General features: G+C 41.1%; 1 protein-coding gene and 2 pseudogenes across 1 annotated transcript; 1 reads left to right on the top strand and 2 right to left on the bottom strand.

Moving 5' to 3' along the window:
* The first annotated feature begins 29,188 nt into the window (after positions 1 to 29,188).
* Positions 29,189 to 30,556, top strand: LOC143618677 (uncharacterized). The gene is made up of 3 exons (XM_077090787.1): positions 29,189 to 29,290; positions 29,746 to 30,056; positions 30,238 to 30,556. Exons 1-3 carry the CDS (start codon positions 29,189 to 29,191, stop codon positions 30,554 to 30,556), a joined length of 732 nt encoding a protein of 243 aa, XP_076946902.1.
* Positions 30,557 to 33,352: 2,796 nt separating this feature from the next.
* Positions 33,353 to 34,245, bottom strand: LOC143618264 (ethylene-response factor C3 pseudogene; annotated as a pseudogene).
* A 5,289-nt stretch (positions 34,246 to 39,534) lies between these two features.
* On the bottom strand, positions 39,535 to 40,210 carry LOC143618676 (ethylene-response factor C3 pseudogene; annotated as a pseudogene).
* Positions 40,211 to 72,089: the final 31,879 nt, after the last annotated feature.

Here is a 72,089-nt window from a genome sequence, read left to right as displayed (position 1 = left end):
CCTGTCACGAGTCGGGAAGGACGGAGCTCCTAGCGGTCCACCTATTGAGGGATCCCCCGGATAAAACCCGACCCCCACGCCCGCCAACAGGCACGACAGAGAGGAGTCGATAAAACCGGGTGAGATCAGGACTCGAACCCTGGCAAGCCAGGGTCATCCCTCATATCTCCCATATAAATTAGTGATAGTGAGGTTTGACCCATCTACCTCTCACTAGTAAAATAAATGCTCTACTGTTAACCAATTCTTTATAGTAATTGTATTTTTCTCTAATAACTTGTGTTTGTTATTAATATTATTAGTTCATTTGATAAAATAAATATGTGATTATGATTACCTTTTATCGTTATACATCTTATTAAATATCGAGTTGTAAGCTATACGGGGTGTAAGTACCGTAGCGGTACCGTGGGAATCAAACATAACAACCTCACTACCGAAGTCGACATTATCGGGACCGTTATTAGAATATATTTTATTGTTTTCGATCGATGTTAAACACGGTGTTGGTATCTTTTCAGGTCCTGATCAAGGTGGACCGAATAGATACCTACGAATAGCGTCGTAACTGTGTCAATATTTTCGAAACCGATATCAATATTCGTTTTGTTGTTTTTGAATGATGTAAAGTATTTGTCGCGTTTTGGACATGTCACGACTTTAATTGTATTATCAAACCATTGTCAAGACTTTACGCAATTATAACTACAATTTTTTATAAAATTCATATATAAATCTAGAATGGATGAACAGAGGCGGACCTATTAGCAAATCAAGGAGGGCAGCTGCCCACCTTAAAGTTTTTTTTAGTGTTATTTGTATATGAAAATCTCGACCGCTCACCTTAAAATTAGTGTCAAGTCCCGATGTCGTCCCCCAAGAATAATTCATGGGTCGCCATTGTGGATGAATCCATGAAGAAGCACATCTATTTATCTATAACTTGATCATGCGTGATGCCTCAGTTAATGATTACCGGCAACTTTTTGTCAAATGTTTTGTTTCTTTCGTCACGTGACTTGTTTTTGTGGCACCATAAATTTGTGAGACTGCAACATGTACCAGATTCCTCAAATGCTCATGTTTTTCTTTCTACCTTTCCCGTAAATGTGCCTTAAAATGTTATTAATATATTAAAAGATTACCTAACACCAAATCCACAACAATTAGCAAACTATTATTTAAATAGTCACTTAACAAAAGAAAAAAACCCACCTTACCTTCTACAAGTATATGACATTTGTACAATGTTAGAAGTGGGAACCAATAGGATATTGAAACCTCAACACCAACGAAAATTACGCGGTTTAAATGATATTTGTGATTTCCTAGCGAAATTCACGCAATAACAACATTCAACCAACTAAAAAGCGACACGTGGACTTGAAAGTACTAGTTAGTACAAAATAGTTTTTATTTAGGAAGTGCAAACAAAATTTCTTATGTTACATTTTCGGTATGTTGCAGGAGTGTGGATGGATATGTGTTGGTTTTGTATCATATCATATAATCATATATTGTTTTTTTTTAAATAATTTTTTAAAGCAATCACAAGTTCACAACTGGACTTGGTAAATGGATTTGCACATTAACATGTACGGGCCGGCCCATGAGTACACTCTTGAAAAGCAACTTTTTGTGACATACTGGCATAGTGGCATTAACTAGAGGTGTACAAAACCGGGTTTTTTTTTCAAACCGAACCGGTTTGGGTTTTGCATGTTCAAAACGGGTTGACCCAAACCAGCATGATTTAGAAACCATTTAGAAACCGGTTTAAGCATAGAACTAGTCAAATTGATCCGGACCGGTTCGGTTTGGTTTTAAACTGGTTTTAACCAACCGGTTTAAGACAAAAAAACCGTTTTGATTGTAAAATAACCAAACCACTATATGCGGCGGTTTGGTTTGGTTTGGCAGAAACCGGTTTTAGAAACGTACCGGTCTGGTTTGGTTTCCGGTTAACCAGTTCTAGACCTGTTTTTTGGTACACCTCTAATCACAACTGGACTACTGAGTAATAATGGTCATACTGATTGCAAATTTTCCCTGACTTTAGTTGGAATATAACAGTGTTATGATGTTGACTTCTTCTGTACCGGCATTATTGTTTTAATACTTTTAAGGAACATATTGGAGTGTCATCAACATGTACAAAAGCATCCACATTTTTTTAAAATACCCACATAACTAGGTGGAGGTAACACAAGTACAAATTGTTTGGAAGGCAAATGACTTGTACATAATAGAAGTAACAATTTTGAAAGTTAAAACAAAATTGAAGTCATTGAATGATCACCAACGTTTCTCCATTCTGAAGTCTTAACATTTGTTTCAAGCAAAACAAATTCGCAACTTTTTTTCTTTTTCAAACACTGAAGAGTTCAAGTGATCAAGATCATGTTTGAGTGTAGAAAGTGCAGAAATTACGCAAATTTTAACTTTGTAAATTGTTCATCTATCTTTTCCCATCATTAAAAATCATGGATAAATACGATTTTCCATAATTTTGTGATTTCTTTGACAGATTTTTCTAGATATTTAACTAATAGTCTAAGGTGTCCGGTTCTGGGTACCTTAATGGGATAATATATTCACAAGACAGCAAACGAGTAATTATGAATCCAATGAATATTCATAAAATCAATCAAATACATGAATACAAATAGGGGATTATTGTTAACACAAATCTTGATGGCACTTGAAGTTACAAGAGATTTGACGTACCGTTTATAGCTAATCTTGTGAACTAAACACGAAGTGCATGTCTCGGTCTAATGATTTGTTACGATAGCCATTTCCCACAAATCGTTTCATTGAGGGTGTGTGTGTAAGGGAAGACTGGATTATTGAAGCTAACTATACATATATATATACAAATGATGTGATTAGAAGTTTTTTGTGTCGTATTGATTAGCAAATTGGTCTGAGTGGAGGTGGGCTTTTATAGGCCGGCAAAGGTACGGTACTTATTATATGTGAAGAAAAACAATAAAAGTGGGAGTTAGTGGGATTTTCAAATGCACGTTTGAGTCAAAAGGAAAAAAATTGATGGCTTTGGGGGCTATTTAGTTGGACTAAAACTATTTGATACCATATTTGCATTTTTATTATAATGTAAATTAATCACGCACTAACCCTTGTTCACACTACAAGCTAAAAACAATACCAATGAATATATAGCAACTAGCCAATCATAATGGTGGATTTATTTGCATTTGTTACCTATATGTCTTGGAATTAATAGTATGGTGAATGGATCATGACGTACTTCAAGTGAAAGGAATAGGAACAGTATTGTCTATTATATGATTGGATAGTGATAAAAATAAAATAAATGGAGCTATCCATTGAATTTGACAGTAATAATTAAATGGAATGGAATAAATAAAATCAAACAACTATCATGACATGTGAACCAACGATACATTGAACACCGGCACAATATGTAATTTATAACCAAATTTTAATAAATTACTAGCTGAGTAAAAAAAAGTTTTAAAGTCAGAATCAGAAATTTTAGATGTAGTAAATTAGCTCAATGTTGGTTACATGGATCCCTTATTAAAGCCTCCTGAGAGGGTACGTTCCTTTCTGTCTCAAGAAGGGCGACCCAAGGACGATGCAAGAAGAACGAAACGGTTGTTGAATTGAACTTCGCAACTAAGAAAGTGAGAACACTTGGCTAGTCTTGGAAGCATTTTGAAATGAAGAACAAACTTCTTTGTATAATGAGTTAAGTACCATTTTAGTACCTGTGTTTTGTTCAATTACGCAACTTTAGTACCGTTTTTGAATTTTTTGCAAATGGCTACTTCACGTCTCTAAAACTTGCTATTTTAGTACTTTTTTCTAACCTCGTCTATATTTGTTCGTTAAGTCGAGAGTAAACTAGTAATTTCATTAATTTAATTTACAAAAAACATAATGTTGAAGAATTGAATTAAAATCTAAACTCCTTTGAAAGTACAAGGACCTTTGTGCAATTTAAAAAAAAAATAAATCCCACCTCTGTTAGTGTTCTCGTTCCGTTTTTCCGATCCCAGGCATCTTGCCGCCGACGAGCATGGTTGTTTTTTCCGGCGAACTCCAAACGGTTAGCAAGACCGGTCCAAAGCATCAATTCTTTTTCTATTTCGAAATTATAACGTATAAAAACAATCTCTTAATCTTTGGCTCAAGTTAATTCGGTTTTAAAAACTAATAATCTTTTTATTATTCATAAACTTGAAGCCGACTTTACAACCATAATCAAATTAGACACGTTATCTGTTGATTTAGTGAAGAAACACTAACCGGACCCCGGGCAGATTACTGGTAACCTGGGGGTTGGATAGCTGTTTCCCACGAGGGGTTAGACCCTTGGAAGATGGTTCTTCTGATAACCTGCAAAACAGACACCGTGAGCTCGTCACTGAGAAGGGGGGGGGGGGGTTCCTCCTTGTGACCACCCTCCGGCGTGAGAATCAGACTAGATTGCTCTTTAAATATAAAAGTATATTAAGAGATTGCTAGAGCAGATATCAGGTATATTATGATGATAATATGATAATGTAATGTGTCGATGATCATACCATTTGGGGTATTTATAGCCGAAGGTAGGTTTCCAAGGAGGTATGGTCGGCTGCAACAGTGTTCCTGTTCATCAACAGTAGCCTACGCACGTGCCCTGCTGGTAGTTGGTGGGTAGGCAGCGGCTGATAGTGACCAGGCCTGCTGTATACTGTTCCCTTTCCACCAACTGCCGGCTACGCACGTGGTATGACAGTAGTTGGTGAGTAGGCAGCGGCTAATAGTGATACAGTACAGGAGCATGCTGCTCGCCATGCTGTATCAGTGAGCTGTCGTATCTCTGATCAGATCTTTCGCCCATACCTCGTCAGGTACAGTAAAAGGTCCTTCAGTATACAGACTGGCTTATTTGGGCGGGAGTATTCCCCCTCCCGCCTCTGTGCGGGATTGCTCCCGGCTTTGCTCATTCCTTCAGGTGACACTGTGATCGAGAGCTAAGTACCTAGTGCGTGTAGCCATGCTGCGCGGGTGGCCTTCCCTCATGGCTTGTATCCGAGGCTGCGGGAACAGGCGGAGTCCTTCACCATGGGAGGCATTTCCTGCGGGAACAGCTTGCGTACTGCGCGTAAGGACGTCACGTCTCTGAGCATGGTTGGTCCTGCGGATCCAGTTGGTTTTTGCGCAGACGTCCCTGTTTAAGGTGAGTCTTGCGGGACCAAATGGGCTCTACTGGGACCTACCTCTTCAAGTCCCCCCAGTCCAATGTTCTTCTCATGCGTGTTTAATAAAGTGAGGTGAACTTTTGGACTTTGAGCAAAGGGTTTTGAAAAGGGTTTTGTAAGGTTTTCCATGGAGATTCTTTCCGCGGAAGTCCTTGTCACTTGCAGAAATGCCCGAGTTTCCTGCTTGGTCTTTGGGTATGATGCGGGTAGGTCTGTAACCTCCTCGCAAGTCAGGAGCATTGAGTCCCAGTTGTATGGATTTTCCATGAGGTTTTGGTAGTTTTGAACATAGTGATCAATTATGTTAAGACCACCAATTCCATCCTGGAGCTTCAAACAACGTAGTTCTCGACGTTCCCGCTATGCGGGGATGTTATTTCCGTTTCCGCTAGCATTGCCCAGAAGATCCTTCTTGGTTTCAATTCCCAGCGGAGCGCTAGGTATGTGAAGGGTTTTGCCTTGACACTGTACCTGCGCTCGTCTTACGGTTACTTTACTTCCAAGGTATTCCTGGCGTCAATTCCCTGCGGGTGCTAGGTATGTGGAGGGTTTTGCCTTTACACTGTACCCGCACCCGTCTTGTAGTTACTTGGTTGCCGAGGAATACTTGGCTTCAATTCCCTGCGGGTGCTAGGTATGTGAAGGGTTTTGCCTTAACACTGTACCCGCGGCCGTCTTACGGTTACTTGTTTGCCAAGGTTTATTTGGCTTCAATTCCCTGCGGGTGCTAGGTATGTGAAGGGTTTTGCCTTTACACTGTACCCGCATCCGTCTTACGGTTACTTGTTTGCCAAGGTTTATTTGGCTTCAATTCCCTGCGGGTGCTAGGTATGTGAAGGGTTTTGCCTTTACACTGTACCCGCATCCGTCTTACGGTTACTTGTTTGCCAAGGGGTAAGGGGTATTTTCCCGCTTACTTTTTAATATTTTCAAATTTTTTGAATTTTGAAATTCGAAGAGTTGATGAAAAGATAAGAACAGTCCAAACCTCTGAAACGTCGTGCGACGGTTTCTTCTGACTGTGTCAGGACGTGCAGGAAGTTATGGTGACGTGACAGAACATGGTCATTCCAGACGCTTTTCCTGGCGCGTGGGCACGATTTTTCGGGCGCGTGGCCGCGAAATTACTGGCACACGTCCTGTCAACAGCTGTTGCCAGCCTGCTTTTTGCCACGTGTCATAGTTTCATTGCACCTTCGATTTCTCTCTCCTCCGCATTAAATTCACCGCATTAATTGCGATTAGTATATAAAGGGGGAGAGGCCTCTTTGTAATCCACACTTTCACCTCTCTTCTTCTTCTTCTTAGTGATTTCCGGCAAATACTCCCCTTTTTCAGGCAAGCATTTTCCCGAAATCACTCTTCTTTCTGCAAAAATGTCTTCTCATGATGCTGAAGCTGTAGCCGACGATAGGAGTACTGCTGGCGAGTGCCAGTGTGCTCTACCTGTCGATCAGTACCAGTACATCGTCAGGAAGTTCATGCTCGAGTCTCTCGAGCCTGAGTTTCCTGAATCCCACCAGACTGTGTACGATGCCCCCAGTGGCAAGATCGGGGTATATGCTGCATTCTTTGTTTATGGGAACCTTAGGTTCCCATTGACAAAGTTTGTGTACCGTGTCCTGGAGAGGCACGGGGTGCACCTGACCGAGGTGCATCCGATGGCGATTGCCAAGGTCCGGCACTTCGAGTGGGTGTGTCGGATTCTGGGTATTGAGCCCTACGTGGACCGCCTGATGACCTTCTATACTTGGAGGTGCGTCCAGGGGTGGTACACCCTGACAACCCGTATCAAGGGTTTGAAGATCTGCGTGACCGAGCGCAGTCTCCGATCGTGGAAGCGGGAGTTCTTCTACATCTCTGCCCGCGCCATCCCCATTGCTATGAAGTTCAAGAAGGGTCAAGCGCTTCCGAGCCTTCACGCTTCCAGCTACCAGGAGGCGGAATGGTTCGCGAAGATATCCCGGGTCCAATCTCCGGTTTACCGGTTTGCGGAGTCCGGGATGGTGCTGCTGGGGATGAGCCGGGTATGGAAGGATGCTTCCCGGTTTCCCATCCTTCTTGAATACGGTTTGAACTCTATTCCTTATGGTATGTCTTGTCTTTCTTGCTGATATTAGTTAATTTTCTAACTGTTTCTTTTTCATTCAGAGGGGAATAATTTGGAGTCGCTCCTGTTCCCGCGGGAAGCTGACAGTCCCGTGCGGGTGGGCACTCGTGCTCTGGACGACAATGAGTTGCCCATCCTGGAGCAAACGTGTCACACCCGGCCCTGAGCGGCGGAAACAGCCGGGCGTGCACGAGTGGGGATTGATAATTAAGCACGGGCCATTGCAAAACATTCAAAGATTTTCATTGCGCATGAAATGTTTAATACAAATACATTACATTGTTTAAAGATTACATAAAAACATCCAAGTATAAAAACTGTTGAAGATTTCCACGCCATATCCCCTTTGCGCGGCGGGTACAACCACGCGCATCGAAGGGATAGAACTAAAATCTTCCAAAAAGCTAGTTTTAGATGTTCAGCGTGAGGTGCTCTAAGTGTGACTCCATGCGCTACCTAGTTATCTCCTGAAAGACACGTAAAAATATTTGAATCAGTATAAACTGAGTGAGTTCACAAGTTTTAGTAACTTGATAAATCGTATTGCATCATAATCTCGATACAAATCATTCTGAAACATAATTCTGATAGCATTATTAAACACATGCTTGGTAAAACATAGATCTATCAACATATTCTGATAAACTCGTTGCGCGGTTTACGCGCGAACATTTCTGGGAACTGTGCTCGTCTGTGTAAGTGGCGCTGCCACTACGAGCTAAAATAATGTAATACCGTCCCGCGGGTTACGCACGGACACTTCTGGAAAACTGTGCTCGTCTGAGTAAGTGGCGCTGCCACTACGAGCGAATAATACTGTAATACCGTCCCGTGGGTTACGCGCGGACGTTGTGCCGGAAAACAAGGCGCTCGTCTGCGTAAGAGGAGCGACCTCTACGAGCGGGCTCAAACCCATAGTACTGCCCCATGACCATACTAGGCACTCGTCTGTGTAAGAGGTGCGACCCCTACGAGTGGGCGGATCAAACCAGCAGTCCCTACCCTTAGAGTTCCAATGGTAAAGTGATCACTTACTCGAATCTGGTGCACTAACATCGAAATACCATAGATAACTGTTCGCATTGCTCATCATGAAACATAACTTAAACAAGTAATCGTTTGCATAGCTTGTAAGTATACCATGATAAAACATTATTTAAGTACGTGTCCCTCGCCCCGAAAGTAGTTTAAAAACAGTGAAAACAGTGAAAATAGGGGCTGTGAGACTCACCTGTGGTTCTTGTTAAGGGATTTAGTCGAGATTCGGGTTTTCTTGGTGTTGGTCTTTGAATTTGAAGGTCTAGTAACTGGAACGGAATCAAAAATAATGGATGCTTGGGAGATGATTAGTGCAAGTTTGCAGTTCTTTGAAGTGTGTTTTGAGTGATGATTTAGGTTACATATTTATAGGCAAACTCAAGGGAACACAGTCCCTTGCTTTAGGGGATTGAAATCTTTTCATATCTAAATGTAATGATGATAAAGTATGGAAGTTATTATTATTTACTTAAGAGTGGAGTGGTGGATAAAAGATTTTGATTTGATTTGGACAGAACATGCAGGTCTGGGGTTGGTGAGAATAGGGTGGCTGACAGTTGACTTTTCATGTTACAGTGTGCTTTTTCAGGTACTTTTGTCAGTGTACAGTAAAAAGTGGAAAATCTCTGAAACACGCTACTGTTTCCTTTCGGGCGGGAGTAATCTCCTTATAACTGGAGAATAGACTAAGTGTTCTGCGCGTATAACTTTGTGCGCATAGCTTTCTGCGTGTAGGACATTTCTTTGCTGCGGGTAGATACGTAACCTTCTCGCAGTTAGGGACATTTGAGTTTCATTTGTAGATTCTCCAGGTGGTCTTGGTATTTCAACATAGTGATCAGTCATGTTGAAGTCAATTCCATCTTGGAGCTTCAGACAAACTAGCTCTCAACGTTCCCGCCATGCGGGTAGGTTAGTTCCCCTCCCGCACGCGCATAATTGGTTTTGGGATGCACCCGCCTTAGCCTCATGCGTGACGGTCAACCCATTTAGACAACATAAAGTTTCATGAAATCATAAGGCCAAAACGTTCACGCATGGCGCATATAACATATGCTCACGCTGGTTCTTAACATGGTGCGCTTGCGCAGGTTGCACATAACAACTGCACGCGCTGACTAACATGGCGCGCTCGTGCAGGGCGCACATAACAAATGCACGCGCTTAATATTTACAATCACCTAATTATTAGGTTGATTACTTGGCTTATGGGTTTGGGAATTTACCGGTTGTCACATTCTCCCCTCGTTAAACGAATTTCGTCCCGAAATTTAGGAGACGTTGCTGTCAGAAGCTATGCTCTGAAAGAGGTGTGGGTATTTCTTGCGCATTTGGTCTTCTCTTTCCCAAGTGAACTCAGGCCCACGCCTCGAGTTCCATTGAACCTTTACTAACTTGATTTTGCTCCTGCGTAACTTTTGTTCTTTCCAATCGGTTACTGCTATAGGTTCTTCTATGAAGTGCAGCTGTTTGTCGATGTGAATCTCTTCCAACGGCAAAATCAACGTTTCGTCAGATAAGCACTTTTTGAGGTTGGACACATGGAACGTATTATGAACTCCACTGAGTTCGGCGGGTAAACAGAGCTTATAAGCAACCGGACCGATCCTTTCCAGGATCTCAAATGGTCCAATGTAGCGTGGATTCAACTTTCCTCGCTTGCCGAAACGGGGGACTCCTTTCCATGGAGAGACTTTCAAAAGTACTTTATCCCCTACTTGAAATTCCAATGGTTTCCTTTGCACATCTGCGTAGCTCTTCTGTCTGTCGCGCGCTGTCTTAAGGCGATCCCTTATCTGAAAAATCTTGTCTGTTGTTTCCTGGATCAATTCTGGACCAGTCATTTGCTTGTCACCTACTTCAGCCCAGCATAGTGGGGATCTACACTTGCGCCCATACAAAGCTTCGAACGGCGCAGCCTTAATGCTTGTGTGATAGCTATTGTTGTAAGAAAATTCAACCAATGGAAGATGAGTATCCCAGCTACCTTCGAAATCGATTGCGCACGCGCGTAGCATATCTTCCAATGTCTGGATTGTTCGCTCGCTTTGCCCATCCGTTTGAGGATGATAGGCCGTACTCATGTCCAGACGAGTACCTAAAGCTCCTTGCAACGATCTCCAAAACCTTGAGGTGAACCGACTATCTCTATCAGAAATGATGGACACTGGGATTCCATGTTTTGAAACTACTTCTCGAATATACAATCGGGCTAACTTTTCCATCCTATCGGTTTCCTTGATCGGCAGGAAGTGCGCTGACTTAGTTAGCCGATCCACAATAACCCATATTGTGTCATAGCCCCCAGGTGTCCTTGGCAGTTTGGTGATGAAGTCCATAGAGATTTGTTCCCACTTCCACATGGGAATTTCTGGCTGCTGAAGCAACCCTGACGGTTTCTGGTATTCAGCCTTCACCTTCGAACACGTCAGGCACTTACTGACATACGCCGCGATGGCGCCTTTAAGATTGGGCCACCAATACAGCGTTTTAACATCTTGGTACATCTTGTCTGCGCCAGGATGTACGGAATACCGCGTCTTGTGAGCTTCGTTTAATACTTGCTCGCGCAATCCTCCCTTGAGAGGGACCCATATGCGGTTAGCAAAATATAGATTGCCGTTCTCTTTCAGTTCCAAACTTTTAACCATACCCCCAAGGCATTCGTTTTTAACAAACTCTGGTTTCAAGGCTTCTTGCTGAGCGTCTCGGATGCGGGTAGAGAGATCTGCGTGAATGGTCAACCTTAGAGCCTTGACTCGTAGCGTTTTTATTCGCTCCTTCCTACTTAGCGCGTCTGCTACCACATTCGCCTTTCCAGGGTGGTACTTAATTTCACAATCATAATCATTCAACAACTCCACCCATCTTCGTTGCCTCATGTTTAAATCCCTTTGATCAAATATATGTTGAAGGCTCTTGTGATCCGTAAAGATTACACACTTTGTACCATAGAGGTAATGGCGCCAAATCTTTAGCGCGAAGACAACCGCTCCAAGTTCTAAATCATGCGTTGTGTAGTTCTTTTCATTGGTCTTGAGTTGGCGTGAGGCATACGCTATGACTTTGTCTCGTTGCATAAGGACACATCCGAGTCCCTGATGTGAAGCGTCGCAGTAAACGACGATGTCATCCGTCCCCTCGGGTAAAGACAAAATTGGCGCACTACATAATTTCTGTTTCAACATTTGAAACGCTGCTTCCTGATTTTCGCCCCAAACAAACTTCTTGTCTTTCTGAGTTAGCGCGGTCAGAGGTAGAGCTATTTTGGAGAAGTTCTCAATGAAGCGTCGATAGTAGCCAGCTAGTCCTAGGAATTGCCTCACCTCAGTTGGGGTTTTTGGCGCTTCCCAATTTTCGATGGCCTTGACTTTGGAAGGATCAACGTGAATTCCTTTCTCGTTTACAACGTGACCGAGAAAGTGAACTTCTCTAAGCCAAAACTCGCACTTGGAAAACTTCGCATACAACTTTTCTTTCCTCAACAATTCCAAAATCGATCTCAAGTGTTGCTCATGCTCGGCCTTGGTCCGAGAGTAAATCAGAATATCATCTATAAACACAATCACAAACTTGTCCAAATATGGTTTGCATACGCGGTTCATCAGATCCATGAATACAGCCGGCGCATTAGTTAGCCCGAAAGGCATCACTAAGAACTCATAATGGCCGTATCTAGTTCGGAAGGCTGTTTTCGGCACATCTTCCTCATGGACCCTAAGTTGGTGGTATCCTGACCGTAGATCTATCTTCGAATAATAACTGGATCCCTGCAACTGGTCAAATAAGTCGTCAATCCTCGGTAAGGGGTACCGATTCTTGACTGTCAGCTTGTTCAGCTCCCTGTAGTCAATACACATTCTGAACGAACCATCCTTCTTCTTAACAAACAGTACTGGAGCTCCCCAAGGTGAAAAGCTTGGGCGTATGAAACCCTTATCCAATAGTTCCTGTAACTGATTGGATAGCTCTTGCATCTCAGATGGAGCTAATCGATAAGGCGCTCGAGCTACTGGCGCAGCTCCTGGGACCAAATCAATACGAAACTCGACTTGTCGCGGCGGCGGTAATCCGGGCAAATCTTCAGGAAAAACTTCTGGAAATTCGCGCACTACTGGTAAGTCTTCAATTCTTCGCTCGTCTCCTTTCTTCTCTACGACATGCGCCAGGAAGGCGTAGCACCCTTTCCTTAGGCACTTTCGCGCCTTTAGGCACGAAATCAGTTTCGTCGCAACTCCCCTTCTTTCCCCTTGAATTACCAAGGTTTCTCCGTTCAACAGTGGAATCCGAACCTGCTTCTCATGGCAAATAACTTCCGCGCGGTTCTCGACTAACCAATCCATACCGACCACAATGTCAAAACTTCCCAAGTCTATTGGCAACAAGTTAATATTGAACCCGTGACCTCCCATGACTATTACACATTGTTCAGTTCTTTCGTTCGCGCATAACTGCCTACCATTGGCTAGTTCTATAGTATAAGGCGTGTCTAGCCTACTGGTTGCTAAGCCTAGGGAGTTTTTAAACTCAGCAGATATAAAGCTCAGGTCAGCGCCAGTATCAAATAAGACAGATGCAAAATGGCCGTTAAGCAAAAACGTACCGGTTACCACATTCGGCTCTTCTTTAGCTTCACCCGCGCTGATCACAAAAGCTCTCCCGCGAGCTTGGTTTCCCCTTTGCGGGCAATCCCGACTGAAATGCCCTGGCTTTCCGCATGCGTAGCAGTTGTCATTGGCTCCAGCTTCTTTAGCACGGCAATTCACCGTCTTGTGTCCTGGCCTGTTACATTTGGCGCACGTGACGCTCGCGCATTCACCCTCGTGGTGAAACTTGCATTTGTTGCACCATGGGTAAGGGCCACTGTATCCTTTCCTTGATGGCTCCGCGGCTTGGATCGCGTAAACCCTTGCGCTTTCCTGCTTCTTGAACGGTGGCTGCTTGGAGTCGGACCCTCGGTGGTGAGAGTTCCACTTCCTCTTGGGATCAGAGGTTCGCTGCTCGATTCCGCGCGTAGTTAACATACCCGCACGGACCGTATCCCTTGTAAGGGTGATGGCCCGCGCTACCGCCTCATCAAAGGTTGGAGGCGCTGCGGCGTTGAGCGGAACCCTAACAACAGGAGGTAACCCAAAAATATACCTCTCGATCTTCTTTTCCTCCGCGTTTGCCATGTCTGGCACCAACTGGCAAAGCTCATTGAACCGGTTGTTGTAGGCGTCGATATCCGTTCCTACCATGGTGTGGTTCCAGAATTCCTGCTGCAGACTCTGGATTTCTGCGCGAGAGCAGAACTTTCTCATCATCATTTCCTTCAGTTCCTCCCAGGTCTTGTGGAGAGCAACTTCTCGCCCCAAAGTTTTCGTTTGAAGCTTCCACCAAGACGAAGCTGCCTCTTGGAACATGCAGGTCGCGTAAAGGACCTTCTGGTTCTCACTACATCCGCTAATGGAGAGAACTGTCTCCATCTTGTCAATCCAGTTGTAGAGCCCAATGGCCCCTTCGGTTCCCTTGAATGGCCAAGGCTTACAGGCCATGAATGTCTTATAGGAGCATCCTTTGTCCAAGGCTCCTGATTCGGGTTCTGGGGTCTCGTTCTGACGACCCTGACTTGATTCGGCCTTGCTGGCCTCATGTGTCGCAATTGCTTGCGCGATTATTTCCGCGAGTTCCTCGGGTGTCATGGTAATTCCCTTGGCTTTAGTTGGAGGCATTCTCGCTTTAAAAGAGAATGGAAATATATCAAACTTAGCGCATGTACTCTGAGCACATAATGTTATCGTTATTTACTAGACAGTGTGACCCGTGTTCCTAAGTGTGTGTATAGTTTCTTTTGAAAATATTTTCTTTGAAAAATATTTCATGCGATTCCCCAACGGTTATAGTCTAGGTTAAAACTTCTTTTCCTAGTTCGCTATAACCAGTGCTCTGATACCAATCTGTCACACCCGGCCCTGAGCGGCGGAAACAGCCGGGCGTGCACGAGTGGGGATTGATAATTAAGCACGGGCCATTGCAAAACATTCAAAGATTTTCATTGCGCATGAAATGTTTAATACAAATACATTACATTGTTTAAAGATTACATAAAAACATCCAAGTATAAAAACTGTTGAAGATTTCCACGCCATATCCCCTTTGCGCGGCGGGTACAACCACGCGCATCGAAGGGATAGAACTAAAATCTTCCAAAAAGCTAGTTTTAGATGTTCAGCGTGAGGTGCTCTAAGTGTGACTCCATGCGCTACCTAGTTATCTCCTGAAAGACACGTAAAAATATTTGAATCAGTATAAACTGAGTGAGTTCACAAGTTTTAGTAACTTGATAAATCGTATTGCATCATAATCTCGATACAAATCATTCTGAAACATAATTCTGATAGCATTATTAAACACATGCTTGGTAAAACATAGATCTATCAACATATTCTGATAAACTCGTTGCGCGGTTTACGCGCGAACATTTCTGGGAACTGTGCTCGTCTGTGTAAGTGGCGCTGCCACTACGAGCTAAAATAATGTAATACCGTCCCGCGGGTTACGCACGGACACTTCTGGAAAACTGTGCTCGTCTGAGTAAGTGGCGCTGCCACTACGAGCGAATAATACTGTAATACCGTCCCGTGGGTTACGCGCGGACGTTGTGCCGGAAAACAAGGCGCTCGTCTGCGTAAGAGGAGCGACCTCTACGAGCGGGCTCAAACCCATAGTACTGCCCCATGACCATACTAGGCACTCGTCTGTGTAAGAGGTGCGACCCCTACGAGTGGGCGGATCAAACCAGCAGTCCCTACCCTTAGAGTTCCAATGGTAAAGTGATCACTTACTCGAATCTGGTGCACTAACATCGAAATACCATAGATAACTGTTCGCATTGCTCATCATGAAACATAACTTAAACAAGTAATCGTTTGCATAGCTTGTAAGTATACCATGATAAAACATTATTTAAGTACGTGTCCCTCGCCCCGAAAGTAGTTTAAAAACAGTGAAAACAGTGAAAATAGGGGCTGTGAGACTCACCTGTGGTTCTTGTTAAGGGATTTAGTCGAGATTCGGGTTTTCTTGGTGTTGGTCTTTGAATTTGAAGGTCTAGTAACTGGAACGGAATCAAAAATAATGGATGCTTGGGAGATGATTAGTGCAAGTTTGCAGTTCTTTGAAGTGTGTTTTGAGTGATGATTTAGGTTACATATTTATAGGCAAACTCAAGGGAACACAGTCCCTTGCTTTAGGGGATTGAAATCTTTTCATATCTAAATGTAATGATGATAAAGTATGGAAGTTATTATTATTTACTTAAGAGTGGAGTGGTGGATAAAAGATTTTGATTTGATTTGGACAGAACATGCAGGTCTGGGGTTGGTGAGAATAGGGTGGCTGACAGTTGACTTTTCATGTTACAGTGTGCTTTTTCAGGTACTTTTGTCAGTGTACAGTAAAAAGTGGAAAATTTCTGAAACACGCTACTGTTTCCTTTCGGGCGGGAGTAATCTCCTTATAACTGGAGAATAGACTAAGTGTTCTGCGCGTATAACTTTGTGCGCATAGCTTTCTGCGTGTAGGACATTTCTTTGCTGTGGGTAGATACGTAACCTTCTCGCAGTTAGGGACATTTGAGTTTCATTTGTAGATTCTCCAGGTGGTCTTGGTATTTCAACATAGTGATCAGTCATGTTGAAGTCAATTCCATCTTGGAGCTTCAGACAAACTAGCTCTCAACGTTCCCGCCATGCGGGTAGGTTAGTTCCCCTCCCGCACGCGCATAATTGGTTTTGGGATGCACCCGCCTTAGCCTCATGCGTGACGGTCAACCCATTTAGACAACATAAAGTTTCATGAAATCATAAGGCCAAAACGTTCACGCATGGCGCATATAACATATGCTCACGCTGGTTCTTAACATGGTGCGCTTGCGCAGGTTGCACATAACAACTGCACGCGCTGACTAACATGGCGCGCTCGTGCAGGGCGCACATAACAAATGCACGCGCTTAATATTTACAATCACCTAATTATTAGGTTGATTACTTGGCTTATGGGTTTGGGAATTTACCGGTTGTCACAAAACGGCGGATAGGTTTGTGGAGGTCTATCCGCCGGGCCAAGAGATCCTGAGCCACCGGCGGCCAGGTAAGGAGATATTCTATCCTGAACCCCTCAATGCTGTACCCGTTGCTGGAAATCCTTATATCCTATCTTCTTCTGAGGAATCCGCAGATGGTCCTCCCCTTGTACGGAAGAAGAAGGCTGCTGCCGGCGTGAAGGGGAAGGAGAAGGCCTCCACAGCTGATCCAGTTGTTCTATCTGACTCGGAGTCAGATAGTGAAGAGGTGGCGGGGGAGCCTGGTGGTGAGAAGACCACTGCTCCGGAGGCTACGACCGTTACCTCCGGAGAACCAACGAAGACGACGGTGACCGGTACCAAGAGGCCGGCTCCATCGGGTTCCTCCCCGCCCGTCCGTACGTTCAGGGTCAAGAAAACCCGTAAGTACAATCATAATGTCTGCAGATTTATCGCTATAAATTTATCTAACACTTTCTTCTTTGTGCAGGCGTGGGTGTTGACGCATTCCGGGGTGAAGCGCAGGGGAGTATCCCCCCGCCAATGACGGTAGGCTCGGTCAGCCTTCCTGAGGCGTCGACCCAGGCGCCTACGCCTGCATCCGCTGGTCCAGTTGCTCATTCCTTTGAGCCAACTGTTCCGGCAGAGATGACGTCACCGCCGGCTGTGAGTGCGATTTTTACAGCATCCTTCACAGAGCCGGCGGTTACTGCTGCTGCTTACAAGGCGGCGACCACGGCGGCGACCACAACGGCGACCACGGCGGCTGCCGCCATGCCCGCGCCACCGGCACCGATGGCCGGACCATCAGGTACGCGCAGGGCTTCCCGTCGATTTTTGCCACCTTCCCGTCTGCCTGACCTGTTGGATGGATTTCCTTTAGGTTCAGGTGATGGGTTTGGCGGCTATCGGCCTGTCATTGACCCTACAGGTGCGTAGGGTTCCTTTCTTTTTCCCTTATGTTTTTTATCATCTTTTCCTTACTGCTTTTGTTTCTTTTGCAGTGTCGGATTCCAATGAAGTGTATGTTCCTCGATGGAACATACGCCGAGGAACAACCCTTCGCACACCTGTGGAGTGCGTGGACTGGGCTCGCCACGCTGCTCCTCCGGGTGCGTTGGGGGAAGCCATGGTTAGCTACCAGGAGGGTAGGCTAACTAATGAGCTTCGGGTTCTCCAGGCCCGGATGCAGCCGCGCGTCGAGCTGCTTTGTCGTGAAAACGACAAGTTGAAAGCAGCTCGCGCCAAGGACATATCTGAGGCGCGTGCTCTTCGGGAGGAGAACCAACAGCTGGCGGCAGCTGCCGCCGACAAGGAGAAGGCCTTCAAGGCCCTCGAGGTTGAAGTTCAGGCGCGACTCGAGGCCCGCTCCAAGGCTGCCCAAGCTGTGAATGAACAGCTTCGGCTGGCCAGGGAGACTGCGCGAAACGCAACCGAGAGGGCTGCCAAGGCTGAAGCCGTTGCTGAGCCTTTGCGTGTGGAGAATGAGGAGCTGAAAGGCAAATTAGAGGCTCTCCAACGCGCTCATGATGCCTTGGCAATGGAAGATGCCAAGAAACTCCAGGAAATCCTGGACCAGAGGGGGGTGCTTGACCAGACCCAGCGGAAGCTTAAGGGCGTCGAAGAGGCTGCCGCAAAGGAAGTTTTACTTGCCAACCTTAACAAGAGCGAAGCCGAACGCGCCCATAACGAAGCTCAAGCTGCCCTCCAATGGCTTCTTCGAGAAGCGTTGCCTCAGGTATGTTTAGTTTTATCTTCACGCTTTTCTTTTGTAAGAAAAGGTTCTAATACTTGTGTTTTCTTTGTAGGTTGTGCGTCGGGTCTTTTCAGAGACCTCTTACGATGATGCTATGACCGCAGCCCTCAACGCTTCTCATGAGGATGGGGAAAAGGCCGGCTTCTTGCTTGGTCTAGGGTTTGTTGAGAAAGGCGTCCCGCCTTCCAACTTCCCTTTGTTCAATGTGGATACCGAAGCCATTTATGACCAAGCATTGAACCAATACGCCGCCTTCCCGCATCCAGTGGTGGAGAAGGTGGACGAAGTAGCTGCTGCTGATGATGGGTTAGCTGTCCTCAAAGCGTTCCTCGAACCACCCCGTTCTTCTGACGGAGCGGGTCCAAGTGGAAGCGTCCATGAAGCTTGATCCTGAAGATCCCTTCCCATTGCTAAGACTTGTAGTTTTTTTTTTTTTCTTTTAGGCGGGTAGTTTCCCGGCCATTCTTGTAATATATTCTTGAAATATTAATCTTTTTGCGTATAAGATTGTTATTTCCTTCTTTGGGTTCCTTGCTTTATAAACTTATGACTTGCATACTTAGTTTAAATTAGCAATTTTCCAAGTGTTTAGAATAAGAACCTTTGAACGTGGTTGATAGTGGGTTAAAGTTTCGCTTCCTCCTTCGTGATTGTGCGGGTGGAACCGTCACTTGCACTTGGTAGGATGGCTAAACTTTAACTTATATCTGACCTGCGTGTAGGTTTTCCTTTTCGAAATTTCTAAGGCATTAAGATAAGTTGACCTTTGAACGTGGTTGATAACAGGAAGTCTTGCTTCCTCTTTCGTGATTGTGCGGGTAGAACCGTCACTTGCACTTAGTAGGATGGCAAAACTTTACCCTTATCTGACCTGCGTGTAGGTTTTTCTTACCTTTTGAGGATAAGTTAACCTTTGAACGTGGTTGATAATAGGTGTGAAGTTTTGCTTCCTCTTTCGTGATTGTGCGGGTAGAACCGTCACTTGCACTTAGTAGGATGGCAAAACTTTACCCTTATCTGACCTGCGTGTAGGTTTTTCTTATCCTTTTTAAGAATTTTGTTTTGAACCGTTCGACGCGCGGTTGTCGATAGGTTAGTGTTCATTTTCCTTTCATGATTCATGCGGATGGACCGGCACTTTCATTTAATAGGATAATTGAATTCTCCTTCAACTGACTCTGCGTGAAGGTTTGCCACGTTATTGGGTTCGTGCGGGTAAGACCGCCTTCCCACGCAACGACTTCACGTAATGTGAATGCCGTCACCAGTGTTGGATAGTTTAACCGTTCGATGCGCGGTTGTTGATAGGTTATTATTCAGTTTTCTTAATGATTCATGCGGATAGACCGACACTTTCATTTTTGGGTGCTGAACTTTTTCCCCTTTAACTGACCTGCGTGAAGGTTTGTCACGTTGCTGGGTTCGTGCGGGTAGGACCGCCTTCCCATGCAATGACGACGTAATTATGCGGTGAAAACCGGCATATTAGTTCAGAAAAGTATAAATGTAAAATCATCAGCTTCGGTGTTCTTAAAGAGAATCATTTCCATTAGAAGTGGCTCTTGGCCTTTTCTTTACAAATTGGAATTGATTTACATGCAGACTGTGTAAATGAGCTCCCTTCCATGTTGGGATGGGAGTGCCATCGAGCCGATACGCACCTGGTTCGGGATCTCGTTCTTTACGCAGCATGTAGTCTCGATTTTGAAGCTGGAATTGATTCGTGTTTTTCCCAGCTGGGGTTCTATACGCACTCGCCTGCTCAGCCTTTATTACGCCACGAGGTGCGCGAGCGTCCCATCTCTGACAAATGCTTCGACCATATCTTTTACATCTATGCATTCTTCAGTGTTGTGGCCCTTTGTCTTGTGAAAGTCACAGTATTTGCTCCGATCAGCATCGTGACGATGTCGGATTATTGGAGGCTTTGGCCATGGGAGCTCTTCAGTGGCGAATATCTCAGTGACGCTTTTGGTGAGTGGCGTCCATCTGGAGTTCCGGTGCGACTGTACATTATCCCTTCCGTCCAACCGATGTTGCAAGCCGGATGAGGTGTCAAAGTTTACCCTTGACTGCCAAATGCCTAGCTTTCGTTTTTTATTTAGTCGGGCGGTGAGGACGTTGTCTTCTCTCGTCCTCTGGGTGTAGAGGTTTGTGCTCTGTGGGAGATCTCTACCCAGTTGCTTCTCTGTTTCCGCATAGCGTTTTGCTGCTGTCATGATGCCATCCCATGTGGATGGCATGCCATATTTACCCGTTAGGGTGCGGATGAGCTCTGGGTCATGTGCGCCCTGGATGAAGGCAGCGCGAACGAGATCTTCGCTGATATTGCCCAAACTTAGCTTCTTTGAGTTGAAGCGAGTGATGAAGTTTGGCAGAGATTCATCTTCCTCTCGTATGCATTTGAGGATTGTCCATTGCTCCTCGGTATACTTTCGTTGCTGGCTGAAGTGTTGGCTAAACTTCTGTTGGAAGTCTGCCCAGTCGTAGATGTGGTTGACCGGTAGACGATCGAACCATGCTCTAGCAGCCCCCACCAGCGTCATTTGGAACATGTAACACCACGTGGGTTCCGTCCAATTACTGACGGTTGCCCCTGCTATGAACCTGTTCAAATGATCGTCTGGATCAGATATACCGTCATATGTGCCTATGTTAGGCATTTGTTTGGCACTCTTTGGGGCGATTGCTTCAGCAATGTCCCTTGCAAATTTGGACGTTCCTGCATTTGCAACGTTTGGTCTGAACGTTTTAGAGAAGTCCCGTGGACTTCCACCTGTGCTTTTTGGTTTGAAGGCTTGTCCAAAGTGCCTTTTCGGTTGGGATTCCGTTTCCTTACGCTTCCCTTTTGCCCTATGGCGAGGGTTCGCGTCGGAGTCGGATTCCTCCGAGTCATCCTCCCAGTATTCGAATTCGTCGGCCTGTTGCACGGAACGCAAGCGTTCGTCCAACTCAGCCTGGAATTCCTTTTGTCGTGCTTCCGCCCATGCCTTAACTTCATCGAGAGTCTGGCGGGGGAGTCTTCGTTTCTCAAACTGGATATCGGTGGATCCCAATAGGTGATCATTTACTGCACTTGCCCCAGCTTTGGTAAGTGGGGTAGTGTTCGTAAAATTTACTTCACTTGCCCCGGCTTCGGTAGCCGGGGTAGTGTTCGTAAAAACTGTGTTGCCGGTGTTCATCCCAGTAGCTGGGGTTGTGGTTACCGGAATTTCTCTAACCATCTTTGTAGAAGTTTGAAAAAACTGGAGAAAAATAAAGTTCTAGTTTTTCCCACGGATGGCGCCAATGAAGAAACACTAACCGGACCCCGGGCAGATTACTGGTAACCTGGGGGTTGGATAGCTGTTTCCCACGAGGGGTTAGACCCTTGGAAGATGGTTCTTCTGATAACCTGCAAAACAGACACCGTGAGCTCGTCACTGAGAAGGGGGGGGGGGGTTCCTCCTTGTGACCACCCTCCGGCGTGAGAATCAGACTAGATTGCTCTTTAAATATAAAAGTATATTAAGAGATTGCTAGAGCAGATATCAGGTATATTATGATGATAATATGATAATGTAATGTGTCGATGATCATACCATTTGGGGTATTTATAGCCGAAGGTAGGTTTCCAAGGAGGTATGGCCGGCTGCAACAGTGTTCCTGTTCATCAACAGTAGCCTACGCACGTGCCCTGCTGGTAGTTGGTGGGTAGGCAGCGGCTGATAGTGACCAGGCCTGCTGTATACTGTTCCCTTTCCACCAACTGCCGGCTACGCACGTGGTATGACAGTAGTTGGTGAGTAGGCAGCGGCTAATAGTGATACAGTACAGGAGCATGCTGCTCGCCATGCTGTATCAGTGAGCTGTCGTATCTCTGATCAGATCTTTCGCCCATACCTCGTCAGGTACAGTAAAAGGTCCTTCAGTATACAGACTGGCTTATTTGGGCGGGAGTATTCCCCCTCCCGCCTCTGTGCGGGATTGCTCCCGGCTTTGCTCATTCCTTCAGGTGACACTGTGATCGAGAGCTAAGTACCTAGTGCGTGTAGCCATGCTGCGCGGGTGGCCTTCCCTCATGGCTTGTATCCGAGGCTGCGGGAACAGGCGGAGTCCTTCACCATGGGAGGCATTTCCTGCGGGAACAGCTTGCGTACTGCGCGTAAGGACGTCACGTCTCTGAGCATGGTTGGTCCTGCGGATCCAGTTGGTTTTTGCGCAGACGTCCCTGTTTAAGGTGAGTCTTGCGGGACCAAATGGGCTCTACTGGGACCTACCTCTTCATTTAGCTAAATAAAAACACCACACTTACTCATTCGATGACTGCGAACACACTCATGCGCTTAATTCTCCCAAGCATCAACTCTGTGATCATCTTTAAACTCGCCACCGACCGGAACCTTGAACTAGTCAACTGACATTAATTCATCCACTTATCAGGTAATTGATTCGTGCTTCTTGCACGTCCTTATGTAGAGAACAAAAGCCCTCTCTCAAATCACATTAACTGAAAACAGTTTTGGATCAATTTTGGGATTTCATTTCTAGGGTTTATGATAATTTGGGGCTCATTCAAACTTCTATTATAAACATTTAAAACCAACTTTAATTCAAATCGGTCACTTGCTTGACTGGTTTATCCATCCCTTCTCAAGGCTTTGGTTCTTCCATAGGTGCGGGGTTTGAGTCCGGGTCACCTCTCTAAATTTAAGTTATGACCAAAAAACTGAAATTACTAATTTACCCCCGACTTAACGAACAAATATAGACGGGGTTAGAAAAAAGTACTAAAATGACAAGTTTTAGAAACGTGAAGTAGCCATTTGCAAAAAATTCAAAAACGGTACTAAAGTTGCGTAATTAAAAAAACCACAGGTGCTAAAATGACACTTAACTCTTTTATAATTAACAAAACAATAAATGAAAAATTGACGGTGGAGGTAATGGTAGATGCAACCTCTTCTTCATTACCCCGTAACATATATAAAATCACTTGGAAGCTTACTCCTATGACTAACTATGCCATAAATCCAATAAATCCAGATGTTAAAGCCAAGTCAAAAGTCATAACTTCCTCCCAAATACTTGAATGAAAAACTAAAGTTACTTCTTGCGACCGTATCTTGCTTTTTTGTGGTTCGGGTTGACCCACCTCGATCCAGTTTAAACTCTACAATAAAGACAAGAAATTTTGTCATAGTGCCCGGTCACCGACACACATCGTTTCTCTCCATATATCTTAAGAGGACTCATAGTCCTAAACTCGGAAACAATACGTTAACAGTGGCGGATCTGGCCTAAAATTTCAGGTGTACCGTTCAAAAATATTTTTTTTACCTTGTTTATTCAATGTAAACGAAATTTTTAAACCGTATATCATACAATAACCGAAATTTTTTACGGTATTCCGTACAATAGTTTTTTTTCTTTTTGAACTTGGTGTTGGACCGATATCATATTTTCTTTGAATTTTCATTTAAAAAGATTGATGATAAGACTTTGCCATCTAATCTTCTAAGTTCCCTAATTTAAAAGGTACAACATTTAACCCATAAATCAATAATCAATTACAACTAGTTTTATACCCGTCCGGTAGTTTAAAGACGTAATGGCTAAAATATCTTTCTTTTCTTTACATTCTAAACCGATCACAAAATGCATAACTTTTTTTCTATAACGGTCATTAAATACATAACTCAAAACTTACAATTTACACTATTTGAAAATTTTAATTATTAAAAAGTTAAAATGGAAAACACAAGAAGAAAAGCATAGTAGTAGATCTAAACACATCACCGGTTGCTATTTTGCTTTATAAATCTCACAATATCCCTTTGTGGAATAGAAACTTGGTGACAAAATACAATCCTTTAACGAATGCTATAGCATGTGAATGGTAGGAACCATCTTCCGACATATATCATCTAACTCTCTAAAAACGGGCATCCTTCAGACTTTATTTGCTGGAGTTGACACCTTTAGCAAACTCACCAACGCAAACTCCATAATTTTCTTGAGGTACTCCATGTCTAAACTGTAACTACATATAGGGAAAATGAAAACAACAGTTCAACCAAAAGCTAAACTTAGCAGTGTCATGTAATGGCCCATGAATATGGTCGTTCAAATAAACAGACTTTTCAATTTTATTGCCATGTAATGGTCCAATTTCTACAACCATGTAATGAAAACAAAACTTTGACTGAACCAAGTCTGACCCGAACCTGTTTTGACCCGTCACCTAACCCGCCCGTTTTGCCAGAATTATGTTGTGTTTGTTGTGCTGGTACACGCCCCAATTAAACATACAACATTAATTTGATTTAAGTGATTCTAGAAGCAGAAGTTTATAGTGGTTCCAATTTCATAGCCATGTAATGATCCAATTTCTTCAACCATCCAAATGCAATTGATGAACATCTGGGCCTATACAAACAATCTTAGTGAGCAAACCATAATTATTGCAGATCAAAGTTAAACAGAAACAAAACCTCTATTTATTTTGAAGTTGATGAAAAACGAAATTATAGTTGCAGGGACGAAAATGAAGCCTTCAAATTTAATAGACTTTCGACTTTATATGGATGAGAATTAATATCAGACAAATCTGATGGTCAGGAGCAATCCATGAAAACAATACACTCTTCCGTGTTAATATAAGTATTTATTAAAAGGGCTGAAACTATGGGGAAAACTATATAGAAAAATAGTAAGCAAGCAAGATTTATATTACCTCAATCGGTTTAGGGTCCAATGTCAGGTCAACACCGGTTTGCTCAATAATTATGTATTGAAATCAGTAAATTATATATAAATAATAAATAATACGAAGAAGATTAGCTTCTGTTTAGAACAAAATGATTGAAGAAGTATTGCATAGAACGTAAAGAATAATGAATGAGGCTGATGATTTACCTCAAGTAGGTACCAACCACATCAGATATGGTCTCCAGCTTCTTCCCACACTAGGAGCGACTTGGAATCCCCACTGTAAAAATCTAATGTTTGAGTGATACATATCTTTTGCCCTTCTTTTTATAATTTACAAAAAATAAAAGAAAACGAGTAAGAAAAAACCTCTCTATACTTATGTTATAACCATGTGCAACTTGAATTTCACAAATTACCTGTATAGTTTAATAAGGCAGGTAGTTCATTAGTGAGTTAGTGGTAAATTTGTTCCATGATGCACACAAGTGATCTTAATGTTGAACTAAAAGAAGTTAATATGACTTAAGAAGTTGAACAATGAAAATGGATTACCAGTTCCACATGAGAAGTATCTCAATTTCCTTCTTTCAGTGTTGCATACCTTGACTTAAATAAAATTCTGCAAAAAAAAAAATGAATGAATGAAAATTAATATCAACACAATAACCTCAAAACAAACAAATTAGCTTTCATCTAGGCTTCGTACAACTGTGTCATGGTGAACGCACATAAATGTTACCAAAAACTCCGAATTATGATATATTATAATGAAACTGAAATCAAAATTAGGGTTTAGGTTTATCGATGTCAAGACAGTGTGGTGGTTGGATTTCAATTTCGATTTTGAATGGCCAAAGTGCAACCCTCAGAACCTGAAATTGTGGTATTTGGATGGTAAATGATACACTTATAAACCCTAGTAAGCTATTAATCAAAATCCAAGCAAGTTTTGTTCGGTTGTTTACCTTTCTAATCTAATCGAGGGCCAGTGATGGTGATACGTTCGCATCCGTATTTTGTGTTTTTTATTTTAGTTGTTGCATGGGCTAGGGACTATTATGGCTTTTCTGTGTTATTGTGGGTTATTTGGTAAACTTGGTAATTTGCTTTTGATTTAAACTAATGCATACGGTTCCTGGAGATTATCCAGAGAATTAGTTTTATCCTTCTCCTAGGTTTCTTCTAATCAAACCCTGTCAAGGGTATCAGAGCCATTCCGATTCCTCATCGGAATTCCTCGCCGCAACCATGACTAACACTCGCAATAATGAAATCGACAACACCCTCAAGTCCCAAGATAAAGCAATCAACGACATCCAAGCCGCGTTAGCAGCCCTGATGAAGCAACATGAACAATCTTCGAAGCAGCAGGAAGAGATTTTGAACGCGGTGCGTGATAAAGCCGTGCAATCGTCGGGTAGTTCTTTCGGTTCTTTCGCTGATTCGGATGCCGATTCACGAGGTTCCAAACCATTCCATATCGGTAAGATTGAATTCCCTAAATTCTAGGGGACAGATGTGGAGGGTTGGATATATCGTTGCGAACAATTCTTCTCAATGGATAATACCCCAGACGAATCCAAACTTCGTTGTGCGGCGGTTCATCTGGAGGGTGATGCACTCCAATGGCACCGTGCATATATGAAGACAAGGAATGCTACGGTGGTCGAGGTACCATGGGCGGATTACGTTCGGTCTATTTCAGCGCGTTTTTCCGATGCGTTGTTTGAAGACCCACTGGAAGAGATGGCATCCTTAACACAAACTGGGTCGTTACAAGAACTGAACACGACCTTCGACTCACTGTTGAACAAGGTTACCCTGAGCGAAACCCAAGCCGTGAGCTTATACATCAAGGCTCTCAAACCGGACATCCGGGGACCGGTAAAAATGTTTAAGCCACGTACGTTGCATTAGGCGTACGGGTTAGCTAAGACCCAAGCCTTGAATAACGAAACGTTGGAGGAAAATTTTGCTGGGGGATGGTGGAACAGAGGAGCTTCAGAGACCACCAACACGAAAATTACACCACCCGCTAACGCCGCTAAACTGCCTCTCCTACCCACCCCCAACCGAGCAACAACCACCACACTGCGCCCGGTTCACAATCAGCGACGTTTGACCAGCAAATAATTGGAACAAAAAAGGGCGAAGGGGGAGTGTTTTTGGTGCACCGAAAAGTTTGTACCGGGCCATATGTGTGCGAAACCCCGTAAGCAACTTTATATCATCGAAGTCGATGAGGAGGAAGAGAATTCAGGGGAAGAAGAGGGACCCGACCAAGAAGAGGAAACGAAGCATCAGATTTCGATACACGCTTTAATAGGTATTCCGTCTTACTCAACTATGCGGGTCAGTGGGTAGATGGGTACCCGTCAACTCCATATACTTATAGACTCGGGATCGACACATAACTTCCTTAGGGAACGGTTGGCCAAGAAATTGGGTTGTGAAGCCGTGACTATAGCGCCGGTGACCGTAGGGGTGGCGGACGGAAAGAAGTTAACTAGTACTCAAGTGTGCTGAGAATTCCAATGGAACATGCAAGGGAACTGATTCACAACCGAGGTACTACTGTTGCCTCTTGAGGTTGCTCCCGTTGAGCGACATTCTGTGGAATTTCCAAAAAAAAAAACGATGAGGTTCGAACTAGCGGGTAAGAGGTACGAACTAAAGGGGCTGCAAATAATTTGTTCGTTGTGTGCTCTCTTGAAAAGATGGGTAAACATGGGAGGGCCGGGAATCTACAATTGTTCAGCCTACACTTAACCAACGTAGAACAAGGAGACAACTACCAGTCCCGCGTGGTAAACATTCCTAGTGAACAAGAGGGGGCCTATCGGTGGAAAGAGTTGGTGGCCCGATTCCCATGCGTCTTCCAGGTGCCTAGGGGTTTACCGCCCCGACGACCGTTTGATCACAAAATAGTGTTGAAGGAGGGTACCACCCCCATTAGTATGCGTCCGTATCGTTACCCGGCAGTTCAGAAGGATGTTATCGAAAAAACCACACGTGAATTGTTGGACTGGGGAGTCATTCAGAACAGTCAAAGTTCGTTTGCGGCTCCGTAGTCCTCGTCAAGAAAAAAGACGGCCAATGGCGAATGTGTATGGATTATAGGCGTCTCAACGAAGCAACGGTAAAAGATAAGTTTCCGATTCCGCTTATCGATGAGTTGTTAGACGAGTTAGCGGGAGCCTCTTTTTTCTCGAAGTTGGATCTCCGACCCGGGTACCATCAAGTGAGAATGGCAGTCGAGGACGTACCAAAAACGGCATTTCGTACACACGAGGGGCACTATGAATTCCTTGTCATGCCCTTTGTCTTGACTAATGCTCCCGCAACGTTTCAAGACCTCATGAACCACGTATTTAAACCCATGCTTCGGAAGGGAGTGTTGGTTTTCTTTGACGATATCCTCGTCTATAGCAAAAGTGAGAATGATCACCGGCAGCACTTGGAACAGGTCCTCACAATAATGCAAGCCAATGAACTGTTTTCCAAAGAGTCGAAGTGTGTATTTAGGAGCCGAGCAATCAAATACTTGGGTCACATTATAGCGAAAAAGGGGTGAGCACAGATTCGAAAAAAATTGAAGCAGTGCAACAATGGCCAACTCCGAAAACAATCAAACAACTTAGAGGGTTTTTTGGGCTTAGCCGGGTACTACCGGTGATTCATACGTTCATTCGGAATGATCGCACGACCACTCACCGACTTGTTGAAAAAAGACGCGTTTAAGTGGGAGCGGAAGCACAAAATGCTTTCGATAGTCTCAAGAGTGCACTTACTTCAGCCCCGGTTTTAACCTTACCTGATCCCACCAAACAGTTTGTAATCGAAACCGATGCGTCGGCAGGAGGGATAGGGGCGGTCTTGATGCAAGACCGACACCCGGTCTCTTTTTTATCACGGGCTTTGTTGCCAAGGCAGATGGCGCTTTCGGTTTATGAGAAGGAGTTATTAGCTATCATTTTGGCGGTGAAACAGTGGCACTATTACCTTATTACCAGCCCATTTGTCATTCGTACGGATCAAAAATCTCTTAAACACCTACTCACTCAAAAGGTGACTACCCCTCTACAACATAAATGGCTAGCGAAACTTATGGGATACGATTACTCCTCGAGTATAAAAAGGGCGAGAAAACGTGGTAGCCGATGCGCTGTTACGGGTGCAAGGATCGGAGTCATTTGTCACGGCCGTATCGCAACTATTGCCGCTCTTGCTGAACAGAATAATTGAAAGCCAAAAAAAATGATATTGATCTTCAACAATTGGTAAGTAAGGTCATGGAGGGAGAGGGTCATATGAAATACAGGTGGAACGGTACGTGGTTGTCGCACGATAACCGTATGGTAGTTGGTAATGACGTCGCCCTACGTGAGGAAATGGTAAAAATATGCCATGAATCACCGGTAGGGGGCATTCGGGGGTGCGATCTACGGTGCAACGGGTGAAAGGGCTGTTTTTTTGGAAAGGAATAAACAAGGTGGTGAGACGAGTAGTACGTAACTGTGACGTGTGCATGCGGGCTAAAACCAAAAACGTGGCTTCGCCGGGGTTGATGCAGCTGCTACCAATACCGGAGATGATTTTTTCGGATATATCGATGGATTTTATCGGTGGGTTGCCAAGGGTTAAGGGCAAGGACACCATCTTTGTGGTAGTGGATCGTCTCACGAAATACGGACACTTTATGTTATTGGGTCGCCTTTAATCAGCAGAGGATGTTGCCCAAGTTTTTTTTGACAACGTGTACAAGCTGCATGGGTGCCTAAGTTCTATCGTCTCTGACCGAGACCCGATCTTTTTAAGTTCTTTTTGGACGGTGTTTTTGCATCTTCAGGGCATCGAGGCGAAGTTGTCAACGACGTACCACCCTCAAACTGACGGTCAAACAAAGGTGGTAAACCGGTGTTTAGAGGGATATTTACGATGCATGGTGATGGAGCGGCCTCACACATGGGTCAAGTGGGTAGCGACGGCTGAATGGTGGTACAATACCTCGTTTCATTCCTCTTTGGGTTGTACCCTATTCGAAGCCTTGTACGGGTATCGACCCCTGCTGCATATACCTTATATCCCGAGGGATGCGACTGATAGTGAAATTGATGAGGTGATGCGAGATCGGGATACAGACATCGGGGTACTTAGACAGTAACTATTGAAGGCTCAAAACCGTATGAAACAGCAAGCAGACAAAAAGAGGTCAGAAAGAATGTTTAAACCGGGTAAGTGGGTATACCTCAAGCTCCAGCCATATATATGCAGAACTCGTTACGGGTACACAAGCATTCAAAACTCACTCCCAAGTATTTCGGGCTGTTTTTGATCATAGAAAGGTTGGAGCGGTTGCTTATCGGCTCGATTTACCGGAAGAAGCTCACATCCATCCAGTCTTTCACGTGTCGTTACTCAAGGGACCGTGCGGATCTCCAGAAAAGATTGTTCCCTTATCGGTGGAAGCTCGGTTTAATCTTCACCCGCCGGCTGTGTTGGACAGGAAGTTGGTTAAAAGAGGTAATAAGGCGGTGATGAAAGTACTCGTACACTGGAAGGAGCAAACCACTCACGATGCTACGTGGGAGTTTTTAGATGAGCTAAAGTTGCGTTTTCCGGACTTCAGCGAGCTCACTCTTGAGGACAAAAGTGGCTAAGGGGGAAGTCTTGATACATTCGCATCCGTATTTTGTGTTTTTTATTTTAGTTGTTGCATGGGCTAGGGACTATTATGGCTTTTCTGTGTTATTGTGGGTTATTTGGTAAACTTGGTATTTTGCTTTTGATTTAAACTAATGCATACGGTTCCTGGAGATTATCCAGAGAATTAGTTTTATCCTTCTCCTAGGTTTCTTCTAATCAAACCCTATCAGATGGTGGTGCAGATGACAGATAGAGAAACAAAGGTGCTGGTGGTGTGACCAGTTATCGATTTAGATATATATAGGGAAAAATGGTTTCATCAAGGTGGACCGTCGGTAACTTGCAGATGGCAGGAGAGAGGTGAGGAACTGCTGGTAACTGCTGCTTCTAGAAGGAATTTTGATAGTTTAAATGGCTGAGATCAAAAGTTAATTACTTTCAAGGGTCAAGATCTTCCAAAAAGTTGGTTACAACTAGGGGAACAATATAATATATAATTTCCAGTTTACATTATTCAAATATTCGACAAATCATAATCAATCTTTCAGTTGCTACCAATGGAGTGGTGGTACATTGGCAAATGCAAAGTCTTTAATACACATGAGTTTAGAAGGGGTGGTATCGGGTTCAAGTCCCATAAGCAACATAAATTAAAAGAAATTCATCGTTAACAAAAAATTCATTCAATTGCCCATAAACAATTTCAAATTAACAAATATATATAAACACATAAACAATTACAATTTTAAATAGAAGTAGAAGAATAATTAAATTGAACAAGTAGAATTCAAGCCGTAAAAAAGGGACAGAAGAGAACCGACCGTCGGCTACTCGGCTGCAGCATGGATGAAACTTTGTTTTTTAGAATGTTGATGTCCAGTCTAAACCGATTGTTTAAGAATTACGGAACAACAAACAATGCTTTTATTTGATTTGGCTTAAATTTGGTTGGACTTTAATTGATATAAGCTTTTAATTTGGTTGAACTTTAAACAGACATGGGTAACATTATATATATTTTCAGGGGTAACGGAATACAAAAACCGACTAAAACATATACAAATTTGCACTACCGGCGAATAGTTGAGGGGGTAGCGCTACGGAGGCTACCCCTGATTGTAAGCTAGGTCCGCCCCTGAATACGTATTTTAAGACTGTCCGGCCTTTCTAAAAATAAGTTTACCATTGACCGTTCAATATTTTGATTTTTTAATTTTTAATCACTGTATTAATGGAACTTTATAGTATAAACATTTGACGGATTTTTTGGACACCTTAACTTGAAATTTGCATAGAGAGAAATAAACAGAAAAAGAAAGTCAGCACATTAAACTAACATTTGGATGAATCAACTACTATAATAACTCTAGTCCACAAACTAATTAAAATTCTCTGATTTAGGAATTACAACTCCTTTTAACACTTTAAATATCCACATTCCACACAACCTTGTACAAAACTCCTTTATAATTTAGCAGGCTTCCTATATATTTAATTTAAAACAGAAATTGGTTTAAAAAATAAAAACATTTGGTCAATAAATAAAAAAAACCAGTGTTTAATTTTATGAAACATCTAATAACACTAGACGGGTGCCCGTGTGATGCATCGGGTGTTTGAACATGTTAATCACGTACAAATATAAGTGTTTATGGTTCGGTTAAAACCTTGAAATCGTTTAAATCGGTCATTGGTTTGACTTCTTTTTTCTTTTTCTTTTTTACTTTCGGTTTGTTGGTCGGTTTCAAAATTTTCAAAACGTAGTGAACGGTTGGTTCGTGGTTTATATCGGCAACCGATCATATGAAACCAGAAAAGACTGTAAATTAACCTAATTGCAATATGATTCATTTTGTAATCTTTGTTGTTATTATCACGTCCCAGATCTTCCATTAATATTTACCATTTATGTGGCTAAAATTATCATTTTATTTATGATCATCTCAAATATCATATTATGTTGGTTTTTAGTTAAAATTGACGATACATTTAAATTATTAATTATTTTAAACTAAATTTATTATTAAAGTTTAAACTGTGAAACCAAACTGAACCAGGCCGTTAGTAACGATTCGGTTTCAACTTTTAATGGTTGAGTTTGGTCTTGGACGACAACAAATTAGTATTAACGGTTGGACTCACAAGTTTAACTTAAAAACATCAAAACCGACATTGAACACCCTATGTAACATATTAATTTATTTAAAATGAAAAAAAAGAATACAATAATATCATATCCAAATTAAAGAGAATAAAATGCTCGTTTTTATGGTGCAATTTGTTTATAAAAATATTAACGTATGAAAAGGCTATAGTCGTTTAAAAATCATGGGTGGGAAGTTAGTTTACAAGTTAAGTTAAAAACATAATATGGTTAAAGATGAGGGACCAAACTTGTAAGTTGAATAGATTGTGTTTAAAAGACATGTTTACCCTTACTAACACATGTACCTTATGCTTTAAATGTTGTAAATTACTTAAAAATAGGTGTCTTAATTTGTCCTTGTTTAATGTATTATATATAGTATAGATATTGGCGAAAATTAATTGAGAAATATAGGCGGGTGGTAGACACGTGTTATCCAAGGATCAACCGTGACCATACGTAACAAGTTGACTCGTCCATTCCTTTAATTAAATTAACTTTACAACAAAACAATCATAAAAAAGGAAAAAAGAAGAAAACATAGAAATTAAGACGCATGATAAACAAAAGTTACAAGCATACAAACACACTGAGCTAGTGAGCTAGCCACTGGTGTTGGATCAACTGTACGTATATTATTCTAGTCACATTGATTAATTCGATCTCACCAAGAACCAGTTGAACTCTCAGACAACCTCAAAATCTCTTCCAAGTAATCAGCACCCAAATCCTCAAACACCACCACACTCTTGTCATCATACACATGATCTTTATTAATCCTCTTAGCTTTTCTCTTCATGGAGTGACTCTTTTTCAATGCCAAAACCGGCGAACTCCCTTCCTCAAACCGGTAATCCATCACTCTAAGCGACTCATAAACCGTCTCAACCGGAAAGTTTAGAACTGCCATTGAACCCCTAGCCACAAATGCAGCTTGGTCATACGCCAAAGCAGCTTCCTCTGGGGTATCAAACGTACCTAGCCAAACCCGAGCACCGTTTCTTGTCGAATCCCTTATTTCCGCTGCGTACTTGCCCCAACTCCGAGGGCGGATCCCTCGGTAGTTAATCTTTTGTGGTGGACTAGTTGTGGTATGATCTTGGTAAGAGGACTCGGCTAGCATTCCGAAAAGAGTCATTTCTTCGGCGTCGTTTTCGTTGAAAGGGAGGATTTCGTTTGAAGTGTATGTGTAGAATGAAGAATCCATTTTTGAGTATTTGGATGTTGGTTTGATATATATCATGCAAGTTTAAGTTGGTGCATGTAACTATATGTTCGAGAAGGTGTGATATATATATATATATATATATAGAGGCAGACAAATGGATTATTGTATGAAAATAATATAAAGTTGATATATTTGGAGTTAGTGGGATTTTCAAAGGAATTTATTGACTCACGCACGTGTCGGTCAAAAAAGTAGTTATGGTGGCTAAATAGGTCATACTCTCAGTACCATAATTTCACTTCATTGTGGCAGTTTTTGTTATTTGTAATTGTAACAGTAACTACACTGTGGGACAATGATCTTTGGTGGGTTGGTTAGGCTGCATTTGAGATTAACTTTTGATCAGCATATGTGAACACAAAATCACATCATTGCAAGTAACTTTCAGTTTCAGTCAACATTTTCTTTGTTGAATTTTTCTAATAATACTTTTACAAATGCAAATTCAAACGTTACTCATTTATAGTTCTTTGTTATCAGTTGTTCTTTTTATCTCATCTAGAATCAGAAATTTATTTGTAAAACCTCTTGAATATGAAATTGTATATAAGAAAGTTATTATATACAACATACTCCGCCCCTTATGGTGCCCACAACAACAAAGTTTTAACCTTCCATTTTCTTTTAAAAAAAAGTTATGAAATTGTTCTTTTTATCTCATCTATAAACCGTACATTAGCTTCTCCTCACACTCCAAACTTTAGTTAAAGTTTAACCTTTCATTTTCTTTTAAGACCACCCGTAGTGGGTGAGTTTTGTGTAGCGTTTAGGACCAAAACGCAGGGGTACACCGCCCCCCCTGCGTTATAAGTTTTTTTTTGCTACGTTGTGTACAAAACGCGTGTGATGGCACAAAAATCAAACAATGGACCGTTGAATGTTACCGTTGGTGATTAAATAAAAAAAATTAATTTCTTTATATATATTTATACTATATAAACAAACCAAACTCATTTTTTTAACACACTCCTTCCACTTTTATACCAATTTATATCTTTTACACTAATAGTTCTACCATCATGTTTCCAAACAACAACCAAAATATTCTCGGTTTCGGTCAATATGCCCGTCAACCCAACCAAAATACACAACCGACCAATCTACCACCCCGACGCCAACCGTACCCGTCCTGCAAATGTTTGACCCGCAAATGGCCTACTTTGCATATCTACAAAACTCTATGCCAAACCCGGTGCCCGGTTTCCAAAACCCGACAGCGAACATTTTTGCCGGTTCGGGTTCCCAACCCGCCCCGGAGACCGAACCCGAGGTCGTGTTCGTGCCGGAGACACAACCCGTCCCGGTGACCGTAGGCGGTTCGAGCCAACCCGCGACGTTCGAAAAAACACGAAAAGATGCCCGCCGGCAAACCTCGGGTTAGAAAGACGGTGATCCAGTGGAGTCCTAACGAGTGTGTAGTATGTGCTCGTGCTTGGTGCCAGATATCGGAAGATGCCAAATGCGGTAGGTTTTTAAAATGCATATATTTTTTTTAAATTTCTTATAACAAACATTAAACTTGTAATGTTTTTATTTTTTTAGCGAACTATCAAAAAACGGGGGTTTTTGGCACAAAATTATAGAGATGTTTCACAATCTTGGCGGGGACTCGCGTCGAGAAAAAGATTCTTTACTGTCGAAATGGGGCGACATAAACACCAAATGCATGGCTTTCCATACGGTTTTCTCTCGAATGAGTCAAACTAGGAGTAGCGGTGTCTCGGACGTGGAAGTCATGGATAACGCGTTGGTTGAGTTTCAACATAAGGTCGGCGGCACCTTCAACTACTTTGGCATTTGGAAAGACCTATTGAGGCATCACCCAAAATGGGGCATGGTGTTGGATGCCGAAGCCGAAGCCGAAGGTGGTCCGCGTAAAAAGAAGTCTAAAACATCGTCTTCGGTTGATCCAGACACGCCCCGTTCCGACGCTCGAAACTTCAACTTAAGCGATAATGATGCCATGAATACTACCGAGATGCCTCGGCCGAGGGTAGAAGAACCAAAGCCAAAGGAAAGGGGAAAGGGACCGGTTCGTCGTCGGCAACGGGTTCGAATCCCGAATTGGAAAGCCAATTCCAATTAATGAACTCTCGACTCCAAGATTTACACCAACTTGGAACCGAACGACTTCAAGTAAATTTGGACGCCGTCGAACTACTTCGAAGGAATGAGATGGACAAAGACATCGAGATTTTATCAAACGAGCTATCCGAAGACGACCCGATAGTCCAATCTCTAAAAGCCAATCGACGAGCGAAAATTTTAGAAAAATATAAATGAGTTTTAGCTTTATTAGTATTATTTATGTTTTTTTATTTTAATTTGATGTATTTTTTTTAATTTAGTTTAATGTATTTTTTATTTGGAAGTTTAATGTAATTTTTTATTTTATGTTAATTTATTTAAATGATTTAGTATTTAAAAAAACAAATAAAATTAATAATGACTGGGCGCATAACCCCTGGTAGTGGAGAGTTATGACTACAGCCTGTTTTTGTACAAAATCATAACTCTGACTGGGTACATACCATTGTATATATGCAATATAAGAATAATACAGACATCGAATACAAATTAGTACGTATGTGTAATACAGCATTATTTATGTTTTTTTATTTTAATTTGATGTATTTTTTTTAATTTAGTTTAATGTATTTTTTATTTGGAAGTTTAATGTAATTTTTTATTTTATGTTAATTTATTTAAATGATTTAGTATTTAAAAAAACAAATAAAATTAATAATGACTGGGCGCATAACCCCTGGTAGTGGAGAGTTATGACTACAGCCTGTTTTTGTACAAAATCATAACTCTGACTGGGCGCCACGTGACGCATAACCCCTGGTAGTGGAGCTTTATGACTACACATGGTCTAAATAAGCAACTTTTACAAACTCAATAAAAACATTAAATTTGTATATGGTACACACACATATATGTTTGTGTGTGCGTGTTTATAAGTGAGAGGAAATCCACTTTCTCGTCTACCCTGAAGTAGAGATGGGCAAAAAAACCGGTTGGTGAACCGGTTCAACGGTTTAAACCGAAAACCGGTTTTTACAAAAACCGGTTATTTAAAAACCGGTTTGACCGGTTTAGTAACCGCCGGTTCGTATATCGGTTACAAGTTCTAGAGAAAAAACCAGTTACTGAACCGGTTATGGAAAAAACCGGTTAATTTTAAAACCGGTTATTATGAAAAAAACCGGTCATTAACCGGTTATTTTAAAAAAAAACCGGTTAATTAAAAAACCGGTTATTAACCGGTTCTAACCGGTTTCTAAACCGGTCCTAACCGGTTAGACCGGTCCGAGTTTTGCACCAAAAAAACCGGTTAATAAACCGGTCCGGTTATTTAAAAACCGGTTTTTTTCCAGGCCAAGAAAAACCGGTCCGGTTATTAACCGAACCGGTTTTTTTAAAAAAACCGATTTGTGCACCTCTACCCTGAAGTCTACAGCCATGCATGGACTTGATCTGTGAATCATAATGATGGAGTCCATGCCACCCCTCGTACGCCCTTTTGCCGTGCCCTTCTTACCTCTGGCGGCTTTGCCCGTTATGGGTGCTCTATAAAGCACTTATTTTTTTTTTATCTTAGCGTACCTAGTGTGTAAATGAGTCGGGTCAGGTTTGGTTACCTATTGAGTTCAACTTGTTTATAGTTCTATTTTCAAAATTCATGGTAAAGCTTTTCTTGTTAATTATTTATTTGATTATTTTATTAATATGCATTTATAATTTGGTTATAGTTGTAATATAAATATAACAAAATATATATTTTTTTTTGATAAATTTTATCATAAATGATTACTAAATAACAAGAGTTTAGATAAAGTACAAATGAAATTAACATGTTAATTATAAGAATAAATAGAGTAATTATATATAAAAATAGAGTAATTATGTAATTACTCCATCATAAAATAATTACATAATTACTCTAAGATGTAATTTCATTATTATTCTACTTGATTCTCACAATTAGCATGTTAATTTCATCTGTATGTTAACTTTTCTCAAATAACAATTAGTTTGTGTGTATGTATGTGTATACATATGTGTGTGTATATATATACATATCATATTAAACAAAAAAATATATAAACGATAATGAAACTCGTTTAGATTCTCAAGAGTAGTCAAACTTGATGTCTGAGGCTGTGAGCTCAGACATATACACTTCTATTAAATGACTTTTGATATGAGCTCGTACTTGGGCTCATTAAATCTTTGCAATTGCTAGTTTAAGTGGGTATCTAGGTGTAACAATTTGAAACCAAAAATAATGAAAATTTTATAACCAATGCCATGTATACCAAAATAGATATGTTAATTCTATTTTTCAATATTTGCAATTTAACTAATTCAAGAATTTACAAACCTTTTCATATAAAGGATTTATTTATTGAAGTCGCATTTTGATGTGAGACTTCATTTTAGAGAATTCGTGTAGTTGGTTACATTTGTCAAATCCAAACTTAACCAATTAACTAATTGCTTGGTCAGCTAGCTCTTTAATTTGACAATACTTTGCAAGTCATGACCTAAACTTAATTTGCCATTTCAAAGGTAACAAGAACGATCAATTTGACATGTCCACGTACATATAATCAACCTAGTTATTATCTTTTAGTTGATATTATACCATGTTAATGAGTCAAATATCTAATTAAGTAAAAAAAAAATTTTGGAAGGCCAATATTATAAAACCAAAAGAGGGATCGGACTACTTACAATGAGCAAGAAGCCCTAAAATAATTCTTTTGGTTTTTAACCAGGCTCGTTTAGATCATCTAGTTTTCACTCAAAAATAAGTTTCTAATCAAAATCTTTTATTACATTAGAATACATGTAACACATTACTTAAACCCATATTTAGTCAAATGTATTGTCTGATTGATTAAATTCATAGCATGGTAAAATCAGCTCCTTTGTTCAAGATGAATATTTAGACGATGTAAGATAAATGAGATCTTTCAATTTTATTTTATTTCTCGCGAAGCTAGAAATCAGCTCTTTTGTTCAATTTTACACGCTAGAAAAAACCTTTAATTTTTCTTGTTGAGTTCCGTTCATGCAAGGTTGATCATCCCCGAAAATGCTATAGGATTTCTTATATTGTACTATAATTTATATATTACACAAACTGTACCTTACTACCATCTCCTATAGTATACATATACTAATGATTATACATAGTTTTAATTCCTCTAATTAGTTATCAACAATAGAAAATGTATACTTTCACAGTTTCATTGCTTATTGATTTCAGACGAAGTTGATCTTCTAATCTAATCCAATCGCAACACATTCATAGTTTCAAATACCGTTCAAATAAAATATTTTTTTCTATATGACGGCTCTGTGATTAGCTGTTGGGGATGTTGGGGACATCATATATAAAAATAATATAAAACTTTGGTCTTGTCTCATTTACTAATTTTCCTTATCCTGGTCCAATAACAAACATGCCATGTAAGAGAACATCCCACCACATAAAATATTGACTAAATCAACTACTTCAACTTTACAAACAAACATACGAAAAGTTAAAAGACCAAAAAACAATATTCATGACAATTAAGCAATAAGATCTCACATACACACTGAGCTTAATTATCCCAATTATAATATCTACTGTATACATCATCTTCTTGTTGATTCTCTCCATAACCAGAAGTACTCTCAGACAAACTCAAAATCTCCTCCAAATAATCAGCACCCAAGTCTTCAAACACCACAACATCCACATTCTTATTATTATTATTATTATTGTTATTATTATTATTATTATTATTATTATTATTATCTTCATCCAACTTCATTTCCTTCCTTTTCTTTTCTCTAATGGCAGCTTTCCTTCGCATCGAATAACTCCTTTTCAATGCTAACACGGGCGAGACACCTTCCTCAAACCCGTAATCCATTGCTCGAAGCGACTCGCACACGGTTTCCACTGGAAAGTTAAGAACAGCCAGTGAACCCCTTGCGGCATACGCGGCTTGATCATATGCTAAAGCAGCTTCTTCTGGTGTATCAAATGTACCCAACCATACTCTAGCACCGTTCCTTGTCGAGTCTCTTATTTCGGCCGCGTACTTTCCCCAATTCCTCGCACGAACCCCTCGGTAACCCGTCTTTTCGACTACACCAGATGTGGTCATATGGTTATAAGGGTAAGATGACTCAGGAAGCATTCCATAGAGAAGCATCTCTTGGGAATCATTCTCCTTGAATGGAAGGTATTGGTTATAATTTGAAGTGTTGTAATAGATTGAAGAATCCATTAATTAAAGCAGTGGCTAGTTTGTTAATGTTAAGAGTAAGATGCAAATATTATTATTAAGGTGGTATTGGGTTGAAGTTGTAGAAGAGAGTTGGTTATATATATGTTTGAAAAAATAGTCAAGAATGTTGAAAATGGAAGTTAGTGGGATTTTCAAAGGAGAATTAAGAATTAAGATGCACGTGTGGGTCAAAAAAAGCAGATTTGGTGGCTATGGTCAGTGGTCAGACGCTTACTCCCGTTTGAAACATCAACTTAATTTGATGGTTTCACCTCTTATTATAATAATAATAATAATAATAATAATAATAATAATATTAATAATAATAATAATAATATTAATAATAATAATAATAATATTAATAATAATAATAATAATACTAATAATAATAATAATAATAATAATATTAATAATAATAATAATAATAATATTAATAATAATAATAATAATAATACTAATAATAATAATAATAATAATAATAATAATAATTTTATTTTCCTATAAGTTAATTTTTTGGCACTACTTCGCATAAGCTTGAACATGAGTGATGATCCTTACATAATTTACGAAAACTAGAGTTTCACTTGTTTTGAAGTTGAACTCTTCTCAAAGCTTGAGCTCACATTGTAAATATAATGTCTTGTTTATTGTCACTTAATAGTTACTTTATATGCATTTAAGATTGATTTTAGATAATATAATTATAAATTTAGCATAAAACACACTACATTACATATTTATTATTATCATAACGTTATATATAACATAAATGAATTTTAATTAATTATATATTCAGTATATTTATAAATAATAATATAAATAATAGTTTCGTTTATGCTCATGAGCTTACTCGGTCTCAATAAGCGAAACCCATGCTCGGGTTTGTTTATTAGGCGAGCTGGGCTTGAACTCGTTTACGCTTGACTATGTTCGAGCTTCTAGCAAGTTGATTATGAGAAGAGCATGAACGCTTTGACTCAATTATACTTATACCTGATAAACTAACTAATTGAATTTTATTTTAAAATTATAATTAAACATGTTTTTTTTTTCGATTTGTATATAATTTTTCTTTCGATTAACTAGGTTGAGGATTCTAGTCGATCCTAAACCTGTGATGGTCAATTGTATATATGTAGTACGTAAATAGAAGACGTGTACGCACTGGCGAAGCTTCATTGAGGCCCGGGTGGCCCTGGCCCCCTGTTTTTTGCGCAGTAATGTAAATTTACTCGTTTTCGGCCATAAATTTTTATACATAGTGTAAGTTTAGTCTTTTTCGCCCGGAAATTTGAGCCCGGCCACCCGGTGCCTCAGTCCAAGCTTCGCCACTGCGTGTACGCATTAACGGTTGAAAAAATCGTATCTATTCAGCCCTTGATTAATCAAACTTTATGGCAAATTGATTAAATATGATTGGTTTCTACAATTGTACGTCCTTGCACAAACAAAATTTAAATCCTAGTTTTTATTTGTATTCTAAAATTATGATTAAATAAAAATTAATGAGAGGATTGTGTGAAGTGTGAACGCATTATCACATCAATGTCATTGATACTATGAACTTAATACACATTATTGGTCAATATTTTACTTTATGTTTCTTTTGGTGGCAATATTTAGTTTAAATTATTCAAGTGGCCCCCTGTATATAATAATGAAATTAAAATTTACATATTATACATTTACAATGCACACTTTAAATTACATGTTCTAAGTTATATATCATATGTCCTATGCATTTAATGAGTAACACTGCATTTAATGTGTAAATTGTGTAGATACGCACATAACGCAACATTAGATGCGAAACCAATGCTAGTGCGCACGCAACCAGCCACTGAATTCATAAAGTTTTACACTAACTATTACTAAACAACTATAAATATACCGATTATTATTAATCATTTATTTTCGAGTGTGTCATCCATGGAAGCTTCTTTCCCAAATCCTTTAGAAAGGTCAGTAACCAACTTATTATTAATTTTTTTACTGAAACAATCGATTTGTATGTAACATACCACACCCAACTACGACAGAATATGCAGGGCGCGACTAAGATTGCATGTAGCTCGAAGACCCTAAAAAAATAAAGTGATAATAACTAATTATTTCATTTCAATATCAAAGTACCTAAAACGTTCAAATAAAAGAAATTACATTCAATAAAAAATAAACGATTTTTTGATTAGAATATCCTAATATTCAAATCTAAATTCTTCAACTTCAAATAATCTCAAACAACCTGCAATATGAGTTAAAATAATATAATTTGTCAGCAACACATGTTGAGTGAACAACCATAGTTTGATATTAAAATAGTAAATAAAAATAACAAATTCTATTGCGAACGTGAACTACAACAATTAACATAAACAGTTTATGTCTTTTCGCCATGACACTAGTTCAGTCAAGTTTACTCGGACGACGTATGATCATACTAATGAGGTTGAGGATGAGATACCAAAACAAAAGCAATAAACACATAGTCACATAACAATTAGCAATTAATCGAGCAATTAGACATCACACAAATATTTGAAATGTGTACTAATAGTATAATAACAATTAGGTTTTCGTATGCATAAAGCCACCTAAACTAAAAATCAATAAAAGGGGAAGTGATTACTCACCTTGATTGGTGAATGAAAAGATCATGCTTTTGGGTAAACTTGGGTGAGTCATAATAAGTAACCCCTAAATCCAAGTAATTATGGCTTCTTTAGTTAGTGCTTGATAAATAAAAGTCGAAAAACCATATATGTATTAAAATAATACAACTAGAAGTTGAAAAGAAACAAGAAAAACAAATATAGTTTTGGACATATTCTTGTCGCCGATTACATAAATGTTTAAAAATATCAATAACTTCTCAAAAATTATAAAAATCTTTAGTCAACTAAATTAATATGTAAAGAACAACTTTGCTACTAAAAGTTTGTCCAGATTTGAACTCGAGATAGACTAAAATGGTCGATCTTCACAGAGGGTACAAATCTGAGCAGTAATTTTAAAATAAGGATTATAGTGAATTCATTGGAAAAAACACAACGGAAACACTAAGAAAAAAACACCATTTGATAACACACAATTTTGTTTAACACATTTTGTAAAAACCCACAATTAAAAAATAAATAATTATATAACAATATGGTACTCATATTAAAAGTAAAAAAAACTCGTGGTACCCACTTTTGAATTTCGAAACACAAGGCAAACGAGCAGCATGCTACGTTGCTACCCACTTTTGAATTTCGAAACCCAATCTTTTAAAAACTACATTAACTGATCTTGGAGTCATAACATTACTATGCATAAACCGTTGAACTCGGCTAAGTAATTCTACAATTTCAAGCGCGAGGAAACCAAAAGTGTGAGATCTTAATAAAACTTACGAGATTGGTTTACAAAAATGTTCTATATTTTTAAAGAGTGGAGAGATTTTCCCTTCTAGATTTGTAAAAATTGATTTTCGTTTTAAAATTTAAAAATATTAGAACGATTTTTTTTAATCTCATAGAAAAACAAGTTTTTAAGATATCAAAACATAATAATTAACAGTTCAAAAGTAAACTACAAGTTTATAACTTATTTTCATAATTATTTTAAACTTGTTTATTAAATATTTAATGTTTTTTTTGTAAGTCCTGTTTATTAAAGAATTATAGGAATTAAATATTTATGACATACTAAGAGCATTCCCAATGGGTTCTCTATCTCCATCTTTAAAATTTAACAAAAAAACATAATTTCTTTGATTTATACATCATTTTCTAATAAATTTCCACAACCCATTATCCATTACCATCTCTATATTCATTTGTCTTATTATTATTTTCAATATAAAATGATATCTAAAATTAATTTATAGAAGGGTAGATGCAAATGGAGTATTCTGGAACACTCTAAATTTGGAGACTTCTTGTATGATTTCACTAAAATTTAGAGATGTGGTTTGGAGATAGAGAATGGGTTGGAGTGATTATATAGATGTTTTTTTTTTAATTTTAGAAATGAAGATGGATATGAAGAACCCAATGGGAATGCTCTAAGAATTTGAAACAATTTAGTTTTCTTTTTCTTGACGGGCGAGAAACACAACTCTTTTCCATCTTTATTTTTTTTTTGTAATTTTTAATATGACAAGATATTACCATAATCATTCGCTAACTAGGTGGGATGTTAATAAAAATAATACTTTTTATTATTTAGTAAAAGTGACGAGATTTTATGGGAATTTCTTGCTGACATGGTGAGAGAGCGAGAAAAATCCATAATTTCTTGTTGACTATGTGAGAAATGGACGCGTGTGAGACTACCATTGGTTAAGCAAAACGGGTTTACAATTCAGAAAATGTTAGCGATGCAACTTGTTGTCTGCTTGTCTGATGTAATCCCTACTTTTTAGTTTTATATTTATTAAATAAAAAGTAAATGTTTATTTTCGTAGGTGGTCAAAATGTTTTTTTGATAATATTATTTTTAAAATATTTGCATTTAATATATTAATGAAAAGTAACAAACTTTATAGGATTTTTATTTTACATCATAAATCTATCTCTAATGCTAATGAAGCCCTAAAACTATCTCCAATGCTAAAATGGCCCTTATCTGCCTAGTCAGCTTCCGCGTCATATCCTTAAAAATTCTTAAAATCCTTACAAACCCTCAATTTCATCTTCATCCATACAAATATGTTTTAGATTGTTAGCATCATCACCAATTTTTTTTTAAATAAATTACTTAATATATTAGAATGTATTTAGATGATTAAATAAATAATATTTAAAACAAAAGTAAACTAAGTTTAGAAAATATAAAAACACAGAATTGCATCATATACAAGGGAGTTTCTTTTTAAATTAAATTAATAATTTAAGTTGGCTTTTTTGTTGTTTATAAACGATACTTTTTATAATAGGATCTCTTAAAATTTAAATCAAGCTTAAAGGGTTAATATGTAAGTTACTATAAAACTAAAGGGTGAATATAAACTTTAAATAATAAAACAAAAACCCCCTTTCACACAGACAACATCGTCATCTTCTCCACTTGAACTGGATCTTCATTTTCAAAACAACTCAGGTCCTCTTTCCTTTGGATAGGCTTCAATGCGCCTGAAAATATGGATATATTCAATGTCATCTCGGGCGCATTAAAGATAAGGAAAAGAAAGGGATGTTTTCTTCCCAAATTGGGCAGAATCCAATGGAAAGGTTACAATTACCATATTACCCTCATCTTCTTTCTTTATATGTTTCATTCTTTTTCTTAACTCTATCCAAAACAAACCCAGATTCTGGATCTGTTCGTATCTTGATTACTTGAGCTCATTCTTTGTGGTAAGGGTTAAAGTATTTAACTACATTTTGTGTGTTATTATTAATTTATTATTATGTTTTTGTTTAATTTTGATTCCTCTTAGTTGATGGTTGGTAGTTATGATTTGTGATCTGTTCGTTGTTTTTGGTCGGTCGATTTCAATGTTTTCAAACCGTAGTGAGCGGTTCGGTTTACCCGAAAACCAAACCAGTCGTATAATACCCGGTCCTAAACGTTACATATATACCATTTGTATCAATATGTACTTATACTTTAAACAGGTGCTATTATTTGTTATGTATTCTGTAACATTTATATGAGATCTTAGGCTTAGTTAACCTGAGTTGATAATAACATCTTAAGTTGTATTGATAGGGTTGTTAAAAAGATTGAACAGGATTTGGGGAAAGTTAAAATATTTGCTTAATTATGTTTGTGCTTAATTGTAAGGTTTTTTTATATCTGCAAGTTTTTGCTTGTAAGGTTTGGTAGTTTGATTGTAACTGTTTGGGTTAAGTGGCCCGGTTCCGGTCCGGGTCGTACCCAGCGAAACAATGATGGAACCTGCAAACCCGCGAAGCAATCCTTCTTTATTTCTTCTCGTCTCACTTCTCTGCCTAAAGTTTATGTTGATTAATATTATGTGACATAATATTAAATTTCAGGTTAAATATCCACAGTGAATGTGCATGACTTTGAATTTAAATGCATACTTCGGTTACTAGTTAAATGCATACTTTGTAATATTATGTAACACGTTTGCATCACAGGTTTGAGGTTTTAAATTTTCTATTTACAAATTGCATAAGCTCATATATTCATTGGTGTGATAGTACAATGGTTCCGGTGCGGGTCGTACCTGTTTCACACACCTAATAACCACATGTAGAGAATTGAATAATAAAGATAGAGAATCTGAGTAATAAAGAATGGAAAGTAATGTATATTTATCTTAATTTTACCTAAGGGTATAATGGATAAGTTGTTTTTTAAACTACTCGCTAAAAGATGAGGAATAAAGTTGTCAAGTTGAAAGTTTGGTGGTTAAGACTCGTTAACGGCTAGTTGATCAGATCAGATCAGATTAGATTAGATTATTGAATTGATATGATCTATATATACCCTTCAACAGAATTGTTTTTTGACAAACTTGAAGAGAAGTACTGCAATGAAAAGCATATCAATATTCATCAAGTTTCTTCTTGCATGCACATTGTTTCCTTCGGAAGGTATAAGTTTATTTTCCTTTAACTAGCTAGTAATCATATTTTATTACCTATACTAATTGATATGTTGAGCTAATTAGATAACAATAATCATCAATAATACATGTTGTATACGTGCAGGATACAGAGATTGCGAGAAAGTTATGGTAATTGATGAATGCATCCCAAGAGAGTGTGACTTTAGTTGCAAAATTTGGAAATCTTACGCAAAAACACAGTGCGTTGATAGTATGACTTGTGTATGTATTGTCCCTCCTTGTACCTTTGAAGGTGTCCCCCCATCTAAAGAAATGAATTAATCAATAAACATTTATTTGGCTAGTTGATCAGATTAATTTATTGGGGATTATCGTTCTGGTTCTTGATATCTCAATTCATTGTAAACTCTTTTGATCACGACTAATAGTACACCTTCAATTTTGATCGTTATTGTTTGTTTTCTTTCTCCTCAACAATCATTCGGTTGGTTCTGATCATTCCGATAACCCCAAGAAAAGTGACGATTCGAAATATGAGACTGAAGCTAAAGACGAGGATGAAGGCTAACAGTGAAACAACTAGGGCAAATGGCAAAGTAATTTAAGATCCAAGTTTGGCTAAAAAGTAAAAGTTTCAACCTATTTGACTAAGATCAGAGCAGGTTTAGGATGGTACTAGTCTTGCGTTTGGTGAAAAGTGGTACCATCGATTCTATGAAGAACGCTTATAATATGGTGAAACAAGAACAAAAGGAAACGATTCTGCAACTCGTTGAAAATATTTGACAATATATATGTAGTGTTTTGAGGATTATACCGACAGGTGAAACAATCCAAGTTAAAACATTTTTCAGTATACTTGTTTATTTCTAATTATTGAGTCATTTAAGTCCGTTTGAATGTGTCAAAACAAACATCAATTTGGTTGGGTCAAAGCAAGCTTTAAAACAAAAACTTTTTTGGATGTACAAACTAACGGCCTTGGGCATCCCGGGACAATTAGATTAAAGCGTCTCCAACCATTTGCTGCTTCCAAGCCAATCCTCAACTGCAAACCAAAAAGAGCATGAGATCATAATCAGGCCTTTCCCAGTACAAAACTGTTGCAAATATTGATAAGCAAACCATATAATATCTGTTACCTCTAAACCCAGCCAGACTTTAAGCACTCAGCTTTAAAACACATTGTACTTAAATAACTTCATCAGCAGCTTTTTCACAATTGCTTAGCCAATCCAGGACCGCACTCATTCGCGGTCTGATTCTTCGCTCCCTTGTAGGCACAATTTCAACAAGTCTCATTATTTCTGCAAGTGTCTTGGTATCGGTTCGATGAGTAAAGAGGGATCTATCACATCTCTTACGCTGTGTTCCCGAGTTGGTTTTTGGAGAGAAAGGAAAAGAAAATGGAAGGATTTAAGGAGAAATTGATGTTCCACAGTTTTTTTTAGAAGGAAAAGAAAGGAAAAGAAAATTAGTAAAAGTTAATGGTTGTGGCTTTCTTTCCAAGTTGGAGAGAATAAGAGGGAAAGGAAAAGAAAAGGATGATAATTACTATATTGCCCTCGTCACATTTATTTTAGGTCAAATGTTTCCGAACAACTCCAACAAACCTGCCGTTCATCACCATCAATACCCTCCCTTTGCCATCTCCACTTTGGTGGGATGGTAAAGGCTTAGGCCTTTGGGTGAGAGGTCCAGGGTTCGATCCCTGGCAATGGCGGTTTATTGTAAATAGTAGGAGGCAAGCTTAAATATTCAAAAAAAAAAAAAAAATACCCTTCCTCTGCCTCAACTGCATTTATCATCTCCGATTGAGTCTATTCTTCTTACAATTCAATCTCCTAACGACGTGAGGTCAGTTCGTTTTTCCTCTTGTTATGTTATTATCCGTTTGTTCACGATCATGATAAAATCATTTATTTGATTTTGATTCCAACTGTTTGTAAGTTGTTAGTAGCAGAATAGTTTGTAAACCTCATGAAATTTGCACTTGTTGACCAACGGATTTTGTCAAAATTCTCTTTTTAGTTCTTAATTAGGGGATAATATATGTTTTGATGTTGATTTTATAGTTGAAATTATATTGAATTTGATTATGATTTTCATGAAACCATGGTTCATGTTTGGTCCTGCTACTTTATATTTGGGATTTTCTTTTTGGACTTTCATGGCTTCTTATTTAGCAAATTTATAAATTTGTAAACAAGAGCTCGGCTGTTTTGAGCTTTGTTTGCTCGAGTTAGGCTCGTTAATTTTTTTGGTTTAAACAAGCAACGGACACTCGGATGTAACATAAGGATATAATGGTAAAATTGTAACTTTCCCAACCTCAAAGTAAGTTTTTTTTAACATATAAAGTTTACAAGTACAAGTTCGAATTGCTCATAACAACATGCTTCTCGATCTTAACCAGCTATAGCAAATACTCCTAACCTTGCTGATGGTGAGTGTTTTCAAACTTCATATGCAAGTTTGGTACTGTCTATTTATTATTTTGAGTGCTAACTCTCTTTTTTTACTTGACTAGTTGCTGAGGTTTTTTCCTCAGTCGGATCATGACACTATTTCTCCTTTGAATTGATACAGGCAGTGACGAATGATTTTTCTGAAAGTAATGTGTTGGGAAACAAACACAATTTTTATGTTCTTGTTTGTTCGTTTATTAAATAAACGAACATAAAAAAATACCCCCCCCCAAACGGATCACGAACAGTTCACAGAACGTACGGTTCGTTTAAAGGCCTACACACCACTTGTGAGTTGTGACATTAGTTTGACATCTGCAGTACAAGATTTTAATTGTCTGATATAATAATTCAGGGCACGTGTGGAAACGACCGAGAGATAGCTCTTAAGAGATTAAGAGCGAGTTCTTCACGAGTGGAAGTGGATTTTAAAAAGGAGATTAAGGCACTAGAGATTATCCGTCACAGGAATATCTTCCAGCTTCACGGGCTCTGCACAGAGAGAGGCGAGCGGATTTTGGTTCTTGAGTTCGTGGTGAACGGCAGTCTCGATATATATATTTTTGGTAAGTGGTTAGTTTTTAATAACTTAACTTTTAAACAATAAGAGTTTTAGGATATGACTAACTTAATAAAATAAGACTAACTCATTATTATTTAATAATAAACGAATTATTATTTAAAATCTCTTCAAGCCACCCCATGAGATTTTACCAAACCGCCCTTAATGAAGTAAATATCGCAACGATTTATGCAGAGAGAAAAGAAAAAGAAATTCTTGATTGGTCAAAGAGAAGAGGGATCATTGGTGACATAACAAATGCATTAATATATCTTCACGATGAAAACCCCCAGACTGTGATCCATTGCGACTTTAAAGCTGCTAACAGAGAATTTCATCGTGAAGATGATTTAATGCATTTGTTATGTCACCAATGATCCCTCTTCTCTTTGACCAATCAAGAATTTCTTCTCTATGCATTAATCGTTGCGATATTTACTTCATTAAAGGCGGTTTGGTAAAATCTCATGGGTGCTTGAAGGAGATTTTAAATAATAATTCGTTTATTATGAAATAATAACAAGTTAATCTTATTTTAATTAAGTTAGTCATATCCTAAAACTCTTATTGTTTAACAGTTAAGTTCTTAAAAACTAACCACTTACCAAAAATATATTTATCAAGACTGTCGTTCGGCACGAACTCAAGAACCAAAATCCGCTCGCCTCTCTCTGTGCAGAGCCCGTGAAGCTGGACGATATTCTTGTGACGGATAATCTCTAGTGCCTTAATCTCTTTTTCAAAATCCACTTCCACTCGTGCAGAACCCGCTCTTGATCTCTTAAAAGCTATCTATTGGCCGTTTCTACACGTGCCCTGAATTATTATATCAGACAATTAAAATCTTGTACTGCAGATGTCAAACTAATGTCACAGCTCACCGTGGTGTGTAGGCCTTTACACGAACCGTACGTTCTGTGAACTGTTCGTGATCCGTTCGGGGGGAAGTTGTTTATGTTCGTTTATTTAATAAACGAACAAACATGAACATAAAAATTGTGTTCGTTTGTTTAAACGACGGACATGAACACATTATTTTGTTCGTTCATTTATGCTCTCGATTTTCTTGCTAGAGTTCCCAACAAGCGAGATGTATGGACATGCTCCAGAGCCCATGAAGTACACGTTGTTTCCAAATTCCCAACATGTCTCGGTGTCTCAACCACGATGTCTCGATAAACGCTCGTCAAAGCTAAAACCCGACCCCGGTGTCTCAACAAATGTGAAGGTTCTGCCTGACCGTTAAAAGTCGTAGCGTTACCTCGTAGCAAGTTATTAAGCTTGTAGAGATTAAGCATCATAAAACAAAAGTTAGAGAATCTAGTTCATAACAGATAAAAAAGGCGAGCACGTTTAACTTTATAAAAATTGTCATATCTGGGATGCATTTCTTGATACATGAAACCGTTTATAAGAATCTGAAAATATTTTATTGACATAAACTAGGTTAGTGGCTCATGTATCACACGAACGGAAATTAATAAATCGTCAAGTAAAGGTAAACATATATGATTGTTTATTTGAAAAACATATCATTATGAATTTATGTGTAAAAATGATTTTACGTGATTAATATTATGTTTTTTTTGTAATTAGAATAAATTGGATGACTGAGATCTTTGTGATTAATATCCCGTTTCCAACATTGGGGGGGGGGGGGGTATGGGTGACTCAATAAAGGATGACTGAGGGGGCCCGGGTTTTACCACCAGTGGCAGTGGGCCTTCACGCGAGCGGGTTTTCTCCAGGATTGGATATAATTGGAGGGGCTTAAGGGCTCCATATGTACGGGTTGAGCCAGCTAGCGGTGACCTTTAGCCGTTGGGTCACCCCATACGAAGTAATTAGACATTCTATGTTTGTTGGTCATTAAAAAACAATTATGTAAATTAATTGAAAGAAAATAAGGGCATAAAGTAAAAGAACATCGATAAAAAGGTTATAATAAAAATATGAAACTGATTTGATGATACAAATTAGTTAGGGATTCCTCATGCAGTCATGTGTCAAACATTCATAGTGATTAAAAACGTTAAACCAGCCTATTAATTAAAACGAGACCGGTATGCATCAGCCTAGTTTAGGCGTCCAAACCCACAACAAACCTCTCTAATATAATTAGTTTACTGATTCCATTAATGGCATGTGATGAGCTCTAATATTTAGCTTTTTAGCTTGCACAAGCTACAAGCGAGCAACATGGTCGACTTAAAGTATGTGCGGGTAGGCAATTGTGCAAGAGTCATTGAGGTTTGAGGCCCATAAATTTTTTATTTCGTTGAATATATTTATATATATTATATGAGTTATTATTATTTCTTCTAATATATTTTAAGACCTATATTTATAACTCATGCAAGGCCCATAAAGACCATTCAGCTCTTGGGGTCGGCTTTGGCAATCAGTCCCTAGTTCTTTGAAACGGCACAACATACACAAAGTGCACACAACATACTACATATGCACACACATCATTTAGTATACAAGGTTTATTAAGCTGGATACAAACTACCTTAATGGAGAAGGGCATTTTGTCTAATGGTATGTATAAGGTGTTCCATTCCTTGAAGATTGAGAGTTTGAGTCACGGGAGTGGAATAATTTGTCGTTAACTAAAAAAAAAGATGTATGATTCTTTTTCTAAATATATACAGATGATGTATACAGGAGGTTCTTACTTTCTCTTATTTTTTAAAATTTTCTTTTAGTTTCTAGTTTGTTAATCTTATATTTTCATTTCCTATCATCATATATAATAACATTATTTCAGTTCAGCTCTTTGTTTAATAATTACAATATTTCAGTTCAGCTCTTTAAAACAAAATAAAGATAGCAACTTGTAACAAAGAAATAAATGAACTGATAAACTTGTCTCATTCATTTCTATTTTACCTTTTTAATGTATATTTTATTAAACTTACTGATGAAAATTCAGAAAATGTTTAGAAGTTAGTAATGTATTCATGACAATATTAATTAATCCATAAAAGACATTCTCGTTTTATATTAATTACTACTAATACTTTATTTTAAATAAATTTTTTAAAAATTAAGTGCTTTTGTATTTTTATTATTGATTAGCTTTTAGATTATTTACTTTACGGAATAATTTATTTTTTGATTTAAAGTTGCATCTATAGAAAATTACATGTAAACCGGTTGTACCACTTTTTAGTCTAATCTCGTTCGAGTAAAAAAACCAGTTTTTAAAACATTAGATTTGAGTGTGTTCATTTATACACACAATATTGGTCGACGGAAAAAAGGTTTTAGCTGGAAAACATAAAGTGTGGCCTCAACCTTGTAGATCTGGACAGAAAACATTACCTAAGGCCAGCACAGCTGCCACCATCTTCATCAAAGCCCGTCACCACCGCTGGTAAGGCTGTCGGCGTTAGGCCGTCAAACTCTCTCCGGAAAAATGTTGAACACCGTAACCAACCACCAATGCCGGAGATGAAGATGAAGATGAACTAGAAAGTGAGTAGAAGACATGGAGGTAACCTTGAAGATGAAGATGAGCTACTTTGGATTTTGGAACATGGAAATTACATAGGAATTAGACCAAGCGTACTGCAGCGTTTTGAAGCCAAAACCCCGGGGAACACCGCCCCTCCCGGCGTTTTGGGTGGCAATTTCCGGATGAGCGTTTTCTACATAACGTTGGTGATGGCTCACATTTTGATAAAGAACAGTTGGTAGCCGCCAAAACCACCATATTCATCCTCTGATGAATCAAAATCAGACCAAATCGGTCAAGGAGAACTGGTACTTACCAGAGGAAGTATATGACATGAGTTTGCGAAGCTTAGCCGGAATGACATCGAGAGATGAACGGACCGGCGGCGGAGGTAATCGTTCTTGCTGACGCCATGGGCTTCTTTTCCTTCCTTTGCCTCCCATTGATTTGATCTGATGAATCTTTCTTTTTAGGGTTCAAAGGTTTTTGCTTGACTAGACTCTCTTTAAGCCGTGTTCAGATCTGGGTGTTGGTTCAAAGATTACTATTATTTATTTAATGTAATATTTATTTAATAAAATATTATTATTATTTGATTATTTTTATAAAAAAAAAACAAAAAATTGTAAAAGTGACTGGTGTCGCATAACGCCCACAGGTGAGGCATTATGACTACACCATTTTTTTGTAGTAAACCATAAATCTGACTAGACGTCACGTGACGCATAACGCCCAGGGCTACACATGATCAGGAAGTAATTGGCGGCTGTCAAAATAGTGAACGGTCACTTTTCATCTTTCTTTTGATTGTTTATTTAGTAACTAGTAAATTAATTATCAAAGTAATTTTAACTTTAATATTTTTCATTTCTTTATCATAAAATTATGTTGCGGTGATTACATATCATTGGTTTATAAAAGTTACTTTACAACTCCTTTTTAAGATTAATTGTATTTTACGAGATTTTTATTTATATTACTTATAGATGATTAAATTAAGTTGTTATACTTTCTTTCTGTATCATTTATAAGATCATCCGGTTTTGAAACCGGTTGAACCGGTCCAACCAGTGGACCAGTAAGATGTCCGGTTCGCTGTCTGATCCGGTTATAAAAACATTGGTTAGTTGCCACCACCGCTAACCTACCAAGCGCCACCAAGAACTGTTGGAGATCCGACACCTCTAGGTTTTGAGAGCAGATTTTTCATATATGAGTAACACATCTCAGATCTGAAAAATCTGCTCTCAAGTCTCAACACCTGAAGGCTGTCGGATCTCCAACAGTTAGAATCGGTTCGACCCAAAAACCAAGACCGATATGTTAATTCGGGTTAGCCTTCGGTTCTATTATATGTGCAAAGTCGGGTTTGGGTAGTTCCTCGGGCCTGGACCCAGGTAAACCGAAAGAAAAAAAACCGACCAGACTTCTAATAATCTCCAAATTTTGACATGATTTACAGCGAGGTAAAACACAATATAGTTGAAACACATGAACATATGTCTCAACCCGGTACATTTACTACAACGCACTGAGATTCAAGGGTGAGCAAGATGTGAAGTTAAGAGATTCAAGGGTGAGAAAGATGTGAAGTTATGAAATTCAAGTGTAAAAAAATTGAATGCATAAGCAATGTAATTTGGTTTGAGAAGAAAGACATTTTATAAACAGATTTGGACTTCAGATGGACTTCAACTTTTATAAATTAGAAAAGATAAACAAAACGTGTGTTAGTAAAAGTATTATAAAGCAATTTAATATAATGGTTAAAGAAATAAAAGAGGCAACTATCAAGAAAGTCATTTTTAAATAATGTCGATATTCATTTCTTAAAAATATGTGGTTAGAGAGGTAGTATGTTTCTCCCTGATAAATTAGACGAAGAGATCTAAGCAATATACAAGTTTACACATAGGTTTTCTAATTTTCTTAATCGTCATCGTCTTCTTCTATATTCACCCATTTGGCCTCTGTTAAACAATGAAAATCGAAGAACCGAACCCGAAATACACCGGTGCCCGAAACGACCTAGCTCGTAGGTCCGGTGATTGGTCCTGGATTCTATGTTGATCTCGGTCTCGGGTCGGGTTTAACCAGGGTCGGGTGGGTTTCACGCCTTTGCTCAACCCTAATCGCGTGTAAGAATCTTTTTAGCTGTTTAACGCTCAGCTCACAAGCCGACGTTAAAAATACCCACCACACCAATAACTGGTGTTAAGTAACATAATATTTTTGAAGTATCATTTATAGTTTTTGTAAATTGAAGTTATTTTTTATGTTAATTGTTTAACAATTATGTAAATTAATTGAAAGAAGATAAGGGAATAAAATAAAATAAAATAAAAAGAACAATGATAAAAAGGTTATAATAAAAAATACTAATATGATGTGATGGTATCAAATCAATCAGAATTAGGGATGCCCTCATTAGAGATGGTCAAAAAAACCGGTTGGGGAATCGGTTTGCCGGTTTAAACCGGAAACCGGTTTTTACGAAAACCGGTTTTTTAAAACCGGTTTGACCGGTTTACAAACCGCCGGTTCGTATTTCGGTTACAAGTTTTAGATCCAAAACCGGTTAACGAACCGGTTATGGAAAAACCGGTTTTTTTTTAAACCGGTTATTATGAAAAAAACCGGTTATTAACCGGTTATTTAAAAAAAAACCGGTTAACCGGTTATTAACCGGTTCTAACCGGTTTCTAAACCGGTCCTAACCGGTTAGGGTTTTGACATACAAAAACCGGTTATTAACCGGTCCGGTTATTAACCGAACCGGTTTTTTTTCGGGCCAAAAAAAACCGGTCCGGTTAATAACCGAACCGGTTTTTTTAAAAAAACCGATATGTGCACCTCTAGCCCTCATGCGTGAAGCATTCATAGCAATTAAAAATGCATAACTAACCATTAGACTAAGGGGTGTGGGGGGCTTTAATGGGGGCTTTAGTGGGGGCTCCAACCAATAATATTATGACGTGTGGCAGAGAGAGAAACTGGATAAGGGGGTTGTTGGAGCCCTGGCCCCTGGTGTGGAGGGGCTCCAGCGAATTTTTTTTTTATTTTTTTATAAATATATTCAAACAACGTATTATTAAAAAAACTCATAAATTATTAAAAAAACACACATTAATATCTAAAATTCAAATTACAAAAAAAAAACATACTAAAAATTAAACAAACAATAATACTTAATAATAACACTAATCTAATACAAGATCATCGGGTCGCCTCGCCCACAAATGTTCAACCAACTCATGTCGAAGATTCCCGTGTATCTCACGGCTCTTGATATTTGCTATGTTATGAAGTCTTTGTTGATCACTGATTGTGGACGGTTGTGGCTGAATGTCACCTTGGTAGTTTTGGCAGATAGCTTTGCCCTCGTTTTCTAACGTCATGTTGTGTAGGATCAGACACGTGTAGACGACGTCCATTATCCTCTCCCGAGTCCAATAACGTATCGGGTTCGCCAGCACATAATATTGTTTTTTCATAACTCCAAAAGCTCTTTCAATATCTTTTCTAGCAGACTCTTGCTTCTTCGTAAAATACTTCCGTTTATCGGCGATTGGATCTGTAAAAGCTTGAACTAACAAAGCCCATTCGTTGTAAATACCATCGACCAGATAGTACCCGTACTTGAAGAGTTCTCCATTTGCAACAAAAGATTGAGGTGGTTCAACCCCGTCGATAAGGTCGTTGATCAAATGTGACTGATCGATAACATTAAGGTCGTTATTTGACCCAGCAACACTAGAAAAAGCATGCCAAAACCAAAGATCCTGTGACACCGCCGCCTCAAGTATAAGGGTCGGCCCTTCATGATCACCACGGTGGAACTGACCTCGCCAGGCCGTTGGACACATAGCCCATCCAACATGCGTACAATCGATGCTACCTAGCATCCCAGGAAAACCATGTTTTTCTGCGTACACCTCATATATGCGTTGGATGTCATACATTATAGGTTTACGCAGATATCTCCGAGAGTAAATCGATATGACTCCTACGTATATAAAATAATCTATAAGCATATAATATATATTAAAAAATGTAATAAATATTTAATAAAAACTAAAATTAATGTTTTTTACCTTGGCAGAAAAAATGAAGGGATTCACGTGCAACCCTTTTCGACATCTGTAAATACTCATCCAAAGCGTCCGACGAGATGCCGTACGCTAATTGACGGATAGCAGCCGTGCATTTTTGAAGAGAGGTAAAACCGGGGAGACCCCTAGCATCCTCCCTTTGTTGAAAAAAGGGATACCGTGCCTCTAAATCACTTGCTATACGCATGAACAATTGTCTGCTCATTCGGAAACGAGTTCGAAAATCCCCGGTTGAGGGCTAAAATAATGCCTAATCAAAGTATCGTTAGCACCCGATCGATCACGATCACGAGGTGGTGCTCTAACTCTCGGGACTCGAGGTTGATGGGCTTGATTTTGCAAGAGATCCACCACGGTTGCTGTCAAAATTCCCCCTACATGAAGAAGCAAATCATCCTCTTCGGAGGAGTTGGAATCAGACGAGTACCATGACATTTTTTTTGTGTTAGTTTTGAGAGGATTTTAGGAGGAAAGGTGTATAATTATGAAATGAAGTATATTTTATAAAGGTATATATTTATAGTTTAAGAAAATATTTTTTTTAATATTTAAGAGCCCAACGGCTCTTTTTCTAAACCCAATGCAAGTTTCTCTCTCTCTTCAGCCGCTAACCAGCTCACGCCTCTCTTTTTTTTTCCGTTAGCGCCCCCGCTAGCGCCCTGGTGGTGTGGTGTTAGCGCCTGGGGGCGCGAGCCGAGGGGCTCTAGCGTCCCCGTTGAAGCCCCACACCCCTCAGCCTTAATTTAAAGGAGACCGTATGCATTCATAGCGATTAAAATTGTAATTGACCCAGTCATCAGTTTACTGCTTTTTAAATGGCGTCTGATGAGCTCAAATATTTACCATTTTAGCTTGCACAAGCTTCAAGGGGTCAGTTCATCGTTCTTTGAAACAACACAACATAACACCCCCCCCCCCCCCCACCCACCCACACCCAAAAAAAAAAAAACACACACCATTTAGTATACAAAGTTTATTGAGTTGGATACAAACTACCTTAATGGAAAAAGGCATTTTGTCAAATGATATGTGTTATAAGGTGTTCCTTTCCTTAAAGATTGAGAGTTCGAGTCACATTAATTACGAATAATTTTTCGTTAAATAAAGAAAAAAGTATATATGACTCTTTTTCTAAATATATACAGATGATGTATACAAGAGGTTCTTAATTTCTCTTATTTTTATAACCCTAGCTTCTTTTAGTTTCTAGTTTGTTAATCTTATATTTTCATTTCCTATCATCATATATAACAACATTATTTCAGTTCAGCTCTTTGTTTAATAATTACATTATTTCATTTAAGCTCTTTTAAACAAAATAAAGATAGCAACTTGTAACCAAGAAATAAATGAACTCATAAACGTGTCTCATTCATTTATATTATATTGACTTTTTTAATGTCAACCATTAGGCACCTAGATTTGGTGCATATAATGCATATTTTATTTACTTACTGATGAAAATTCAGAAAATGTTTAGAAGTTAGTAATGTATCAAGAAAAAGTGGTCGAAATCATTCATGACTGAAGCGGTAGGTCCCAGCAGAGACCAGTTGGTCCCGCAAGACTCACCTTGAACAGGGACGTCTGCGCAAAGGCCATCTGCTCCCGCAGGACCCACCATGCTCATAGAATCTTACGCGCAGTACGCAAGCTGTACACGCAGGGAAAGCCTCCCAATGGTGAAGTACCCCGCCTGTTCCCGCAGTTGCGGATACAAGCCATCAGGGAAGGCTACCCGCAGACAGCAGGGCTACACGCACAAGGCAATAGTTACTTCAGTAGTCACATGAAGGAATGAGCAAGGCGGGAACAATCCCGCCAAAATGAGCCAGTCCGTATGATTCTGAAAGATCTTTTGTACTATACCTACCAAGGTATGGATAGGACAGACAATCTGACCAGAACAACCCATGAACCAATCACAGGGTGACAGCTCACCGACAACAGTACGAGGAGGAGCACCCTCTAGTACTGTTTGTCACTATTAGCCGCTGCCTACTCACCAACTCTTACTGAGGGGCGTGCGTAGCCTACAGTTGGTAGAATAGTGTTACTGTTGGCCGTAACCTATTCACCAACCAGCATGGCCTGCGTATAATCCACAGTAGGTGGGACGTGCATAATCTACAGTTGGTGGAATAGTGCAGCCGACTTTGTTACTGTTGGCCGTAACCTATCCACCAACCAGTATGGCCTATGCATAATCCACTGTTGGTAGAACAGGAATACTATTCAGCCGGCTGTACCTTCTAGGAAACCTACCTTTGGCTATAAATACTCCAACATCTTGGAATGGTAAGGGCATCTGATATCTCAATCTTATCTAGCAATCTCTTAATATACTCTTATATTCAGAGCAACCTAGTCTGATTCTCACGCCGGAGGGTGGTCACAAGGAGGAACCCCCCCCCCTTCTCAGTGACGAGCTTACGGTGTTTGTTTTGTAGGTCTCCTGAAGAACAGCCTTCTCAGCTAGATCTCATCCGTGGGAAACATTACTTAACCCCCAGATTATCTATAATCTGTCCAGGGTTCACTTAGTGTTTCTTCATTGGCGCCATCCGTGGGTAAAAGCTAGAACTATTTTAGTTTTTTCACAATTTCTGAAGAAATGGTTAACGTTACTCCGGTCCAAAGGCCAGTAACCGACCAAGAAACCCCGGTAACAACCCCAGCAACTGGGGGAACACCGGCGGTTATACAATCCTTACGAACACTACCCCGACTACCCAAGCCGGGGCAAGTGCAGTAAATATTCCACTGGGGTTCACCGATACCCAGCTGGAAAAACGAACGAAGGTCCCTCGCCAAACACTAGATCAAGTGAAGGCGTGGGCCGAAGCACGGCAAAGAGAATTCCAAGCCGAATTGGATGAACGCTTGCGTTCAGTTCAACAGGCTGACGAATTCGCCAGTACTCGCCAACACCTCAATATGAGCAGTGACTACGAGTACTCAGACGACGAGTTGGAGTCCGATACCGACGCAAACCCTCGCCATAAGGCGAAAGGGAAGCGTAAGGAAACGGACGTCCAACCAAAAAGGAATTTTGGGGAAGCTTTTAAACCAATCGCAGAGAGAAACCCGCGTGACTTCTCCAAAACCTTTAGACCAACTGCTACAAATGCAGGAAAGTCAAAATTCGCAAGGGACATTGCGGAAGCAATCGCCCCGAGAAGTGCCAAACAAATGTCCAACATTGGCACTTATGATGGTCTATCCGACCCAGACGACCATTTGAACAGGTTCATTGCGGGGGCTACCGTCAGCAACTGGACGGAACCCACGTGGTGCTACATGTTCCAGATGACTCTGGTCGGAGCGGCCAGGGCATGGTTCGATCGTTTACCGATCCACCACATATATGACTGGGCGGACTTTCAGAACAAGTTCAGCCAGCACTTCAGCCAACAGAGGAAGTACACTGAAGAGCAGTGGACGATCCTCAACTGCGTGAGAGAGGAGGATGAATCTTTACTAGACTTCATCACTCGCTTCAACTCCAAAAAGCTAAGTCTCGGCAACATAAGTGAGGATCTGGTTCGCGCCGCCTTCATCCAAGGCGCCGAATACCCAGAACTTATCCGCACATTGACGGGTAAGGATGGCATGCCATCAACATGGGATGCCATCATGACGGCGGCAAAGCGCTTTGCCGAGACGGAAAAGCAACTGGGAAGGGATCTTCCCCAGAGTACACACCTCTACACGCAGAGGACAAGAGAAAACAATGTCCGGATCGCCCGGCAGAACAAAAAGAGGAGGCTAGGTATTTGGCAGTCAAGGGTAAACTTTGACACCTCATCCAGCTCTCGCCCTCTTGTTGGCGGAAGGGACAACACACACCCTTCAAACCGAAAACACCGGTGGACGCCACTCACGAAGAGCGTCACGGAGATATTTGCCACGGAAAAATTGCCATGGCCAAAAGCCCCATTGATCCGGCAGAAACCTAATGCGGATCAAAGCAAATCCTGTGATTTCCACGGGACAAAGGGTCATGGTACTGAAGAGTGCACATCCTTGAAGGATATTATTGAGACATTTGTCAAGGATGGAAGACTTGCACATCTCGTGGCATCAATCAGGAAGGGAGGAAGGAATGACAACCGGTACAGAGGTAACGGACGAAAGCCCGTCGACATCAGCATCAACATGGTTCATGGCAAGGTCAGAGGAAGAAAAAGACGAGTGATAGAACCATGCGCGTGGAAGGAAGCTGAGGTGTGCTTCCCGCGAGTGCCAGGAGGCCCCAGCAAAGAAGGCCCCATCGTCATCATAAGCCAGCTGGGGCATTATATCACTTCCCGCACTCTTGCTGACAACGGCGCTTCGTCGACAGTGATGTACAGGCAGTTCTTTGATAAGCTGGATGATGAAGACAAAGAACGCTTGGAAACGGTCTACGCTTCAATGGAAGGGTTTGACGACAGTACAGAAACCCCCCTGGGTATCCTATCTTTCCCCGTTACTCTTACTGATGGGAATCATTCACGCACAGAAGACGTGGATTTTGTCGTGATGAAAAAGCCACACCACACGTACGACATCCTATTCGGAAGAGACGGGATGGCAAGATTCAACGCCGTGGTATCTTCAGTCCACGGCATGATGGGATGGCCAACAGCTGAGGGTGTAGCGATGATCACTGGCATTCCCCAGGTATGCATCGCATCTGTCTCATCTAAACCCAAACCGAAAAAGGCTAAACCAACCATCACCGAACCGGAAAAATGGGCCTTCAATGGCAAATACCCCGACCAGGCCGTTACCATTGGACCAACAATCGTTGATCCCACCCGCACCCTACTCAAACGCTTACTGCAGACAAACGCTGACATCTTTGCGTGGGCACCAGCTGACATGACTGGTGTACCCCGAAGTAAGGCGGAGCATAAGCTCAAGTGCGATCCGGCTGTTACGCCAGTCGTACAAAAGCGCAGAGTAATGGGGCCTGAACAAACTAACGCGTGTAGAACCCAAGTCAAGGAACTCCTTGACGCAGGCATCGTACGCGTTAGCAGATATCAAACATGGGTTGCAAATCCCGTAATGGTACCGAAGAATGACAAACAATGGCGCATGTGCATAGATTTCAAAGATTTGAACAAAGCATGCCCCAAAGATTGTTATCCGTTACCAGAAATTGATCTTAAGGTGGATTCGTTGGTACCATTTCGCCTTAAATGCTTCTTGGATGCGTATAAGGGGTACCATCAAATCCACATGGCCGTAGATGACCAGGACAAAACCGCATTTCGGACGCCCGACGGTACATTTTGTTATAAAATGATGCCATTCGGACTTAAGAATGCAGGGTCCACGTACCAACGACTGATGGACAAAGAGTTTCATGCCCAAATCGGGAGAAACTTGGAAGTCTATATGGATGATTTGGTCATCAAAAGCCCCGAGCCAGAAGCGATGTTGAAAGACATTGAAGAAACTTTCAACACGCTCAGAAAGATAAACATGAAGCTCAACCCGAGCAAGTGTTCATTTGGGATGGAAGAAGGGAAGTTCTTGGGAGTCATTGTTACTAAAGATGGCTTCAGAGCGAACCCTGAAAAGGTTGAAGCCATTATTAAAATGGAATCACCTACCACCATCAAACAGGCTCAGACACTGAATGGACGACTAGTCGCACTTAATCGCTTTTTGGCAAACCATGCGGATAAGTCGTTTCCTTTCGTGTCAACATTGAGAAACTGCTTAAAGAAAACGCACTTTCGCTGGACACCGGAAGCGGAAGCAGCTTTTCAGGAGATTCGGTCACGCCTGATCGAACTCCCAACACTTACAGCACCACAAGCGGGAGAGGAGTTAATCCTATACCTTTCCGTAACAGATAGAGCAACCGGCGCCGTCTTGCTAATAGAACGAAAAGGCATCCAGATGCCAATCTATTATGTTAGCCGTGTACTAACAGACGTAGAAACCCGGTACTCTACCCTCGAAAAATTGGTCTTAGCACTTATACACGCTTCACGCAGGTTAAGACGATATTTCCAGGGCCACCCAATCACCATTCTCACCAACTTCAAACTCTCAAACGTTCTAGGCAAACCCGAATTATCGGGACGTCTAGCCAAATGGGCAATTGAATTGGGAGAATATGCAATTAAGTACAAGCCAAGACCAGCCATAAAGGGCCAGGTCCTGGCCGATTTTATTGCAGAAGTCCCCGCTTCGCGGGAGAAAGAGTGCCAGGAGGAGGCTCAACCCTCCCCAGCACAGGACATCAATGATGTCTAGCGACTCTACACTGATGGAGCAGCCAGTAACGAGGGTTCAGGCGCAGGGTTAAAATTAACCAACCCAGCAGGCCAAGAATATACTTACGCTATTCGGTTGGATTTTCCAAGTACGAATAACGAAGCCGAATACGAAGCATTCTTGGCCGGTTTGAGAATTGCGCGTAAGATGGGAGTGAAAAACTTGGAAGCCCACGTGGATTCCATGCTGGTGGCCAACCAAATAAATGGGACGTACACGGCTGTGAACGACACAATGGCCCTATACCTCGCCCAGGCAAAAACCCTCATGCGTGATTTTAATGATTGTAAAGTCATACACGTCAAGCGCAGCGAAAACAAATCTGCGGATGCGTTAAGCAAGCTTGCGTCACTAGCCTTCACCCATTTGGGAAAGGACATCCGCATTGAACTCCTCGAAGCACCATCAGTCCCGCACAAGGAAATTTGTGTCATCCAAACCGGTACAGAAACGTGGATGACACCAATAATAAATTACCTTGCAGCAGGAACACTACCAGAGTCAAAAACACAGGCAAGAAAACTACGCTGTAAAGCACTGAATTATCAGCTCGTCAACGACATCCTTTACAGACGTAACTTTCTTGGCCCACTCTTGAGATGCGTGGACAACCAAGATGCTGACTACCTCCTAAGGGAAGTACACGAAGGCATCTGTGGAGTACACGCAGGTCCTCGCGCAGTTGTAGCCAAGCTAAACAACGCGGGATACTTTTGGCCGGGGATGCATACGGATGCACTGGCATACATCAGAAAATGCAGGTCTTGCCAGCTTTACGCACCCAACACGCACCGCCCGAAGAATGAACTTGTTCCAGTCACTTCTTCATGGCCATTTCAGAAGTGGGCCATCGATGTGACAGGCCCATTTCCTACAGCAGCAGGAAATGTTCAGTTCCTAGTGGTAGCCATCGACTACTTCACCAAGTGGATAGAAGCAAAACCTTTAGCCCAAACAACCGCGAAACATATCAAAAAATTTATTTGGGAATTTATTATTTGTCGTTTTGGACTTCCACAGAATTTGGTGAGCTATAACGGCACCAACTTTGCTGACAAGAAGCTACAACAGTGGCTAAAAGAACTTCAAATCACCCACACATTTACCTCAGTGGCACACCCGCAAGGTAATGGTGAGGTGGAAAGAGCAAATAAGAGCATCGTCGAAGGCATCAAGAATAGGCTATCGGAACACAGATCCGGCTGGGTGGACGAGCTTCCGCACGTCCTTTGGGCAAACAGAACGCTGAAGAAGGCCAGTACGGGAGAAACCCCGTTCAGCCTCACTTATGTCACTGAAGCCATGGTCCCGGTCGAAATTGGTCTACCCTCGCCAAGGGTCTTGATTCAGCCAGAAGACAATGATGCGGAAAGACGGTTGGATCTTATGCTAACCGAGGAACGCAGAGACTTAGCCGCAGTGCGTGAAGAGAACTACAAACGACAAATGCAAAAGTACTACAACACGCGGGTAAAACTCTGCAACTTCAAGATAGGAGACTACATACTGCGTAACAACGAGGCTTCAAACCAAGAGCGCCCGGGAAAGCTGGCCCCGGTTTGGGAAGGGCCATACATTATCAAAGAAGTCCTGGGAAAGGGCGCATACCGGCTCGAAAGGCTCGATGGCACTCCCATCCCAAGAACATGGAATGGAGCTCAATTACGCAAATGTTATATGTAGATCAATTCCAAAACTTGTAAAGAAAAGGCCTAGAGCCACTTCTAATGGAAATGATTCTCCTTTCATAATGTGTTTACCTTTATACTTATGAACTTCCCACTGATACCGGTATTCACCGCATAAACGGGAAGAAGTAAGTCGTTACGTGTGGAAGGCGGAAAAAACCCGCGTAAACACAACGTTAATAAGGGAAACCTACACGCAGGTATGATGTAAGTAAAGTTTAGCCATCCTTGTAAGTGCAAGTGACGGTCTTACCCGCACAATCACGAACAAGGAAGCAAAACTTCAACCTATCATCTACCACGTTCAAAGGTTATCCTAAAAAAGAAGAAAAAAAAAAAAAGATGAGGAAAACCTACACGCAGGTCAGATATGGGTAAAGTTTAGCCATCCTACTAAGTGCAAGTGACGGTCATACCCGCACAATCACGAAAGAGGAAGCAAAACTTCACACCTATTATCCACCACGTTCAAAGGTTAACTTATCTTCAAATAAGGTAAACCTACACGCAGGTCAGATATGGGTAAAGTTTAGCCATCCTACTAAGTGCAAGTGACGGTCATACCCGCACAATCACGAAAGAGGAAGCAAAACTTCACACCTATTATCTACCACGTTCAAAGGTTAACTTATCCTCAAATAAGGTAAACCTACACGCAGGTCAGATGGTAAAGTTTAGCCATCCTACTACGTGCAAGTGACGGTCCTACCCGCACAATCACGGAAGAGGAAGCAAAACTTCACACCTATCTACCACGTTCAAAGGTTAACTTATTCTAAACACTTGGAAAATTGCTAATTTAAACTTTAAGTATGTAAGTCATATAACGTTTATAAAGCAAGGAATCCAATGAATCAAGCGGTCTTAGCCGCGCAAAGATTTACATTTCATAAATATTCGTTACAAGAATGGCCGGGTAACTACCCGCCTACAAGAAAGTAAATCTATACAAACTAAATCTATCCTAGTAGCGGGAAGGGATCTTCAGGATCAGGCTTCAGGGCCACTTCCACTTGGACCAGCGCCGTCAGTAGAGCGTGGCTGTTCAAGGTAAGCCTTAAGGATAGGTAGCCCGTCATCAGCAGCAGCAATTTCATTCACCTTCTCCACCACCGGATGCGGGAAGGCGGCGTATTGATTTACTGCTTGGTCATATATGGCTTCGGTATCTACATTGTACAAAGGGAAGTTGGATGGCGGGACGCCTTTCTCAACAAACCCTAGACCAAGCAGGAAGCCGACCCGTTCCCCATCCTCGTGAGAAGCGTTGAGGGCTGCGCTCATTGCATCGTCGTAGGATGTCTCTGAGAAGACCCGATGCACAACCTACATAAGAAAATATACAAGTGTCAGCACCCTATCTACAAAGAAAAGCGTGAAGACATGAAGATAGACATACCTGAGACAACGCTTCTCGAAGAAGCCATTCCTTGGCAACCAGAGCTTCTTTAAGGGCGGCTTGAGCTTGGGTGCAGGCGCGTTCGGCTTCGCTTTTGTTAAGGTTGGCAAGTAGAACTTCCTTTGCGGCAGCCTCTTCGACGCCCTTAAGCTTCCGCTCGGTATGGCCAAGCACGCCCCTCTGGTCCAAGATCTCCTGGAGCTTCTTGGCATCTTCCATCGCCAAGGCATCATGAGCACGTTGGAGAGCCTCTAATTTGGCCTTGAGCTCCTCATTCTCCACGCGTAAAGGCTCAGCAACGGCTTCAGCCTTGGTGGCCCTCTCGGTTGCGTTCCTCGCAGTCTCCTTAGCTAGCCGAAGCTGTTCGTTAACAGCTTGGGCAGCCTTGGAGCGGGCCTCGAGTCGCGCTTGAACCTCAACCTCGAGGGCCTTGAAGGCCTTCTCCTTCTCCGTAGCAGCTGCGGACAGCTTTTGGTTCTCCTCCCGAAGAGCCCGCGCTTGAGATATTTCTTTGGCGCGAGCTGCTTTCAACTTGTCGTTTTCACGACAAAGCAGCTCGACGCGCGGCTGCATCCGGGCTTGGAGAACCCGAAGCTCGTTGGTTAGCCTACCCTCCTGGTAGCTAGCCATGGCTTCCCCCAACGCACCATGGGGAGCAGCGTGGCGAGCCCATTCCACGCACTCCACAGGGGTACGAAGGGTTGTTCCTCGGCGTATGTTCCATCTTGGAACATACACTTCATTGGAATCCGACACTGCAAAAGAAACAAAGCAGTTAGGAAAAGATGATAAAAAATACAAAAAGGCCAAAAGAACCCTACGCACCTGTAGGGTCGATCACTGGCCGATAACCACCGAACCCATCACCTGAACCTAAGGGAAATCCATCCAAAAGGTCAGGCAGATGGGAAGGTAACAAAGATTGGCAAGAAGCCCCGCGCGTACCTGAAGGTTCGGCCGTCGAAGCCGATGGCGGGGGCGGCATGGTTTCCGCCGCAGTCGATGGCGGAGGCATGGTGTCCGCCGCGGTCGCCGCCGCGGAAGAAGCAGCAAAAGTAACCGCCGGCTCTGTGAAGGATGCTGTAAAAATCGCACTCACAGCCGGCGGTGACGTCATCTCCGCTGGAACAGTCGGCTCAGAATGAGCAACTGAACCAGCGGTAGCAGGCGCAGGCGCCTGGGTCGACGCCTCAGGTAGGCTGACCAAGCCTACCGTCATTGGTGGAGAGGTAGTACTCGGCCCCTCACCCTGGAATGCGCCAACATCCACGCCTGCGTAAAGAAGAAAAGTGTTAAAAGACTTGAGGATTAAACTACGAAGATAAAAGCCAAGAGTTGTACTTACGGGTTTTCTTAAGCTTGAACGTACGGACGGGCGGGGACGAACCCGATGGAGCCGGTCTCTTGATGCCGGTCACCGTCGTCGTCATTGGTTCTCCGGAGGTAACAGTCGTAACCTCCGGAACAGTGGTCTTCTCACCACCGGGGTTCCCCGCCACCTCTTCACTATCTGACTCAGTGTCAGATAGGAGCACTGGATCGGCTGTGGAGGCCGCCTTCTCCTTCCCTTTCCCGCCGGCAGCCCTCTTCTTCCGCACTAACGGAGGACCATCTGCGGATTCCTCAGAAGAAGACAGGATGTCAGGAATTCCAGCAGCGGGTACAGCACTGAGGGGTGGAGGAGAGAATAACGCCTTACCTGGCCGCCGGTGGCTCAGGATCTCGTGGCCCAGCGGATAGACCTCCACAAACCGATCCGCTGTTTGCTCCAGGATGGGCAACTCGTTCTCGTCAAGAGCACGAGTACCCACCCGCACAGGGTCGTCAGCTTCCCGCGGGTACAGGAGCGACTCCAAATTGTTCCCCTCTGAAAGAAAAGAAACAGTTAGAAGACAAACTCATATCAGCAAGAAAGACAAGACATACCATAAGGAGTAGAGTTCAAACCGTATTCGAGAAGGATGGGAACCTGAGACGCCTCCTTCCATACCCGGCTCATCCCCAGCATCACCATCCCGGACTCCGCAAACCGGTAAACCGGAGATTGGACCCGGGATATCTTGGCAAACCATCCCGCCTCCTGGTAGTTGGTGGCGTGGTGGCTTGGAATTGCCTGGCCATTTTTAAACTTCATGGCAATGGGGATGGCGCGGGCAAAAATGTAGAAGAACTCCCGCTTCCACGATCGGAGACTGCGCTCGGTCGCGCAAATCTTCAAACCCTTGATCCGGGTTGTCAGGGTGTACCACCCCTGGATGCACCTCCAAGTATAGAAGGTCATCAGGCGGTCCACATAAGGCTCAATGCCCAGAATCCGGCACACCCACTCGAAATGGCGAATCTTGGCGATCGCCATGGGGTGCAACTCGGTCAGATGAACACCGTGCCTCTCAAGGACACGGTAAACAAACTTTGTCAATGGGAACCTAAGATTCCCATAGACAAAGAATGCTGCATAAACCCCGATCTTACCTCTGGGGGCATCGTACACGGTCTGATGGGGTTCAGGAAACTCAGGCTCGAAAGGATCGAGCATGAACTTCCTAACAACATACCGGTACTGATCGCCGGGCAGAGCACACTGGCACTCACCAGCAGTACTCCTGTCATCGGTGGTGGACTCGAGATCATGGGAAGACATCTTGCAGAAAGAAAGCGATTTCGGGAAAATGCTTGCCTGAAAAGGGGAGTATTTGCCGGAAATCGCTAAGAAGAAGAAGAGAAGGGTGAAGGTGTGAATTACAAAGGACCCTCTCCCCCTTTATATACTAATCGCAATTAATGCGGTGAATTTAATGCGGAGGAGAGAGAAATCGAGGGTGCAATGAAACTATGACGCGTGGCAAAAAGCAGGCTGGCAACAGCTGTCAAAAGGACGCGTGCCAGTAATTTCGCGGCCACGCGCCCGAAAAATCGCGCCCACGCGCCTGAAAAAGCGTCTGGAATGACCATGTACTGTCACGTCACCATAACTTCCTGCACGTCCTGACACAGTCAGAAGAAACCGTCGCACGACGTTTCAGATGTTTGGACTGTTCTTATCCTCACCAACCTTTCGAATTTCAAAATTCAAAATTCAAAAAGATTCAAAAGTAAGCGGGAAAATACCCCTTACCTCGGCAACCAAGTAACCATAAGACGGATGCGGGTACAGTGTTAAGGCAAAACCCTTCACATACCTAGCACCCGCAGGGAATTGAAGCCAAGAATACCCCGGCAACAAAGTAACTATAAGACGGGTGCGGGTACAGTGTTAACGCAAAACCCTTCACATACCTAGCACCCGCAGGGAATTGAAGCCAAGAATACCCCGGCAACAAAGTAACTATAAGACGGGTGCGGGTACAGTGTTAACGCAAAACCCTTCATATACCTAGCACCCGCAGGGAATTGACGCCAGGGGTACCTTGAAAGTAAAGTAACCGTAAGACGAGCGCGGGTACAGTGTTAACGCAAAACCCTTCACATACCTAGCGCTCCGCAGGGAATTGAAACCAAGAAGGATCTTCTGGGCAATGCTTGCGGAAACGGAAATAACATCCCCGCATAGCGGGAACGTCGAGAACTACATTGTTTGAGGCTCCAGGATGGAATTGGTGGTTTAAACATAATTGATCACTATGTTCAAAACCACTAAAACCTCAAGGAGAATCCACACAAGTGAGACTCAACGCTCCTGACTTGCGAGAAGGTTACATACCTACCCGCATCATACCCAAAGACCAAGCAGGAAACTCGGGAATTTCTGCAAGTGACAAGGACTTCCGCGGGAAGAATCCCCATGGAAAACCTTAAAAAACCCTTTTCAAAACCCCTTGCTTAAAGTCCAAAAGTTCACCTCACTTTATTAAACATTCATGAGAAGAACATTGGACTGGGGGGACTTGAAGAGGTAGGTCCCAGCAGAGACCAGTTGGTCCCGCAAGACTCACCTTGAACAGGGACGTCTGCGCAAAGGCCATCTGCTCCCGCAGGACCCACCATGCTCATAGAATCTTACGCGCAGTACGCAAGCTGTACACGCAGGGAAAGCCTCCCAATGGTGAAGTACCCCGCCTGTTCCCGCAGTTGCGGATACAAGCCATCAGGGAAGGCTACCCGCAGACAGCAGGGCTACACGCACAAGGCAATAGTTACTTCAGTAGTCACATGAAGGAATGATCAAGGCGGGAACAATCCCGCCAAAATGAGCCAGTCCGTATGATTCTGAAAGATCTTTTGTACTATACCTACCAAGGTATGGATAGGACAGACAATCTGACCAGAACAACCCATGAACCAATCACAGGGTGACAGCTCACCGACAACAGTACGAGGAGGAGCACCCTCTAGTACTGTTTGTCACTATTAGCCGCTGCCTACTCACCAACTCTTACTGAGGGGCGTGCGTAGCCTACAGTTGGTAGAATAGTGTTACTGTTGGCCGTAACCTATTCACCAACCAGCATGGCCTGCGTATAATCCACAGTAGGTGGGACGTGCATAATCTACAGTTGGTGGAATAGTGCAGCCGACTTTGTTACTGTTGGCCGTAACCTATCCACCAACCAGTATGGCCTATGCATAATCCACTGTTGGTAGAACAGGAATACTATTCAGCCGGCTGTACCTTCTAGGAAACCTACCTTCGGCTATAAATACTCCAACATCTTGGAATGGTAAGGGCATCTGATATCTCAATCTTATCTAGCAATCTCTTAATATACTCTTATATTCAGAGCAACCTAGTCTGATTCTCACGCCGGAGGGTGGTCACAAGGAGGAACCCCCCCCTTCTCAGTGACGAGCTTACGGTGTTTGTTTTGCAGGTCTCCTGAAGAACAGCCTTCTCAGCTAGATCTCATCCGTGGGAAACATTACTTAACCCCCAGATTATCTATAATCTGTCCAGGGTTCACTTAGTGTTTCTTCAATGACAATATTAATTAATCCATCAAAGACATTTAGTTGGGGACGCAAAGTCCAAAACCGTAGAGAAGAAAAAAGGGTTCTATCCTATATATTGTCCACTAAAGCCGTATCCTATGCACTGTCACAAATGATTTACTTGTTTAACTTCCTTTTTAATCAATTGCATTATGTAACTCCATATAGTAGCATTACATTCGGCGTTTACATATGTTGTTTGTTATTGCACATGATCATGTGAGTTGAAGATCTGCCCGTCTTTTATCAAGATCGACATGAGTTGGTAACCTCTCATAGAGTAATCGCCCAGGATGCGATGTTTGCCATTTTAGTGAGTAAAGAGTTGTACAAATATTTATGTGACTTTGTCGATGCCTTATTAAACATGAAAGCTTACTTCTTTCCAACCGTTTTCTAGTGAACTAAATGTATGGTTGGTTTTTCAACGAGTCACTACAAGAAATCTTATATGATCCGT

Source organism: Bidens hawaiensis, unplaced genomic scaffold, assembly GCF_021521415.1.
Source record: "Bidens hawaiensis isolate Kalapana, Puna unplaced genomic scaffold, B.hawaiensis_p1.1 tig00002338_1, whole genome shotgun sequence".
In the NCBI taxonomy this organism is placed as follows: Eukaryota; Viridiplantae; Streptophyta; class Magnoliopsida; order Asterales; family Asteraceae; genus Bidens; species Bidens hawaiensis.
This window is presented reverse-complemented; position numbering and strand designations above follow the sequence as displayed.

Coding starts and splice junctions, on each gene's coding strand:
- LOC143618677 (XM_077090787.1), top strand. CDS start 29,189: ATGGAGGGAGAGGGTCATATGAAATACAGGTGGAACGGTACGTGGTTG. Junction 29,291..29,745: donor TCGCCCTACGTGAGGAAATG/GTAAAAATATGC, acceptor TTGCATCTTCAG/GGCATCGAGGCGAAGTTGTC. Junction 30,057..30,237: donor GACATCGGGGTACTTAGACA/GTAACTATTGAA, acceptor TTTTGATCATAG/AAAGGTTGGAGCGGTTGCTT.